The sequence below is a fragment of the Garra rufa genome, chromosome 12 (genome assembly GCF_049309525.1).
Source record: "Garra rufa chromosome 12, GarRuf1.0, whole genome shotgun sequence".
Lineage (NCBI taxonomy): Eukaryota > Metazoa > Chordata > Actinopteri > Cypriniformes > Cyprinidae > Garra > Garra rufa.
This window is the reverse complement of record NC_133372.1, coordinates 44960111-45013521: the sequence shown is the minus strand read 5'-3', so window position 1 is coordinate 45013521 and position 53411 is coordinate 44960111. Positions and strand designations below refer to the sequence as shown.

The 53411-nt window shown below is 38.6% G+C and overlaps 1 protein-coding gene across 1 annotated transcript; it reads right to left on the bottom strand.

Moving 5' to 3' along the window:
• Nucleotides 1–24463: 24463 nt before the first annotated feature.
• On the bottom strand, nt 24464–52290 carry cntnap5b (contactin associated protein family member 5b). The gene is made up of 13 exons (XM_073852618.1): nt 52176–52290; nt 49297–49497; nt 42580–42736; nt 42281–42408; nt 40701–40871; nt 39854–40072; nt 37738–37977; nt 34181–34405; nt 30907–31040; nt 28586–28673; nt 28177–28380; nt 27687–27758; nt 24464–25765 (listed from the first exon to the last, which is right to left on the bottom strand). The coding sequence occupies exons 1-13, from the start codon at nt 52288–52290 to the stop codon at nt 25563–25565; spliced, it is 2157 nt and encodes a 718-aa protein (XP_073708719.1). The 3' UTR covers nt 24464–25562.
• Between the last annotated feature and the right edge of the window lie 1121 nt (nt 52291–53411).

Below are 53411 nucleotides of genomic sequence, written 5' to 3'. Positions count from 1 at the left end.
CTTCTAAAACCAGCCTGCTATGACCTGCTAAAACTAGCCAACCAGTTTAGGCTGGTTTTTAGCTGTTTTTGTTTTGAACATCCTAGCAGCTACACAGAGCTAAAAACACTTAGGTAACTACATATAACACACCAGCATTATTTTGCTAGCTCATAGAATTCAAGGAGAATATAGCTAAAATGGCTAAACTTAGCACTACTTGTAAATACAGTATTTGCTCACAATTTAAAAGGGACTTGAATGAACCACTGTAAGTAGAACTTACAGCAGCATGTGGACTCTTTAATTTATTTAGTGCAGAGAGCTTTTTCAAAACAAAATAAGCTGTTTTCTGTGAATGAAATAACGAGAATAATAACAAGTCCAGTAAACAGTAAAACTGTATGCATACCCTGCTGAAAAAAACAGCTAAAACCAACCTAGGCTGGTTGGCTGGTCTTAGCTGGTTTAAGCTGGAAGTAGCTGGTTTTAGCTGGTGGTTTCCCAGCCTGGCCAAGCTGGTCAAAATACTGTGATGTTTACCTGCCTACTTTAACTTCATAAACTGGATCACTTTATAAGCAGAGCCCAAACAACCAGTCTACCCTGTTGAAAAAAAAAAAAAAAAAAAAAAAACAGCTAAAACCAGCCTAGGCTGGTTGGCTGGTCTTAGCTGGATTGAGCTGGAAGTAGCTGGTCTCCCAGCCTGGTCAGGCTGGTTTTAGCTGGTGGTTTCCCAGCCTGACCAGCTAACCAGCCTAGGCTGGTTTTAGCTGGGGTTTTTTTTTTCCAGCAGGGTAGACTGGTTGTTTGGGCTCTGCTTATAAAGTGATCCAGTTTATGAAGTTAAAGTAGGCAGGTAAACATCACAGTATTTTGATATGTTATATCCAAGATAATTAATGGTATTGTTATAGCAAGACCTGGCAACACAAATCGATTCTGACGTTTCAGTGCATTCACTTCAATGTCATTAGCAACTTGTTGAGTGCAAATGGGGTTGTTATTACCTGCATTTTTCGGGAGGGAATTTAGTTGTAGAATGCAATGAAGTTGGACTCAAAACAGGATTAAGCACTAACGACATTTGAATTTAGCTGTATGTGCCTAAACCATAGCATATATTATATCTAAATTAAAAACTTCTTAGCTAATTAAAAAGTGTTTTGTTACAAATACGCTATTAGGCGTCTAGACTAGTCACAGTGTTAGAAAACAATATCAGATCCCTAGTTATATTTGCCCGAACACGTCCTCAGGGACACAAACAATATTTCACATGGAAATAAGTGCGAATAGTAGGTTAGAGAGAGAGAGAGAGCGCGCGAGCGAGCGATAGAGAAAGGGAGAGAGAGAGAGAGAGAGAGAGAGAGAGAGAGAGAGAGAGAGAGATAATGAGACGGCGCGTGGCTGGCGGCTAGCAGACCAGCCCTGAAGGCTGTTGATTTCTCTCAGGTGCTTCACCGCAGCGTTTTTAAGGAGCCAAATGCAGAAATCTCACGGGGTTGCCGGGCAACCAACAGGGCGAGGTTGGGAAGACTTCGAAAACACTTTCAGTCACATATCTACAAGAAACACTGAGAGGTCTGTCCTCATATTCTTTACTATAAATGTCACGTTGACTTTAAAACCGCGCATGATCAACATTGTCTTCAGGTTATAAAGGGTTCCTCTTAAGGTCTCGAACAAAAAAAGCCAGAAGCCCATCTTTTACCAAACAAACTTGCGTGTTTTGGACCCGTAGATTTAAGTTTCCTGAAGTGATGAGGGGAAACGGAACGGAAGAGATCAGAGGAATGAGCAGCTGGTCTTTTCCACACGTCTGTTTAAACGTGTTAATTTATTCGTGTTGAGCTCAGGGAATACTACAATAATTTCTACACAGAGGCTGTGCGCCGTGAATGAGCTATTTTCACGTCTTTATTTTGCGACTCGTTGACACCTTCATGTTAGGGCGGTTGTGATTTGATAACAAGCCCTGACTTGAAGTGTTTCAGTCTACTGCAGAGGTTCTCAACTCTGGTCCTCGAGGTCCACTTTCCTGCAGAGTTTACCTCCAACCTTGATCAAACTCACCTGCCTGTAACTTTCTTGTAATGATGAAGAGCTTGATTAGCTTATTCAGGTGTGTTTGATTAGGGTTGGAGCTAAACTCAGCAGGAAAATGGACCTCGAGGGCCAGAGATGAGAACTCCTGGTCTACTGTGATTTACTGAAGTTTCCCTGTGAGAAATTACATCATTTGCATGTCTATTTTATTAGCTTTTAAATGGAAGTCCCATAATTATGTGATTCCCAAAGAGATAGTGTCTTAAATATTGTAAAATTGTTTCTCAAAAATAATAACAAACGTTACAATTGTTCCAAACCTGTATTAGTGAACTTCAGGGGCTGAGTGGCAATCGGGACGACCGGGACTTTTCCCGGTTGGCCGGCCGAAGGATTTACACAGCTGATCACAAATTGAGCGGACGCGAGGCGAACGCAACCGGCCTGAGCTTATTAGAATCATTGACGTTACTAAATTCTCCGCGAATAGCGGCCAAATACTCCCACATACTCCCCCCTAAAAGTCCAACCAATATTTATATCAGTTGCATGTCCTTGCATGATGCTTGAAATTTCCATCCAATCAGAAAGCTCTTTCTAGAATGCTCTTAGTTCTATAGTTCCTTACAGGCCTGGCTCCATGGCCACCCAATCAGAAGCTTGGCCCACCCGAGCCCCACACTACATAGCCAATCACAAAATTGGCACGATATTTAGTTGAGCTCCATATTTTTTTCTTATCGGCGCACCCACAAATATTCTAATGGTGCGTTCACACCGGACGCGACTTGCGCGGAAAAAACGCGCTATTCGCGCGTAGTTGAACGCTTGAACATTTGAGTTTACTCGCGCCATTCGCGCGGTAAAATTCGCGTCATTCGCGCGTGACATTTTCTTTACAACAGACGCGAATTCGCGTCATGGGAGGGGCTTCTGCCACTCGTCAGCGGGAAAGTAGTTGTAAAATAGGTGAATGAGCTCAATTTGCCAGCTTTAGCTTGCTTGTAGTCTCAATATGTATGTATATGTAGGTCAAATTGAGTAAAGAGCGTTTTTTAAAACTAACCAGATTGTCCGACCTCTTCACTCACTTTCTTCCTAGCAAGATCCTTTTTATTCCTGTTTCTACAAAAGTCCAAAGATGTATCGTACAGCTCCGAGTAACCACAGACAGCAACGGTGATTTTGTCCGCCATTGTTGTCTCGGATTTCTGCCTCCGTCACTACTAGAGCAAGCTCCTGATTGGTTAACGCGGCGCGGATTTTCGCCAAAGTTCGCTTGAAACGCTCAATGCGCACCGCTTCATTCGCGCTATTCGCGCGTTTCACGCCGCCTCATTCGCGTATTTCGCGCCGCAGGATGGCTATTCGCGTCTTTGCATTGACTTAACATGTAAATCACTCGCGCTTGCCGCTTCATTCGCGTCCGGTGTGAACGCACCTTAATATTGTATATAATTTTCGCACTTTCAATACGCAGGGTATAGAAATCGCTTTTAATTTAGTACTCGCGCTGTTTACTTTTACTTTCGATTTTCGCACATCTTATAACAGATATTTGTCAGTGAGTACAAGATTGCAGCAAATCCTCCAGTCTATTTTTTGTCATCTCTCTTTACTTTCGACCCGTGATCATTCAAATCTAAAGGTCATTGTACACGGAGTCCGATTTTCGTATGCGTTTTGTTTTCTCATATTCGCCATCCTTATCAAAATGCTTATTATGGATGCAAAAATGCAGAAAATCAAACACGATCCGATTTTTTTATGACGGACAAAAGTGTGTAAACTCTATTAACATAACCAGTTATTTTTAACGTGCAAAAATCTCGGACGAAAATGTCGTACTCGTGTGCAATGACATTAACTCCAGCAGCTCGTGTTGGAGGCAGAGTTGCCAAGTCCGCGTTTTTTAAACTGTTGCCATGGGTTGATTTCTCCCAGTTATTTAAAGGTTTTAAATATTGCAGAAATTAAATTTCAATAAAATGCCTGTATTTAAATATTTTGCGTTCTACCTATGATAAAACAGTGCTGGATATTAGGTTTTGTGAAGGCTACTGGTAGGAAGCCTTTGATCTGTGCTTATGATCAATGTGCACAACTGTAAAATGTGTATTTTAGATATGAAAATGAAGTATATAAGTTTTGATATTTGGGATATGGTCAGTGCGCTATGTTAGGTTGTTCTTGACTGGCAATTGGGCTAGTTATGTCAAATAGAGCTGGTAACCCTGTTGTCAGATTCTTTCAGTTTAGAATTGTAGCTTACATTTTCCAACTGCAGTAAATTATTTTTATTTCTATAAAAATGCAAAATGACAGTGAAGGTGCTGCAGCGGTGGTCGAGTAATGTAATCAGCAATCAGCATAGAACTAAAGACAGTGTAACACCAACTACCCCAAATGGAAAAAATGCACTTAAATAATACTTACTCTGTTTTCACACAATAATTTTATATACTAAAAATTATTTAGTACTTCTTAAGATAATAGTGTACTAATCTATAGTGTACTAAATTTTGAGACAATAATTTTTTGAACTAAAATATGCTTTTACCTCTCTTTAAAATTTGGCAATATTTTATAAATGTTGATTAAAAAGTATTGCGAAATGACAGAGTTTCTATTAACCAATGTTATGCGACTAATACATACTTTACGTATTAAGGAGACTAATACGTCTCCTCTCGCGATAAGTCATGTTAAAGGATTTTGTGGGATTTTGGCTATATTTAATCAAATGTGACTTGTAGCGAAAACAAAAAGTGTGACTTGTAGGCGAAAACAAAAAGTTTCCATTGCTGTTTTGCGAAATATTCCTTTTTAGGAATGCCTGAAAAACCACATCATGCAACTGTAAATACTTTTTTGCGATATATGGAAGTTTTTGCTTAATTAACGCGTTTCCATTAGGCATATTGTCAATCCGCAATTTCTAATGTGTAGTTGCCTTGACTTCCATAGTATTTGGAAGTCAACAGCAACTGCAAACTGTTTAGCTTTTTTGTGTTTACATAAAGAAACTCATAAAGGTTTGGTCATCAAAGTAATATTTCAATTTCATTTTATCTTTTCATACAGTTCTGGCATTCAGACAACATTCAGGCGTTCATACAATCAAGATGATTATTTCTCATTTCAATACGCAGAAAGGTCATTACCTACTCCCATGTACTGTAATCACGCTTTGTACTGTTTTAGATGGTTGACCAAGGGCAAGTTACTGAGATATATCCAAATGTAGAGAGTGATCATTAGTGGTGCTAATTGCAATTATTCATCCTGAGGTTTCAAAGTTTAATGAGTAATTCATCCCACATTGTTTGTGCTACAGGCATGAATGACACCTCAAATTGTGTGTTATGTCAAGGAGAAGAGTGCTATTACTTTTTTTAAGTGATCAAACTTTGATGTTTGCCTGGGAGATGATAAAATAGGTGAAAAATACTATAGACTTGCACCGAAAGCCGCTTTCTGATATAAAGTTAAACTGTGAGATAAAGTCATATGGAAAGATCCCCCCCAATATCTCAATATTTTTTTTTTATGTATTGTCATATAAGATGAATTAATATTAAGAGATATAGCCATAATTGAGAGAAATGTTATATAATGTTGTTTATAAAATCAGAGTATGAGATGTAATGACATTACAGATCTCAATATTTATTATGAAATATACAACCATAATTGTGAGATGAAGTAATTTTATGACATATAAACTCATAATGTCAGATTATGAGATATAAAGTCATACTGGGAGAAATATCACACTAGTGAGACATAAAATCATATTGTGATAGCCAACATTGAGATATATAAAGTCCAAACTGTGAGATATGAAGTCATATCAAGAGATATAAAGTCAATACTGCGATATAAAGTCATATTAGGAGAAATAAAGTCTCAACTGAGAGATATAAAGACATTTTAGAAGACATAAAATCAGATTATGAGATATAAAGCTCCAGTTGTGAGATATAAATTCATATTGTGATCTATAAAACCCAATTATGAGGTATTAAGTCATAATTGTGAGATATAAAGTCACAAGTGTCTAGTAGTTTTTTAGTCTGAGTTAGAAACAGCTGCCACGTGGATCTGAATCATATTTAGAGACTAGAATATCGTAGATACTTTGTGGTGAGATATTTAGACTTGGACCATTAAGTGGCTACTCAGAACATCCAAGCAGGCACCTAGCATTCATCTAAAACCATTAGCAACCATATAGTACCACAGTTGTTTTCAGAAAGTGTAAAAACCTAGTTTATAATTCAGTACATTTTCACCCTCAGTTGAAATCATTTTCTCATAAACGACAGAATGAATTGCTTTCTGAAGGAAGTGACACACTGCATCACCACCACATTGTTTAGTTTCTCAAAGATGTTGCCTTTTGTCCCTCTCCTCTTTCGTACTTGTCTCTTTTTTAAATGTATATCGTTCCGGGAAGAACCTGACAGGTTTGTTTTCGGGTGTGTTTTTAAAGTAGTTTAGTGCACCCTATCGCTGCTCTGTATTATGTGTGTGTGTGAGGCGAAGACGGAGAGGCGTTTAGAGCTGAGATAGCACTGTGACAGATGTTTGTCTCTTTTTTCAATGACACATTGGGTTATGTTCTACCTCTCTTCCACCTGCTCGGCTGAAACGTCTCTAGGTTTGAACGAGTCAGCAAATGTCGGGGCACGGAACCTACAGAATGTATTTTAAAGGGTAAAAGACCATCAAAGCAACTTTCTGATAAACTGCATTTTTGTATTCTGTAATAAATGTCTGGCCCTTTTTCGGGCATGAAAATTAACTACGAAATAACTTCTCAGCCGAGAAAACCTGTAGAAGAGGATTGTCGTTATTATCATCTCAAGTTGGTCTCAGATGATGCTCCTAAAACTCTTCATGAGAAAGTAATGAGACAACAGTGGAAATACAGTAAGTGAGATAAATGTGAGATTATTGGGGCCATTTTGATTTTGGTCTCTTCTTAAATCTGAGCACAATTTGAGACACTGTAGAGATTTCGTCTAAAGCTCTGGAGACAATTGAGATTACTGGGACTTCTTTGATTTCTTTGCAAATCTGAGAACATTTTGAGACACTATTGAGATTTCATCTGAAGCTCTAGAAGAGACAAATGTGAGATTATTGTGACCATTTAGATTTTGGTCTCTTCGTAAATCTGAGCACAATTTGAGACACTGTAGAGATTTCATCTAAAGCTCCGGAGACAATTGAGATTATTGGCACATCTTTGGTTTCTTTGCAAATCTGAGCACATTTTGAGACACTATTGAGATTTCATCTGAAGCTCTAGAGACAACTGAGATTATTGGGATATCTTTGGATTCTTTGCAAATCTAAGCACATTTTGAGACAATGTTGAGATTTCTTCAGAAGCGTTAGAAACAATTTAGATTATAGAGACATCTTTGGTTTTTTCGCAAATCACACTTGTCTCTTGGCAAATCAGAGCACATTTTGAGACACTGTTGAGATTTGTTCTGGAGCTCTAAAGGAGACCAGTTTGAAATGGTTGAGGCCTTTTTATTTGGTCTTTTGGCAAATCTAAATGAATTTTGAGACAATGGTGAGATTTCTTCTGATGCTCTAGAGGATCCAAAGGTCCTATTGGGACCTTTCTTGTATAAAAATGCATTTTGAGACATTTTTGAGCGCATTTTGAGACACTGTTGAGACATCTTCTGTAGACAAAATCCTGAGAAGCTGAAAAAAAACTTTTTTTTCTTTTTTTCTCTTTGCTGGCTATGATAAAGCATTATATATATATATATATATATATATATATATAAATTTTTTCTTGCAGATTAATTATAATATAACACATTTTTGACATGTTTATTAATATAAATCAATAAACATGCAAACAAACAAAACATAGTTGTATATTCAAAATAAGTACTATAAAATAGTAAATCCAAATAATAAAAAAATTAATATGCAACTATTTTTGTGATGCAATTCCAACACCTAACTGGATTATGCTTACAAACCAAACCTTGGCTTCCCCTGGAGCATGGATGACAACTTTCATTTTGGTTGAACTATTCCTTTAAAAAATGCATTTTGATACGGACGTCATACATTTACCCATAATCCTCCACGTCCATCACATCTTTTGGCGTCATATGATTCAGTCTTGTCAACATTTACTCACCTAATCCTGAACACTTGTGCAATTTAGCACTAAATCAAGCCTTCCTGATCCACGTCTGTCACCGACGGGTGACACTGTGATTCATGAATGATATGCCCTTCACCTTAAGAGGAGGAAGGGAGCACAGAAAGAAAAAAGAAGTGAGAAAGAATGCCAGAGGTGTGCATTTATAAATGATGGCGGTGTGAAGCCATTAGTTGGATTTGATCTGAGCTGAGAAGCAGAGGTTTTAGGCAGGAGACAGAAAACCAGAGAGATCGATTTGACGAGAGGGGTCGTACATCAAGGAGGAGAGAGTGTTTCTGCAGGTTTGAGTGATGACGCCAGATAGTTACGGCTGAGTTTAACTCTGCTCTTGGACTCATTTTAATGAAATTACTGGTTGAAGGCCCAGCTTTAAATTAAAAGCTGATATGTGGCCACAACGGCTGCCATCACTTCTGCTCCGGTTAAATCCCATCTATATGCGGCGAGTGGGAGTTTGATGCTTCGTAACACTTCACCTCCGCCCTCTCAGATGGCTATTTTTTATCCCCATCCATTTTTCAAACTCTATTACACAGCCGGAGTCACTACTTTTTAATTTTAGCCAGCATTCGACGCAATTTGTAAGGCGAATTCAATTCTTCACCTGACAAATAAATGGATTATCATGGGTTTTTGTGATTGGAATGGCGGCTTGTTGCACATGGTTTATTGCTACGTGACCCTGCTAGCAGTGACTCTAGCATATTCAAATACGTTTAAGCTGTTTCTAAGCAGACTGACTTTTTACACCAGATTTGCTTTAAAAAAGTAGGATTCATAAGTTTTATGCTGCTAGCCTCACGCTAACAGCCATTTTTCAAACCTTATTATGCAGCAGGAGTTGCTAGTTTTTAATTTTAGCAAGTGTTCAATTCACTTCGTAAGGCATATTAAATCTTTATTTGACAAATAAACGGATTATTATAATTGGAACTGCAGCTAGTTGGACATGGTTTATTGCTATGTGACCCTGCTAGCACTCTACAGTAGTTATGCTAGCATATGTTTACACTGTTTCCTGCGGAGACTCAGGATTTGCTTTAAAAACAAAGATACATACATTTTACATTGCTAGCATCATGCTAACATCATGGTATGATGCTGGCTGTGTATGAAGTAGAAAAGATTAAAATACAGCTATTTGAAGTGATTTTTAGACAAATATATTTCACTGTGGGCTAGCCAGTACGATGTGACAGAAAAACAAACTAGAAGCCTGTCTTGTTGCTTTAATGTGCTAGGACATTGAACACAACAAATAAAAATCATGCTTCGGAAGCAAGCTGAAATTACTGCTAGTTTTGCATATGAACACATTCCAAATAGTAAAACATTAGCCCAGCAGTCCCTTACTCAAAACAGTGCTATTTTTTTTTACCTATTTTAGTAACATTATGATAAGTAAGATGAGCCAATTTTTTTTATATAAACAGAAAACTCTAGCTTGTAGCGGGAACATATGTTATTAGCAGCAGCATGGCATTAGCGATAAAATGAACACCTTCTAGCAAATGTTTCGAGCTCTCATGTGGTTCTGCATAAACTACGTAATTAGAAGAAAAAATCATGTTTCAGAAGTGGAGAAGATTATAAACGGCTCATGTGTTTAGGTAAAATGCTCAATTGGAATAAAAATCCATTTTACATAAGGAGCTTAGCGCAATGTTTCCCACGTTGGATCTTAATATTAATAATTCATCTTATAGAGATCCATAAATCATAATGTTTAATCAATATTATTTGCCCCCGCCTAATAATCAATTTAATCACACTGAATGAAAATCCATAGCGGTCAGAAAAAGTGGTCAGTGTGCTCCCCTGACATTTTATCAATAGCATGCGGTTAAAAATCTTATAGTATCTAAAACAAAAACAGCAGAGAAATAAAGACAGACGTATAATTTAGTGTACGAGATCAAAATCAACACTTAATACATTCATAATTAATATTTCTGCTCATATCTTTGTAATCTTTCATCAAAATAGAATAACTTACTCCACTCTCAAACAACTTTTACTTCTGATGACATCATCAAGGCCTCCTATTTTTCAACCCCCCAATTCAGTCTGACTCTTATAGAGACACAGTGGGGAAAATAATTGTTTGATGCCCTGCTGATTTTGTAAGTTTGCCCACTGACAAAAAAATGATCAGTCTATAATTGTAATGGTAGGATTATTTTAACAGTGAGAGACAGAACAACAAGAAAAAAATCCAGAAAAACGCATTTCAAAAAAGTTATGAATTGATTTGCATTTTAATGAGTGAAATAAGTATTTGACCCCTTCGCAAAACATGACTTAATACTTGGTGGCAAAACCCCTGTTGGCAATCACAGAGGTCAGACATTTCTTGTAGTTGGCCACCAGGTTTGCACACATCTCAGGAGGGATTATGTCCCACTCCTCTTTGCAGATCCTCCCCAAGTCATTAAGGTTTCGAAGCTGACTTTAGGCAACTCGAACCTTCAGCTCCCTTCACAGATTTTCTATAGGATTAAGGTCTGGAGACTGGCTATGCCACTCCAGGACCTTAGTGTGCTTCTTCTTGAGCTACTCCTTTGTTGCCTTGACCGTATGTTTTGGGGCATTGTCATGCTGGAATACCTATCCACAACCTATTTTCAATGCCCTGGCTGAGGGAAGGATGTTCTCACCAAAGATTTGATGGTAGATGGCCCCGTCCATCATCCCTTTGATGCGGTACAGTTGTCCTGTCCCCTTAGCAGAAAAAACACCCCTAAAGCATAATGTTTCCAAGTCCATGTTTGACGGTGGGGATGGTGCTCTTGGGGTCATAAGCAGCGTTCCTCCTCCTCTAAACACGGCGAGTTGAGTTGATGCTAAAAAGCTTGATTTTGGTCACATCTGACCACAGCACTTTCACCCAGTTCTCCAGATGTTCATTGGCAAACTTCAGATGGGCCTGTACATGTGCTTTCTTGAGCAGGGGGACGTTGCGGGTGCTGCAGGATTACAGTCCTTCACGGCGTAGTGTGTTACCAATTGATTTCTTGGTGACTGTGGTCCCAGCTGCCTTGGGATCATTGACAAGATCCTCCGGTGTAGTTCTTGGCTGATTCCTCACCGTTCTCATGATCATCGAAACTCCATGAGGTAAGATCGTGCATGGAGCCCCAGACCAAGAAAGATTGACAGTTCTTTTGTGTTTCTTCCCTTTGCGAATAATTGCACCAACTGTTGTCACCATCTCACCAAGTTGCTTGGCGATGGTCTTGTAGCCCATTCCAGCCTTGTGTACAGTAGGTCTACAATCTTGTCCCTGGCATCCTTGGACAGCTCTTTGGTCTTGGCCATGTTGGAGAGTTTGGAGTCTGATTGATTAATTGCTTTTGTGGACAGGTGTCTTTTATACAAGTAACAAAATGAGATTAGGGGGACTCCCATTAAGAGAGTGCCCCTAATCTCAGTTTGTTACCTGTATAAAAGACACTTGGGAGCCTGAAATCTTGCTGACTGATAGAGGATCAAATACATATTTCACCCATTAAATGCAAATCAATTTATACCTTTTTTTGAAATGCGTTTTCTGGATTTTTCTGTTGTTATTCTGTATCTCACTGTTAAATAATAAACCTACTATTAAAATTGTAGACTGATCATTTCTTTGTCAGTGGGCAAAAATACAAAATCAGCAGGGGGGCAAATAATGTATTCCCCTCACTGTACCACAGTTAATATCCAAATACTAAAATGTAAACATAACCTCAGGGATTTGAAGATGAGGGGGTGGAATCGAAATTCTGGTTTTAACCGAACAATTTGAACCCTGGCACTGGAGACCACCTGCAAACAGCAAACTGTGGGAGTCTATATGTTCCCGTCTACTTGTCTACTCATTACAGACTTGAATTATCAAAGTACAGTTCCCACTTCAACAGCCGTACGCCCACCTAAAGAGCCATGCTGATGGATGAAAGAGAGAGAGGACGACGTGCGAGACAGAACGTATGAAAATATTAATTTGGGCTATTGGAAAGAGACGGGAAGTTGAATTGACTCGATAAAAATGGTGACATGAATCCCGCCTTATCTTCCTGCACAACAGGGTGAAAAGGGAAATAAAAAGAGGCCTCAATTTTTCTCCCCGTTAGTTGATACACTCAACCTTTTGTCCTACAACTTGTTAGATGGTTGCTGTTGACACAGTATCCCTTCCTGTCTGTCTTTCTGCATTAGGGACTCAGAATTACCTTGCTACATTCACCTGGACTTTATTTTCCCTGACACTCGGATACCTGATACAGTCCCTAAAGTGCTGCCTGCATCGGATGCTGAATTCTCCTTCCAAAAGCTTTTAACCGATCTCGATTTATTTATTTTTTCTTTCAACATCAGCGTCTGAAGCTTTGTTGCATCGGTATGAGGAAACTCGAATATGACTGTCGCACCAGGTTCAACTGCAAGAGATCATATTCAATGGAATAGTAGTATATTCTAGATCAGCACTTCCATCTTGGGAAAACTGATACATTAAGCTTTTTCATAAAAAAGACATCGACTTTAAAAGTGAAATTTATCACAGGACTACATTTTAGCTTCTTGAACCCCACTCTAACATGACTGAGTGCCAAATTTTTGTTTGAACTAGTTGCGCAAGTCAATATGTGCATTTCCATTAGAGATTTGCGCAACATTTTTTGCAATATTTTATAAATGTCGATAAAGAACTTTTGCGAAGTGATGTTGTTTCCATTAACCAATGTTATGTGACTACAACTCAATTTTTTCCTCTCGCGATAAGTCATGACGACCAATGTTGGTTTATGTAATGTATATAATTAAAGGACATGTAGACGTGTATGTTTAGCAAAGATACAGGAAAGATACACAAAAAGACACATGCAGTGTAAATAAGGGTGTTATTCAAGCATTATTGGCAAGGAAAGCCCCTTAAACTGGTGTGTGGCCACATATAAGGTGTTTCCACCTTTTTCTGAACGGTTGGTGTCACCCAACTAGAACGGTGCTTTACATTTCTGGTGTTTCTAGTCAAATTAACATATTTAATATAACAATTTGCTATTTCAGAATTAATGGAAACACGACTAATGGCGTCGCACATTAAGACATTTTGACAGTTTCTATTTTGGTTGTGCTAGGTAGCGCTGCACACAGTTACATCTCATTGGTCTAAAATCTTGATACATACAGCTTTAGGTTTCGTCTTGAGGTTTTTTCGAAATCACAATATTTTTGTTTCAATGACAACAACAAAAAATGAACAATTAAAATTTGTTGCATCGTGACTAGTTAGGACAACCTATATCTGTTTTTCTGCAGCTCGAAAATTTGTTTTATGAAATGTTTAGGAAGAAAAACAGTATCATTATCAGGTACAATGCAAAAAAGCGATGATCGCTATGTTCTGGTCGTTATTTTTGTCGTGTAATGCAAGAAGCACTGCGTGTTTTTTGTTCTGACTAGCTGCAGTTTTTTCGCATTGTGCAATATTTTAATCTTTTAATTGACAACGAAAAACTTGACTAACTTGACATTAAAAATTTAAATGTTTTATAAAATGTTGAGCTAGAAAAACAATCGAACATAACCAGGTATGATGCGATATTGTAAATTGCTTACTTCTAGTCTCTCTTTGTTTTTGCATTGTGCAATATTTCACTTTCAGTGACAAAAACAATTTTTTTTTTTTTTTGAAACTTGATACGATTAGGACAAGGTGTATCTCTCTTTACCAATAATCTTTGTTTTACAACTAGGGCTGCTCCCTAATGGTTGACTAACTATTAGTCGTCGAGGAGAGGCTTGGTTGACCAAAATTATATTAGTCGCTTAGTCGCAAAAAAAAAAGAAAAAAGAAAAAAAAAAAAAAACACAAAAAGTGATGAACAGGTCATTAACGGCTGGCAGTGGCGATTCTAGACTTTTTTAACAGGGGTGGCCTTAGTGGAGCACTGATTAATTCAAGGGTGGCATCATAAAATCATGCATCAAACACCATATTCATAAATTGAAGGACAAAGACCGTACTCTTACATCAAATTTCTTTTTATTTGAATAAAATCAAATTAAATAATTAAATAATTAAATAAAACATTAAATAAAACAAACATCTCAAACATAAAAATACACCTTCAAGACTTTTTGTTTTTCACAATAACAACTCAAACGTAATATCTTTGGCCATCTATTTCTATAGCCGTTAACATCCAAAATCCAAGTTCTCAGCTGAAGACTACTTATTCATGGAACAATGAATAACAATTGGTTTGCCCATCTATATATTGGTTTTAAAACAACTGAATGCGCCGATTTTTGTGTGAGCTGGCGAAAACCTTGATAAAGTCATCCATATTTAAAGCTTTTGCTCTCCTGGATTCAATACTTAACACACCTAAGTGGCTAAGCCTACCATCGACCATGGTGGTCCGCAAGTGTGTCTTTATTAGCTTCAGGGCTGAGAAGCTCCGTTCACAGCCTGCAGTACTCACTGGAATAGCTGTGGCAACCTTGCAAAGCCTAAAGAGATCAGGAAACACCTCTTTATAGGGTTCCAAAAATACAGTGAAGTCTGTAACACTTCCCAATTGTACTGCCCCACTGTCCATCTTTCTCTTTACAACCCTTCTGGCCTGATGCAGCTCATGGGTCAAGTCCTCTTGATCACTGCCATACAAATCACCTAATTCTAAGACTTTACCATTGTCTAGGAATGTACAGCTTTGAGGGTTCAGTGCCTGTATCCCATTCATGAGTACACAGTTTGACTTTGAAAACCTTCTGTCCATCTCACTCATGATGGAATCTAGGATTGGGTACAGTAACCTTTGCCTGAATGAGTTTTTGTCACTGATCTATATAATGACTGGATTGCTCATTGCGTTCTAAACTGCCGTTAGGCAGTGAAGCCACCGGAAGTGTTCGATCCGCCATCTTACTATTCCCTACCTGCAGAGAGCGCCATTGAGTCACATGTAAATTGCCGACCTAAAATCACCCGATTTGAAGCGTATCTTTCACACAGGATTAGTTTTTAGGATATGTGTATGTAAATTAATTTTTACTTAAGATGTTTTCTGGAATGTTTATGGTCTTTTCGGGCTGGATAAGCGATATATTGAAATCGTTTTGGTGGGCGTGTCAGCTGCGCACTTGCAGAAACAGGTAACTGATCCAACACTAAATATATTTCTTTATGTACCTAATTATACAGGAAATAATACACAGTACCTTATATCTGGTATTAGTATCTGAAATTGATTCGATTACACAGTAAATAATACAATACAAGTCTCTGTTACTACATTGCTTGTTATATTGAAATTCAAATCTTTGAAATGTCTTTAAGTCCGTACCATTTGTAGTCAGCGGTATATTCTCCGAGTCATGGTGTGTATTTTTAATGTGCCTGATTGAGCAACATCTATTTCAGACTCTTCAGATCAGCAAATTCTGTAATGATTTACTAACATTACCGTTTCCATCTGAGTAAAATGCTGTGTATGTTGAATTAATTATTAATTTAACGAACAAATCATTACCTGCTTCAAAATGAATAACGTTACTGTTAAATATTGTTGAAACATGCAGTTAGTCTACTGTACGAATATAAACAACAAAATGACATAAACCGTGAATAACTGTACTGAGATCGTATGATGTTTGTTTATCTGGTGTACGCGACTGTGGCTATGAACGTACATTTTTAATAAGCAGAGGGAATTCCCAACATTAACCGTTTACATGCTTAGGACGTTTGCATTGTGAAAATGTACAGTGAGACTTCAGGTATAAAAACGCTGACTTGTTATGTGATGTTTTCTCGATAAAATCGTATAGTTTCCTATTCATTCAATGGAATGTATGCAAATACTAGGGAATACTAATATGGCGGCGCGGTGGCTTCACTTTTATGACGTCATGAGCAATCCAGTTCTCTATTATAGATCAGTGGTTTTTGTCCTCATCACCCCTGCGTAGGCCTATAGTACAAGTTATATGAGACCCACCCAGTTTTGAGCTCACTCTCTGTTCTCTCTTTTTTGTGACATTTTCAACTGCTACGTTACACAGCTTGGCTGTATCAGATATTTCTTGCCACAAATCATCTGCAAATGTCTCGTTCCTGTACTCCTGAAATGTAGCATGAAGTGATTCAATCAAATCAACTGCTATGGCTAAGTCAAGTGAGGGGGCCTGTAGCAGGTCAGAGAGCCGCTTTGTGGTTCCAAGGAGTTTTTGGAAAGTTGTCAGTAAGGCTATGAATGTAAGGTCAATCTGTGCTAATAAACCTCGAGCATCAACAGATCTGTCCCCATTGACCTCTGAACTGATCTCCTCAAGAACATGCAGGACGGCTGGTAATCTATCCAATAAGTTCCTGCAAGCCACCGCTCTACATGCCCATCGTGTATCACTCAGTTTTTGCAACTCTCTGCATTGGCCACCATACATATCTTTTTGAACCTCCAGCCATTTTTGATGTACATAGGACCCGGTCATAAACACATAGAGTCTTTGGAGGAGGGTGAAGAAACAATCTACCTCTGCCACTGACTTCACTGTGTCCACTAAGACTAGATTCAGGCAGTGGGCATTACAGTGGACATAAAATGCCTGTTTAGCCTCTGCCTGAATTCTGGCTGCCACACCAGAGTGTTTCCCACTCATCACAGCTGCTCCATCATAGCCTTGCCCAATCAGGTTATCCTTGTAATTGAGCCCATATTTTTCAAGGCATTGTATGATTTTATCACTAAGTCCCTTAGCATCCAAATCCTGAGCATGCTGAAAGTCAAGGAAACTTTCATGTATAGCCCCACTGTAGTAATATCTCACTACCAACGACAGCTGCTCCTTTTTCTGGAGGTCTTTGCTTTCATCTGCAATTACTGAGAAAACCTCACTCTCCTTTACTTCCTTTACAATGGCATCCCTCACCATGTTTGCAAGACACTCCAGAATTTCATTCTGTATGGTTCCAGATGTGTACTTTGCATTCCCCTTTTCCCTCATTTTCTCACTTATAAGGGCATCATGATTAGCAATCACAGTTAGAGTTTCTATGAAATTCCCCCTATTGTCAGAGTCCTCTGACTCCCGATGGCCCCTCTGAGCCTGCTTCTGGGTTGCTGTTAACAACAAAACCTCTGCAATTGTTTTTATGTATCTCCTGTTCTCCTCAACTTTTCTTTTGTACTCTTGATCAATTAAATCCATTAACCCAGAATCAGACAGCATACGATTCTTATATTCTCGCCAAGCAAACATTGCATTAACGTGACTGTCAGACCGGTCATGCAATGTAAGGCCCCCATCTTTATACAGCGCTTTCTTCCAATGTGAAAAACCTGCCTGGGACGTAAATACTGATTCTGACGCTGAAGGGAGTGAGAAATGTCTACATGCATAACAGTAAGCTGAATCATTGCTAACAGAGTACTCTAACCAAGAATACTTGCTGTACCACTGCGGGTTGAATGCCCTTCTTCTCTGACCTTGTGTGGTCTTGGGAAACATCCTCAGCACAGGTCGAGTTGGATCTGCTGCCCTTGATTGGGAGATGTCTGGAAAGAACAAAAGTAATTCAGCAAATCATACAAACATGTGTTTTCTCTATATATATTTTAACCAGGATAAAACATACAGTACACACCATGAGGTCCAGGGGTTGGGTTTGTAGAAGCAAGTGGACAACCAGTGAGACAAGATGATGATGATGATGGACCTAAATTTAAATGTAAAATACATTTTGTTGTATTAACTAAAACAATTGCAATTCAGTCAGATATAGCTAAGATGACATACCCTTATAAGGATCTGAAGTGTCTCCAGCACCCTTGTCTGAATCTGAAATAGCATTTAGAATGATTTCACATGATTTCACTTAGTTGCCTAAACATTTTTATTTTGTGTAGGCTAAATAAAAATGCTGTTAATATATATATTTTTTTTCAAATACATAGCCTATTAAATCAATGATACCATACAATTTAATTCTAGATTTTACATACCCAAGTCATCAGGTGAAGCTGCTACCTCCGTCGCTTCCCCCTGCCTGTCATCATCCTGATCTGACTCGCTAACATTATCTGAACCACTGCTGGTACTACTGCTAGCGTGAGCTGCTCTGATCAGTTCACTGTCTTCATCAGGTTTGCTTTTCTTGCTAACGAAGAACTGTTGGATATTCTGGTTCCTTTTCATACTGCAGTGCAATGAAGTCAGATTTCCTTCCATTTACATTATTAGTAATTATTACTTACATTATTATTAGAAATTGAAATGAAACAAACAAGAAATGGCACAATGAACAACAAAGAACGTATTATTTACAATTAATTACACAAAATTAAAGCTTAATCAAAGGCCACATCTGTCCTGTGAGCTAAACTATTAGTATTTATAAAGTTTAAACTATATAGACTACTCTTTCATGTCATTACTGCATTGGTGATGTGCAAGTCGAATTCAGTGCCTGTCACTTTAAGGCCCTGACGGCCGTGAGGTTTGCTTGATTCTCACGGTTTAAGATAAACTGTTGTGCATTGTGCATAAGGATATGTGGATGAAATGAATTGTGTTTGTTTCCATGTCATTTGTTAAACTAAATACTCTAAAGCCTAACAACTCGAAGAAAATCTGTCTTGGATTACAGGAGCTACTGTAAGTGTCTTGTAATGATAATTTCTATGATTTTGACGAGCACAAAGAACTATCTCCAGATGTAAATTGGTTTCCTATTGCTCAAATTCAATTAAACCCACCAGTAGGCTAGACCTTAATTGCACAGCCTAGGTATGTTAGCAACACAGGGCTTGAAAACATTGACTGTATATATAACGTTAGAACAAACAAACAACGAAACCGTGCGTGGAATTTATCTGGGAATATAGCCTAAACCTAACTTACTGAAGGTAGGGGCCGGCGAGCTAACGTTACCTTGCTGGCGTGTTTTATTTGGTTCCTTGGTTAAAATATAATGTAGGCTACGTTTTTTTTTTGCATAAAATTGCGTCTGCTAATCTGTTAATGATAAATCGTTAAATCCTTTTTACAAAAGTAGCCTACAGTTAACAGTTAATTACCTAGCAAATGTCGACTGAGTAGGCAGAAAAGCAGAAAAAAGGCAGGTACAGTAGATAAATTAACCTAGCATACATGACGTGATTCAACAGACTTAATACTGGGCTGTGTGTGCGATTAGATATCAAGGCAGATGTGACAGGTAAATAGATATCTTTGCGTGCTAGCACAAGTAGTAGTGCTGTAAACTCACATGCTAAAAAACAATAAGCCATGTATTGTTGGTTAGCTTACATCAAACATTTGCTACTTACATTTCTGAGTTCTGGTGTCTGACTGTCCAAGCCCCCGCGCTGATTTAAAGGCAGCAAGTGCGTCAACAACGGTTCCGCCTTTGAGCACGTTAATGGCCAATCGTAGAGTAGGATTTTGGGGTGGCACCTGGGGTGGCCAATCAATTCTCAGGGGTGGCGTGGGCCACCCCAAGCCACCCCTCTGGCTCCGCCCCTGACGGCTGGTCTATGTGGTAATACAGTACAGGTACAGTATAGTACATATAGTAAATGTTAACCTAGAAAAATTTGCGCTATTGAAGTGTCTGCACAGAGTGTGGAAGCTGAACATTAGTGCGCTCACTGCAAAATATTCCATCATTTTTGGTTATACAGATAAAAGTAATACATCTTTTGAATCTGTAAAGACTACGTTTGTTTGTGTGCACTGACAATAATAATGAAACGTTGCACTTTTGTAAAATAATGAAAGCAAACAGGATTCGCTTTCTGCTGTCTCGGTCTCTGTGAACTTGAGCTCAAAACTCTAAAAACTTGTGTATACTTGCTTCACAGACATGACAAATATATGCCATCTATAGAGAGTGAAATGTATACTTTCAAATGAACCAATTCAAATGCAAAACAAATATTCTCAGATTATGTAATCTGTATGAAACATGCTTAAAATAAATGACTACTAGTCGACCAGAAAAATCTTCAGTCGAGGGTGACCCTAGTAGCAACCATTAAAAAAAAAAAAAAAAAAAAAAAAAACACAGGTTGTGTCAATCATGTTTACACACTGCATCCAAAACTTTAGTCTGGATCGGGTTAAAGATCCACTCGGACAGTAAAATTTCTGACAGTTGATTGGTCTCGATTTCTGCCATGTCGTGGATATCTTATCTATCCTTTGATAAAAGACTGCACAATATAGTTGTATGTTAAACATCAAATATGTTCTAATTAGCTTTTCAAGTTTACCGAGGACAGAAAAATGACTAGGAATAGTTCATCCAAAAATAAAAATTGCATGTACTCACCCACATATCATTCTAAACCTGCAAGACTTACTCTCATCCATGAAGCACAAAGGAAGACATTTTCAAGAATACTCACACTGCAAACAGTTGCCCAGCGGCTGTTGAGCTACAAAAAAAAAAAGCGGATAAAAGTTAGGACAAATAATAACTCACTCAATTCAAAAATAAACCCAGCGTTACCCATGTTTGTCTTTATACAGTTCCAAAGCAGCCATTTCTAACACTTGACACTTGCTTAATGAACGCAAACCCACGAGAACAAAACTCATTGTTTGCTCTTGACAGATTCCCAATGCATGTCAAGATCTTTTCTACTAATAAGTAGTTAGAATAAAAAGAAGACACAGAAATATAGCACATAAAGCTACCAAAATGTCTTTGTTTTTTATTATTAAATATACACTTATTTACAATACACCTTTATAATTCTACCCATATAAAACAAGCTCAAAATAAATCAGTCATTAGTGTATAATACTCCATAACATCGTCAGTGATTTGTCATGTTAATTAAAGATTTAAATGCACTTCAAAAATGTGTTTAGGCAACGACCACAAACATAAGAATCCAAGCAGACCTGTGGCATTCAGCCCAAAGCAATGCAAACAAGAATGTTCGGATAACAAGATTTAACTCTGTGAAAGGTGTGTTATTTGTTAGCGCTTTCAGGGGTGCCGGATGTTCTGGCTTGTTATGGAGGAAGCGAGATGCGTGCCTTACGTGACAGCAGCTTGGCGAATTCTGCGAATTTCAGCTAAAACCAAACATCTACAAAACGCATAACACAACTGCCACGGCTACAAACACGATACTCCAGTCCCTCAAAAACACCAGCTACTGCTTTATATTCCTGCTTTCGGAGAAAACTATACAAACAGCTTGCACCATTATTTTTTAGACTGGAAAAAATTGATAAAACTTATTAACCTCACTCATTAACGTTGATGTTCGAAAAATACTAAATGATTTTTAGTGAAAAGGCGGCAAATGGCCTAGCTAGACTGGAATTAGTGCTTGTGTGTAATGATTGATCGATTAATTGATTTATGCATAAATGTTCTTTTAATTTAGTCAATGTTTCGTAAAATCAGTGCCTACTTAGGTGACATTAATGTGGAGTCAGTATCTAAAATAGACTATTAAAAGTGTTCAATAACTGAATCAAAGGTCAAACAAAATATAAATATTAGATGTAAAACTGATTTGGAAAAAAAAAGCTAACTGAGAGTTTAAATCCAACTAATTTAAAGTTATAAAATGATAAAAAAACGTAACCAGCCATTTTTGTTTTTCTCGTGATGTGTAGCCCTAATTTAAAAAACCCACATCACATCTTAAACTTCCTGTGAGCTGCTAAAATTGCTCTGTAAGCCATCCTGCTTCATTTCAGTTTCGGTGGCATGAATATCTAAGATTGAGGATTCATTACCTCCGTGAGACGCAGCGAAATCTAATGAGAGGAATGAGCCAATCGTGGTACAACATTCCGGCTGGTGTTTATCCATGCTGAGATGGATTTAGCTGTAAATCGGACTCAGTTCTAAGCCCAGGGCTGTTTGAGAGAGGATCCATCATCTCTGTTCCATCGCGGGAGTGACATTTACATAGATCACAGCTAGATAAATATCTAGCATTACTGATTCTTTGTCCTGACGCCACTGAAAATGACAAATGAGGGGGTTGGGTGGGGCGATGATTAGATACCGCCTCGAAGCTTCACTCTGGTGCATTGTGGGTATTATCGGAAGGATCTGCACATCTTGACCCTTTCCTATGCTATTCTGTTCAGAGCATTTTTTTATCGTGTCGAGTCCGGGAACCAATTATATTTAGATTATATCTCATAGCGGTGAGGAAGAAATCATAATATGATCTAAGACATATCTGAGGCTTATACGGGAAAGACCTGGCAACCTTTAAAAGGCTGCGAATGATATTTTGACTCCATTACTCGGTTCCTCTGGAATATAATGCAATAGAATCAGGTCCCACCAGTACAGAATGAATTCTCATATTCCCAGTCTAAGAGTTTTTGTGGACTGGTTTGATGCACTCCAAACCTTCCCTTCATCGAAACCATGATTCACAGTGAACTTCGTGTTCCCGGAAAACACATCATGGCCACTTTTGATCAGCATATAAGACTTTACACCAGTAAACGTGAAAGAAAATGTTTGTTCTCAGTTGTTCGGGGAACATTGAGGCCTTATTTTAGGTTCTTTCGCATATCAGTATTTTCAATATTCAGCATTTTTCTTCTTTCGTCCAGTTAAAACAACGAAAATACTTATATGAAAATACATCAAAAATTGATTTATCATTAAATCAAGAAACATCAACAGCAAAACTGTCAATACAGTAATAAAACTAAACTTAATTTAAAATGTATTCTCTGTATTCTATGTTTTTTTTTAATGTTGTTTCAAAGGAGAAGTTCACTTCCAGAACAAAAATGTACAAAACTGACCCCTTGTCATCCAAGATGTTCATGTCTGCCTTTCTTTCGTCCTTCAAGTCTTCCTTTCTTCAAATTATGTTTCTTAATGAAAAACATTTCAGAAATATTCTCCATATAGAGGACTTCTATGGTGCCTGTGAGTTTGAATTTCCAAAATGCAGTTTAAATGCAGCTTAAAAATGGCTGAAAAATCATCTTACATCACTGTTTTACCTTTTGGGAGGGCGTTTGACCTTCTTTGCACGTTCACTTTGTGAATACTGGGTCGATACTTCTGCAGCATTGTAGGATTATTTAGAAGTTGGAGGAGAAAATGAGATGGGAGTTTTAGACAATATAAGCATTTAAGGTTAAAAAGTAAATAAATTGTAATTTGTTTTAGAAAATAACCAATTGTTTCACTAGAAAATGACCTTTTTCTTTGGCTGGGATTATTTAGATTCCTTTGAAGCTGCATTTAAACTGCATTTTGGAGGTTCAAACTCATGGGCACCATGGAAGTCCACTATATGGAGGACATTTCTGAAATGTTTTCCTCAAGAAACAATTTCGTTACGATTGAAGAAAGAAAGACATGAACATCTTGGATGACAAGGGGTGAGTTAATTATCTGTGCATTTTTTTTCTGGAAGTGAACAACTCCTTTAAGAACATTCTAAACTTTTCCCCTGGAAAACAAGAAAAAATACTATTTTTGTCAGCAGATAAGAACAACATGTGCTTTTGTTGTTGAGACTCAATTTGCGTCATTTGTGCAAGTAGAGTGTCCTTTCAACATCTTTTTTTTTTTTTTGCTTCGTGAACAACATTTCTTGGAACCAATCACTGAGCTCAAATATTAGGAGTACCATTACGGCCTAGAAAATCCTTATAGGGTCCATCAGATCCTATAAGGATTCCTTAGCAATAGGAAATCTGTAAGAGCATGTGGTAGAGTGATGGCACCAAAAACAGATGCACTGAACGAGTCTTTAAAGACAACATAAAATCAAAATTGACCATATAACTTAACTTAAAGACCCTATGAAATCAAAATTGGAGTTCCGTGGCTTGTAAAATCGCGTCTGTTAGCTTTGAGGCCATTTATATGGTAACACGCCTTTAAAAGTTGACTAAATAAATGTTAAGCACCTCTACGCAGTTCAAATTTACACTCTTGATCTTCTAGGAAAACAGATCAAGAAGGCTGAAGAGAAGACTCGTCTTGAGAACTACACAGATTAGTGTCCAGATCCACTAGAGTGAGAATTTCCCTTCAGATGCCAACTACAACTGATTAGCAACATCATTCAACCTGCAAAGTATGCTGTAAAGTAAAGGCTTTCGGCTATTTGAAATAAGCACCAAAAGGAAATAAGCCAAATTTCCAGTTTCAACAGCTGTGTCAAATCATTCTATGAGGTCTGCAGACAAATCAAAATGAAAATTGACACTGCGTAGGCCTAATTTCTTAATAAATGTTCCAGGTTTTATTGTGCACGAATCAGTGATTTCATAAAACGTATTCCACAACTTTTCTGCTGATGTAACCAAGGCCATGTTGGCAGGAAAAATAATATCGACCAATATATCACTCCTACTTTTAATGATCCAATCAAATCTCACTGAATAAAATCAATTAAAAATAATTAAATTGCTAGTGGTTTCGGAAACTTTTATCAAAATAAAATGACTTAGTCCACCTCCTTTTGAGATCACATCATCAAAGCCATCACATCCAACCACCCGCCTCCATTCTGAAACAAAATGCCTGCATTTCACGACCCAGTCATGGATACAATCAACCTGTTCTTTCACTCTGCAATTCGTCACGAATTCTAATCTAAATGCATTGTGAATACCGTTTCAAGTAGTCCTCAGGAAAGGAAACGGACTGAATGTATGAAGGAGAAACAGAGCAAAGGAAGGAGGAAGTGAAAGAGCCCCACTGGTAACATCACCCACTTTATTTGCATCACTACATCGTGCTCGCCTGTGGCTGAACAAGACCATTCGTGCTGGATTAGTACTGCACCAGAGCCGTTTGATTGGTCACAGTTCACAGACTGGAGACCGTCGAGTGTTTGTTTGTCTGCCAGAGTGATTCGGATGTGTGCGCACACAAACGATTCTGTAATCTCTTTGTTGTCTGGTTAAATAATTAGCCCTGAAAGCAAAAGAGTCGCTTCAAACGTTTGATTCTCTATCCTCTGCGAAGGGCTGAAGGCCATGTTTGGGTACGGCTTCTGAGCTTTGAAGCCACCTGATCTTCTAACTCTTGGGAACATTTTGTCTAAAACCGCAGCAAAGAACCACCGATATGAACCCGGTCTGTTAAAATCCGCCACGCTGCGTTGCGTCCCGCTATAATTCAACGTATCTGTGTTGTGTACTTTCCATTCCCTGAATCCTGGATGCTAAAGGACAGTGGTTGGGAGGGTGAAGGGCACTGGCTGTGTCCACAAGGCTCAGCTGACTTCCTGTCCCCAATCCCTGTCCACTGAGTTGGCGCCAAACGTAGGGTCGCAGCGACTCAGTGGGGGTCACGAGGTTCGTACGCATCAGGTCAGATGAAGTACTCTTTCCTGCTGTCTCTCATGGCACTGTGTAGGTCCAACTCGGCCCGGTATCTGAGTTCTGGCCTGGGTTGGTGATCTTTCTCCTTGACGGAGGCCATCTGCCGAGTACGCTCGTGTCGATGCCGGTACAGGAAACGGGTCATCACGGCCACGGCGCAGAGGGTAATGAGCACTACCGCTGCTACCAAACCTACAAGAGACAAAATTATGTAAGTGGCGCTTGTGCCGATGCAACAACAGACAATTAAGAGTTCAGTGTTCTGTGAATTTTCGCCAACAAAATGTAGTAATTTCAGTAGGAATAAGGGGTGTCCAAACTAGGTCCTGGAAGACCGGTGTCCTGCAGAGTTCAGCTCCAACTTGCCTGAAATTTTAGTCTAGTATTCCTGGCAAAACTTTGATTAGCTGGTTCAGGTGTGTTTAATTGGGGTTGGAGCTAAACTCTGCAGGACAGTGGCCCTCTAGGACCTGGAGAACCCTAATCTATGTGATTGGAAACTTCATGTAAAAGCTAAAAATGTTCCCAACGCAGATTTTGTGATGAGTTCAAATTGCTCGCAAGGATTTCTCACATTGGCCAACAGAAAGCTGATTGGTTTGAAAGTGATTAATGCACTATGCTTCATAAATCGGTACGTTATGGAACAATGGAACTTTTTTACCAGTGAAATTTTGCTAGAATCTAGAGCTCAACTCTGCAGGATAGTGGCCCTCCAGGACAGAATCTGGACACCTCAGATCTATATGGTTGGAAATTCCATGTAAAACCCCTAAATTCTCCCAACACAGATTTTACAACAGGTTCAAATTGGTCACAAGGATTTGTTCCATTGACCAAAAGAACACTGATTGGTTTAAAGGTGATTTATGAGCTATGCTGCATTTATCGGTACATTATAAAACGGTGGACACAGTGGACTTTTTTACCATTGAAATTTTGCTAGATTCTGGAGCTAAACTCTGCAGGACAGTGGCCCTCCTGATCTGTATGATTGGAAATTTGGCATAAAAGCCCAACATTTTCCCAACGCATATTTCGCAACAGGTTCAAATTGGTCACAATAATTTGTCGCATTGACCAAAAGAAAGCTGATTGGTTTGAAAATGATTCATGACTCTGGAGCTAAACTTTGCAGGATAGTGGCCCCCCAGGACTGAATCTGGACATCCCTGATCTATATGGTTGGAAATTGCACGTAAAACCCCCACATTTTCCCAACACAGATTTTACAACAGGTTCAAATAGGTCACAAGGATTTGTCGCATTGACCTAAAGAACGCTGATTGGTTTGAAAGTGATGTATGAGCTATGCTTCATAAATCGGTACATTTTAAAACGATGGACACAGTGGACCTTTGTTACCAGTGAAATTTTGCTGGATTCTGGAACAAAACTCTGCAGGACAGTGGCCCTCCAGGACTGAGTCTGGACACTCCTGATCTATAAGATTGGAAATTTGGCATAAAGGCCCAACATTTTTCCAATGCAGATTTCGCAACGGGTTCAAATTTGGTCACAAGAATTTATTGCATTGACCAACAAAAAGCTGATTTATTTCAAAGTGATTTATGAGCTATAAATCGTTACATTATGGAACAATGGACACAATGGGCTTTTTCTTACCAGTGAAATTTTGCTAGACTTAACTAAACTCTACAGGATAGTGGCCCTCCAGGAAATTTTGTGTAAATGCCAAAAAATTTTCCAATGCAACTTTTTTGCAACAGGGTAAAATTGGTCACAAGGACTTGTCACATTGACCAACAGAAAGCTGATGAGATTTTGATGAGCTATGTTTTATTCTGTACACTATGGAACAATGGACACAATCAACCTTTTTTTACCAGTGAAATTTTGCTAGACTCTGGAGCTAAACTCTGCAGGATAGTGGCACTACAGAACCTGGAAACACCTGATTTATATGATTGGAAACTGCATGTAAAAGCCAAAAATGTTCCCAATGCAGATTTCGCAACGGGATTAAATTAGACGCAAGGATTTGCCACACTGGCCAACAGAATGCAGATTGGTTTGAAAGTGATTTATGAGGGGAAAAAAAGTGTTTATAGCACGTTTGCATTATAAAATGTAGAAGGAAAGCGGAACCTACCTCCAATTACAGCGGAGTCACTTTGGCCACTGTTTGTAAGTTTCTTCCCTCTACTTCCTGTGTCTGCATGATCTGTAAATTAACCCGAATAAGAGATATGGAAAAACTATTAAAATGTACCTTCATATTTAATGTTGACCTTAAACCAACTTGACAGTGTTTAAACACGGCAAGCATGGCAAGCAACAAAAGTACTATAAAAGTGCTATTTAAAACCTTATATAAGTTTACTTTGGATAAAATGTAGGGTTTACTTTCTTCAAAAGTGTTTGCTGAGTAATATAACTTCCTAAGAGAGCTTAAACAGGCACAATTTAATAAGTTTAAGAGATACTGGACTCAGGAGGAGCATTGTCGTGGATCTTCATTTGATCCCTGTGATTATTACAAATAAAGATGCTTTTACCCACAGTAGGGTTCATTTTGTACAGTTTGTTGTTGGTAAACTGATCCCATTCATTTTGCCAGATACTATGTTACATTTACTAACCTGACAAAGATCTGGATGAAGACTTATCCGCCAACTCTCCACAATTTGATTCTACCAGGTTACCAAGAACGCTGACCAACGAGCTGCCTCGATTCAATATGGCCGCCTTGAGAGGAGCCAAATGGTTAAACTGAACCGAAGACAGACAACCAATAAAACCTCTGGATCCAGCTTGGAGAACCTCCTCATCTACACCAGCTCGACCTGAGAGAGGCAAGAAGACCATACCTCAGGAAGTTCTTATTTGTCCCAACAACTAGTGTTAGACCAGTCTAGTATAAAATAGTGCTAAACAGTGGTTTTTCGCTCATCAAACCATCTCAAGGTGGCTTGGTGTGGTGAATTAGTCAGTAAAGCACAACCTCGCACACCCACAGCTTTAATCTCAGAGTTTAATTAAACCGCCTACCTGTGACTTTCCCCAATGTCAAAGACCTTATCGTGATCAACTCTTTGTCCGTGGACAGGCTGTATTTCAGATTGGTATCTTTATCAATCTAAAAAGGAGAAGGATACAGAGAGAAAGAAAGAGAGATGTGGCGTGACATTCGCAAGATTCTACAAATATTTTATTGGTGTGAGACAAAAGCCGCCATGTGTTAATCTGAAACACTGTGTGAAGAATACTGATGACATCCTTGAGTTTAAGCACTGCTCATAAAGTCTGTGCTACTGGGGTACCAAACTTCAATGTATCATCAGCCATGCACATCAGGGTATTTTATTTAACTCAGACGGAAAACAAATCTGATCTAAATCAATTGGGAGGAATGCGATTAATGATGCTATAACTTTCCTCAGCAGCATTGAGACTAAATCAAGAAACATAAGTGGAATTCAACTTCTTTCTAAATTGTTTGTAACACTGTTCTTATGAAAATGAAAGCATACATTTGGTGTATTTAGTGTAATTCTTTCATAAAATCATGTGTATGTCAATTGTTTAAAGACTAAAAAATATTCTTATGTAAAGTGTGACATATTGCAGAGTGTGACAAATTGTTACATAAATGCAACCCACACCTTTAACTGAAATTCTGTGTAATGTGTTCACAAAACTATTCGTATGTAAATTGTTACATAAATCCAGCCCACACTTTTAACTGAAATTGTCATTTCTTCGTAAAATTGTTATACATACATTTTTCCTTGACTGTGATTCACATCTTTAATTGAATTTATATGTAAATTGTTCATAAAACTGTTAGTACGTAAATTGTTACATAAATGCGACAAAACCTTCAACAGAATTTCTGTGTAATTTGTTTGTAAAACTATTCGTGCATAAATTGTTGCTTGACTGTAATCCACATCTTTAACAAAATTTCTGCCCAACTTGTTCGTAAAACTATTCGTACGTAAACTGTTGCATGAATGCAACCCACATCTTCAACTGAATTTTAGTATAATTTGTTCATAATATTTGTATGTAAACTATTTCGTTAATGCGACTCAGTAATCAGTACGAAATCAGGACGAAAATTGTTGAGTAAATGCAACTCAAATTTTACATTTCTACTTTGTTCGCATAACAATTCCTACATACATTGTTGTGTGAATGCAACCCACATCTTCGATTGAATTTCAGTGTAATTTGTTCATAAAACTATTCGTACATAAATTGTTACATGAATGTGACTCACATCTTAAATTTCTTTCAAATTTGTTTGTAAAACAATTTGTAAATAAATTATTGCGGAAATGCGACCCACATCTTCAAACTATTTATACGTAAATTGTTGTGTGAATGTGACTCACATCTTAAATTTCTAATTTGTTTGTAAAACAATTCCTACATAAATTGTTGTGTGAATGCAACCCACATCTTCGATTGAATTTCAGTGTAATTTGTTCATAAAACTATTCGTACATAAATTGTAACATGAATGCGACTCATATCTTAAATTTCTTTCAAATTTGTTTGTAAAACAATTTGTACATAAATTATTGGGAAAATGCGGCCCACATCTTCAAACTATTTATACGTAAATTGTTGTGTGAATGTGACTCACATCTTAAATTTCGAATTTGTTTGTAAAACAATTCGTACATAAATTGTTGTGTGAACATGATCCACTTCTTCGACTGAATTTCAGTGTAATTTGTTTGTAATTTTTTTGCGTGCACGTGACTCAAATCTTACATTTCTACTTTGTTCGCAAAACAATAAATTGTTGCGTGAATATGAATTTCAGTGTAATTTGTTCATAAAACTATTTGTATATTAAATGTTGCTTTAATGAGACTCACATCCTAAATTTCTCAAATTTGTTCGTAAATTTGTACGAACAAATTCGTATAATTTAAACTTGAAAAATGCAATTTTAGTGTTAAATTAGCTAATAAAACTATTTGTACATAAATTGTTGCAAGAATGTGCCTCACATCTTATATTTCTAATTTGTTTGTAAAACAGTTCGTACATAAATTGTTGCATGAATGTGACACACATCTTTAATTGAATTTCAGTGTAATTTTTTCAACTATTTTTATGTAAATTGTTTCTTGACTGCAATATCCATCTTTCAAATTGTTCATAAAACCATTCTTAATGTACACTGTCTTGGTTCAATGTTCAATGAACAATTAAGAAAGAAATTTGTTCTGCTTATGTATCATCAATAAAAAACAAAACAAAATAATTTGTGTTAGTAGTTGCCACAGAACTTCTCAAAATCACATTCAAATCAAATGAAAATTTGTTCGCTTTGAAACATAAGTACAACTCACCTGGACGTACATGTCCCTGCCCTCTCTATGGATCTGGACTCTGTGGAGCTCTCCATTGGCCAAATTAAGAGACGTTGGCGTAAAGATGTCAGGCTCTCTCTCTCTGTTCAGCCGATACCAAATCTGCAAACTCCCTGCGGGACGCCAATGGGAGAGAAAGGCAGGCAATTTGAGACATAAGTGAGACAGAATCAAGTCAGCACAACACATTGGATGGCTCATTTCCTTCCCCACTGATGAGGGTAATTGCTAGCTTGACCGCTGTTTTCAAATATGAGAAACACAGCAAAGGATGCTCCTCCAATCATCACCATCACCATCATTGTAGTAATCATCTACTGACAGTTTGAAGGTAATCAAAAAACAGCTCTGATTGGCCAATACAACACTGTGATTTGGCACATGCTGTAGCAGGACAAAAGCGTCAAAGGACATAAAATATAACAATTTCCTGCTACATTTAGCATTGCTGTTGTTATAATTCTTCGATATTATATACTTCTAGACTTTGCTTAACTAAATTTGGCCAATACCTACAGTCAAGCCCGAAATTATTCATACCCCTGGCAAATTCTGACTTAAAGTTACTTTTATTCAACCAGCAAGTTTTTTTTTTTTTTGGACCAGAAATGGCACAGGCTTCTCCCAAAAGATAATAAGACGATGTACAAGAGACATCATTGTGCAAAAAAAATATTTGTCATCTTTTATTTACATTTGAACAAAAAGTGCCATGTCCAAAATTATTCATACCCTTCTCAATAAGGAATAGAAAAGCCATTTTTTGGCAATTAAAGCAATCAAACTCTTCCAATAATTGCTGACCAGCTTTTTGCATGTCTCCACTGCTATTTTTGCCCATTCATTTTTAGCTATGAGCTCCAACTCTTTCAGGTTGGAGAGTGTTACGTTCCACGTGTGTTTTGTGTATGTTTAGTTTCCTCATTTGTGTATATTTTGTTTTTCTCATTACTTCCCCATTTTTGTGTTATTTTCTTACTCATTTCCAGGTCTCTGTTTATTGGCTGACCGGACTGTCAGTCATCGTTATGACGTCATCACGTTCCGCCAACCCGCTGATTTGCCCGCTGCATTTGAGGCCTCGAGCTCAGTCTGTGTTGGTGCGCCTCGCCAGCGTACCTTGTGCTCCAACGCGGTCAGCTTTCAGTCTCGTGTGCTACACCAGTATCTTCAAATGCTTAAAGTATCCTGATTTTCGAAGTAATGCTTTGTGCAGTGTAATTTGATCTATTGATTAGATTTGTTTTGGCTATTGACTTGTATCGAATGTAGAGAGAGGTTGTTTTGCCCGTATGGAGTTTTAGTACCTCATGCTAAGTTTAAAGTTAAGAATGCACCTTCTTGAGATTTCTGAGCATTGAGTTTGTTAACCATAACTGCCTTTGTGACAATTAGAACAATTAGTCAACTGCCATAGTCCTGTTTGTTTTGTTCTTGTGAGTTTAGTTTGTACGTTGTTAGTTAGTTTTGTGTGTGTCATGCCACTTTTGTATTTCTGCTTTTTAGTTTAATTGAGTTTAGTTAGAGCGTCGCATACGCTGAAGATTTCCGTTTTCTTTTCTTATTTTCCTTTTAAGCAGTTTAGAGGTTAGACCTAAGGCTGTTTTGTTCTGTTTATTTCTTTGATTTGGGTGACACTCATCTTTTCTTTTGCTATTTATGTTAATGTTTTTCTGCTTGCACTTAAATTGTACAATTACAATACAACTTAATTAGTAAATACTTTAAACGTACTCTGTTTCTGTCATCTTTTGATCTGCCTCGCAACGCAACAACAACTGTCTCACTTAAATGTTACGCTATCATCCCTTTTAAACATCAAACACGTAACAAGAGTCTCCTTGCCATCATCCTGATCTTTAGCTCCCTCCACAGATTTTCAATTGGATTTAAGTCAGGACTCTGGTTGGGCCACTGAAAAACATTAATGTTTTTGACTGCTAACCCTTTCTTCACCACTTTTGCTGTGTGTTTTGGGTTGTTGTCATGCTGAAATGTCCACTGGTGCCCAAGGCCAAGTTTCTCTGCAGACTGCCTGATGTTGTTGTTGAGAATTTTGATGTATTGCTCCTTTTTCATGGTGCTGTTTATTGTAATTAGGTTCCCTGGTCCACCGGCTAAAAAAAACCCCTCAAAACACTAGGTTCCCACCACCATATTTGACAGTGGGGATGGTGTTCTTAGGATTGAAGGCTTCTCCTTTTTTACGCCAAATGAAGGCTACATCATTGTGGCCAAACAATTAAATTTTTGTTTCTTCTGATCATAAAACAGAAGACCAGAAGTCTCCTTCTTTGTCCAGATGAGCATTTGCAAAGGTCAAGCGGGCTTTTGTGTGCCTTATCTGGAGAAGTGGTGTCCTCCTTGGTCTGCGTCCATGGAACCCAGTAGTGTGCAGTGTACGTTGGACTGTCTGCCTTGAGATGTTGCCGCCAGCAGAGCCCAGATACATCAGGATGGCCTTAGTGGTGACCCTTGGATTCTTTTTTACCTCTCTCACATCCTCCTGGCTAGCACAGGTGTCACTTTTGGCTTCCGACCATGTCCTCTGAGATTTTTCACAGTGCAAAACGTATTGTATTTTTTAATAATACTTTGGACTGTAGCCGATGGAACTTCAAAACATTTAGATATGGTCTCATAGCCCTTTCCTGACTTGTGAGCAGCCACAATGTGCAGCCGCAGGTCCTCAGTTAGCTCCTTTGTCTTAGCCATGACTGTCCACAAACCAACAGCAGAGAGCTTCTGTTTTTCACCTGTTGAGTTGATTAACAACTGCTGCTTAAATAAAAGTAACTTTAAGTCAGAATTTGCCAGGGGTATGAATAATTTCGGGCTTGACTGTATTTAAAAAAAGCCTATTTTAGGACCTTTTCACATTTTTTTTTTTTTTTTTTGGATGATATACAGTACAATATGACTGAGACATGTTTTAAATATGTTTTGTGAGATCCTCCTACACTCATAAAAATTAAGGTGCCTTAAAAGGTTCTTCAAGTGATGCCATAGAGGAACCATTTTTGGTTCCACAAAGAAACATTCAGTCAGGTTCTCTAAAGAACCATCTTTTTCTTACCTTTTTAAATTTTGAAGAACCTTCTTTCGCCACTAAGAGCCTTTTGTGAAACAGAAAGGTTCTTCAGATGTTTAAGGTTCTTTATGGAACTATTTAGACAAAAATGGTTCTTCTATGGCATCATGAAGCACCTTTATTTTTCAAAGTGTATATAAAACAGTAATATTATGTTAGTACCGTTGTGAGTCAGAATAATGGCCATGTACTGTTGATGATAGGTGTTGACTGTCAGAAGCATGGCAGGCGTTTGAGTTGTGAGGAAACTGAAGGCAATGCTCTCTCGTGAATTGCTGCTTTGGGCGAAGATAGCTGAGGACTGACGACTGTGGTTGCGCATCACAGAAAACGGTTCCTGGAAGGTGTAGGTCACCGAGGATCCGCTTTCAAAGGACACGGAAACTTCTAGAAAGGAAGAAAACACAAAAGCGTAAAAATGTTGGTGCAAACGCTTGTGGGCAGATCATAGATGGCGATAGGCCGTGTTTTTGCTTCCCTATCAGCATATTAATGCACTGTCGAACACCAAGGACACGCCACAGAATGGACAGAGTGGAAATGCAGAGGAAATGAATCATTTAAAGTTTAAATAAATGCAAAATTATGCTTGGACTGAAAGCGACCCCTGGGCATCACATGGTGTTCATTTACTCATAATATTATCAGAATAGAAACACCATCCCTCTAGAGTCCAATAAAGAAAGCAAAGCCAAGAACGCAGTCTCATTCATAGAGTGTTGAATGGCTTGGCTGTCTGGCATATCAGAAGATCAAATGTGATAAAGGCTGTATTGACAGCAGAGAGGTTTAGCATTGAGCGTGATGGGCAGGGAGGGTCCGCTGGGATTGGTCAGGTTGCAACCCTTTGAGCAAAATTCATTCCAACAACTGCGGTTCATGGTCATGGACTCAAGCCATGCAGAGACAGCGAGACAGACAGAGAATAGCAGAACTGCACTGAATATCTCATGTTTTATCCCGCTCAGCTTTGATCAGGTGCAATCTGCGAGCACAATGCAGTCTTCAGAAATCAAGGTTAGAGAGCTCTTAAATGTCCCCCTTCTGGAACGCTCTTTGATATGCCATGGAGGAGTTAGGAGGATAACAAAGTTGAAACAAACTGTTTTTGATGAGGAATTGTTCCCTTGAACTGCGGGAAAATCTAAAACCTTCTGTCACGAATAGAAACAGACAGAAATGTTGGTCAACATTTGGCCATTTATCACCTTATTTTAGTTATGAATGTTTTGACTATTTAAGATCTAATTAGACAATTTATTGTCTATATTTTTAGTCTGACGTTAACCACTGAGCAACTTGCTTTTAAGATATTGCAACTGGCAGTTGAAAAACAAGCGTATAATGGACAGATAGATTTGTTAGCACTAATACAACAAAATTAATTTCAACAAGCACACGAAAAGACAAAGATTTGTTTGCGCTAATACAACCAAATTAAGAAAGGAGGCTTTGTGACTGTTAATACAACAAAATACGCATACGAGTTTGTTAGCTTTGTTAGCACTAGTACAAAAAAGAAATGAGAAAATTGTTAACGCAAGTTCAACAAGCAAAAAAAAACAAGGCCTTGTTTACACAACCAAATTAAACACAAAAATACAGGAAGCTTTGTTAGCATAAATATAACAATTAAGCGTCAAAAAAACAGAAAGCTTTGTTAGCACTTATACAACAAAATTAAGTATAAAAGAGTTAATTAGCTTCGTTAGCACTAGTACAAAAAAAAAATCAGAAAATAGTTAACACAAACAAACACACACACACACACAAAAAAAACATTGTTCACGCTAATACAACCAAATTAAGGGCAAAAATACAGGAAGCTTTGTTAGCACTAATACAACAAAATTAAGTATAAAAGATTTAGCTTTGTTAGCACTAGTACAAAAATAAAACAGAAAATAGTTAACGCAAGTTCAACAAGCACAAAAAAAACAAAAAAAAAAAACAAAGCTTTATTCATGCTCATACAACCAAATTAAGGGCAAAAATACAGGAAGCATTGTTAGCAAAATATAACAATTAAGCGCAAAAACCAAAGCTTTGTTAGCACTAATACAACAAAATTAAGTATGAAAGAGTTAGCATTGTTAGCACTAGTACAAAAAAAATAAATCAGAAAATTGTGTTAAAGCAACTTCAACTACAAAAAAGACAAAGCTTTGTTTGCGTTAATACAACCAAATTAAGCGCACAAAATACAGGAAGCTTTGTTAGCATAAATATAACAATTAGACGCAAAAAAAACAGAAAGCTTTGTTAGCACTTACACAACAAAACCAAGCGCAAAAAGAAAGGAGGCTTTGTTAGTGCATTTATAACAAAATTAAGCATAAGAGTGAGTTAACTTTGTTAGCACTGTGTTAGCATTAGTAAAAAAAAGAAATCAGGAAATTTTGTTGACCAAATTAAGCGCAAAAATACAGGAAGCTTTGTTACCATAAATATAACAATTAAGCTCAAATAACAGAAAGCTTTCTTAGCACTTATACAACAAAAGTATAAAATAGTTAGTTAGCTTTGTTAGCACTAGTACAAAAAAGAAATCAGAAAATAGTTAACAAGTTTAACAAGCAAAAAACAAAAAATACAATCAAATTAAGCACAAAAATATAAGAAGCTTTGTTAGCACTGATACAACAAAATTAAGTTTAAAAGAGTTAGCTTTGTTATCGCTAGTACAAAAAAATCAGAAAATAGTTAACGAAATCTCAACAAGCACAAAAACAAACAAACAAAAAAAGCTTTGTTGACGCTAATACAACCAAATTAAGTATTGTTAGCAAAAACATAATTAAATGCAAAAACCAAAGCTTTGTTAGCACTAATACAACACAATTAAGTATAAAATAGTTTGGTAGCTTTGTTAGCACTAGTACAAAAAATTTAATCAGAAAAATGTTAATGAAAAAATACAGGAAGCTTTGTTAGCGTAAATTAAACTATGGAGTGCAAAAAAACCTGAAAGCTTTGTTAGCACTTATACAACAAAACTAAGCGCAAAAAAGAAAGGAGGCTTTGTTAGTGCATTTATAACAAAATTTAGCATAAGTTAGCTTTGTTAGCACTAGCACAAAAAAGAAATCAGAAAATAGTTAACGCAAGTTCAACAAGCACAAAAACAAAGCTTTGTTGACGCTAATACAACCAAATCAAGCGCAAAAATACAGAAAGCTTTGTTAGCGTAAAAATAACAATTAAACGCAAAAAACTGAAAGCTTTGTTAGCACTTATACAACAAAACTAAGCCCAAAAAAGAAAGGAGGCTTTGTTAACACATTTATAACAAAATTAAGCATAAGTTAACTTCTCTTTAGCACTGTGTTAGCATTAGTACAAAAAATAAATCAGATAATAGTTAACATAAGTTCAACAAGCACAAAAACAAAGCTTTGTTCACACTAATACAACCAAATTAAGCACAAAAATACAGAAAGCTTTGTTAGCATAGCATAATTTTTTTGCATTATATTAGAGGCAAAAAAAAAAGAAGTCTTTCTTAGTGCATTTAGTTAGTGCAACAAAATTAAGCATAAGTTAGCTTTGTTAACACTGTATTAGCATAAATATAACAATTAAGTGCAAAAACAGAAAGCTTTGTTAGCACTTACACAACAAAACTAACCGCAAAACAATCCTTCCCACTGGTATTTTATGACATTGCGGTGGTGATCATCAAATTTAGCACTAAATATTTATCGCCAATAATAACATACCTTTTTTGCAGTTGGGTCCTCCATAGGCCGAGTGTGTGCAGTCACAAACATAGCCACTGCTCTTCTCGATACATTTCCCCCTGTTGTGACACAAGCTGTTTTGGCTGCTGCAGTGACCCGGGCACCCCGAACTGACCCCAGGGGTCATTTTAGCCCGCTCCTCAAGGTCAAGCGTCATGCCATTGATATTTAATGACCTGATGCACCCTAGAAATCCTCTCTGCCTTGATGCTGTGCCTCCTGCAAAGACAAAAATGCAGTCATTTGCAGCAAACATTGTTAGCATTAGTACAACAAAATTAGGTGCAAAATCGAGTGTCATAAATATACATTTTCCAAAGTAACTCAAGAAGTATTAAAGATATTGCAATATGATTTTAGATTCTAGTTTTTAGTAAACGTTTCTTTTGGAATCTTAATTTTCAAGGCCCTACATCATTCAGTCCCAAAGATATGGGGATCTCAGTGAGGCTCCATATCCAGATTGTTTAATGTTGGTCATTTTTATTGGTCGAAAACCAAATGCTGGTCACTTTGTATACAGCGGATGGATACTTTATTTAAAGAACAATGTCTGAAGAAGAAATAATGTTGAAATCAGAATTGTATCTTGTTTCCCTCTATCAAAACATTGAAAAGGGCATTAAGATCTCTTTAATACTTCTTGAGTTACAGGAATGCAAACTTTGGGGAAAAACTTGAAAAGTGCTGTTTCCCCATTTTTGAATGTCACCATTTGCTCATAATACAACGCAGATTGATAACATAACTATGGTATAAATGCTTGGAAATAATTTTTAATATTTTCAAGTCCATCCATTATTTGTAGCACGCAAGTCTCAGCCTATAAACTGTCAATTTTATGATAAAATACAAACAATAAATGTGATTTGAAGCTCTTTAATTTGTAGTGAGATAACTATATTCGCCTCAGATTAAGCGTCATCTGAATCAATGATCTTTTCCACTTTAATATTTGCAGCACTAATTAAACATGAAAAAATATTTAAATGCATGTTAATTTTTTTTATATAAAAATGAAATCGATCAATTAGAGTTTTAAAAAAATCTCGTGAATTAGTCATAATAGTAGTAACATAACATTTAGCCTACCTCAGAAAAGCCAACAAGCATAACTTTGCCAACATTGTTTTAATATTCTCATAAATCAGCCAGTTTTACAGTAATGAATCAAAGCATTCTATAGATATATTTATCATGTCTGTGAGGCAAATTCGCCCGAGTTTCGGATCATTTTTGTGAAGCGCAAACACGGAGACGGCAGAAAGCGCATGTTGGTTTTCTTTATTTTACAAAAGCTCAGTGTTGTTGAAATTGTGAGTGCAAATAAAAGTAGACATTTTGCAGTTCCGAATGATGTTTTACTCTTACCTTTATGAGAAAAAATGATGGTGTATTTTAGGTTTCCACTGTTATTAAGATTAAAAAATGTAAGTGATGGCGCTGGCATTTCCATGTCCTGCAAAGCGTGCTTTAGCTTTCACTCTCCGCACAAACAATTGGACTTGCATCTAGCAGCGCACATTTATCTAGGTTAAATGTTTAAATTAAGTGTGCAATGCATCAAGTGTTTTATGTCTATAGATTTTAAGCAAGTCTTGTTGATTTGAGAAGGCTAAATTGATCAAACATGCTCAACTCATTGCCGCTGGCCGCTTGGTCATTACTTAAAAAAAAAAAAAAAAAAAAAGCTTGAATTTAACAAACATAAAATGTTCCAAATAAATTTCTAAATTAACTTCTAGCAAAAACAAAATCTAGCAACTTTGCCATTAAAAACCAAAACTGAACCATTTTAATGGCTGCAACACTGGCTCTGTTCCGGCCCTGAGTGCAATTACAACAAAAGCTTTGTTTGCGCTAGTACAATTTAGTTAAAAACAAATCAGAAAGCGTTGCTAGTGGTAGTATGCCGAAATTAAACACAAACAAGACTGTTAGCACTAGTCGAAAACCTAAAATTAATCATGAAAGTGAATTTAATATTGAAGTAATCAGCATGTAAACACTATTAGCAACATCTGTGTGGAGGTACAGGGATATTATTCTCTTACGCCCCCGCTGGCACAGAGCTGTCACTCAAGGCGGTGCCTACCAATGAACAGCTGGCTGTTGAGCTGAAGGTGGGTGTGGCCTTCAGACGGGGCCTCTAGGAAACGTAAGGGCAGCTGGTCCACCTGCAGCGACGCCTCCTTAACATTTCTCTCCGCTCTGACATAATGCCACTGCTTGTCATTTAGCGGCATGTGAGACTTTACTGTCAGAACCACCGGGCCGTTACCCACATCAAACGTGAAGGTCACGACAGAGGGTGCTGCGGGAATCAGAAGAAAAGACACAAATCATTTGTGTATATCGTTTATTAGATACTAAATTTAAGGCTAATTGTATTTAATATAATATATACATTTTTTTAAGTTTTATAAGGAATAAAAGAAGGCAAGGTCTATTGTGACTTGGAACATCACTCTGGAAAATGAAACCAACCTCTTAATTTTCGCATTTACATTAATGCAACTACCTCGTTTACATGGAGGCAATGTATTCTGGCACTCTTGGTTGCCAGGAAAAAAACTAGTCCTTATACTTGGGGGGAAATATACAAAAGAGATGAAGGCAGGCAGTATGATGAAGATGAACAGCCTCAGTGAACTGTGTACAGTAATTACACAGCTGATGGTTTCAGCGGCACAGTTCACTAAAACTGCTCTTTCCACTCAGACTGGCTGTGTCCTCTCCTCTTTGCTGCAAATACTAATGACATGGGATGAATATGAGTGGCTTTTATCATTTTATTTCCACATTTGGGTTGATAAACCATTAGACAGATTGGTTGAAGCTTACAAAACCTGAAACAAATAAAACATAATAAAATAAAAATAATACAATTCTTAACCCATCTGCATTTGAAAAGTTTTTCACTCTCAATTTAAGACACTCACCGCTGAGCTCCACTCTAATGAAGTCTTTTGCGCCAAGATTTTCCAGGAAGACCCCGGAGGGAGCCGTGGTTTTGAAATACAGCGAGATGTCGACGCTGAGCTCGGCTTGAAGCGTTGGGAAGTGCAGGTAGGACGACTCCTGGTAGAAGGAAGCGGCGTTCCACAGGAACCCTGAGGTTAGAGGAGAACGATTGTAGTTTTTATTCAAATATTCTTATTTTAATGTTAACTTAATTATGACCTGGAATTGAAGGCGTTTTGTCAGAAATGTTACTAAACCGTATCACTCTTTTATAGCTAAGGTGTGATAGACTTAAGTGTAAGTGAAGACAAGATCTGACTGCAAGTTCTAGATGTACCTAATTAACACATTAACACATGGGATTAATTTGTTAATGCACTAACTACAAAAATGCACAGTTAAAAAGAATATTAAGTGTGATTGATTAATTTATTAAAAGGACAGCAACGACAGCAGAGTAAAGCGCTAAGGACTAGAATATCATGATTTTGATTCCCAGGATAAGTGTGAAATAAATTATAGCTTGCAATGCAAGTCATTTTTTGGATAAAAGCATCTGTCAGATGATGATAAATGTAAATGTAACAAATTCACTTAAAGAACTGAATGTGTTAGACGTTAAACGCTAAAAGTCACAAAATATTAAACATGATAATTGTAATAAACTGATTTACTCACTTTTTATCAAGTGAGTAGGAGTCAGTTATGAAAATGTTACCTTTTTTTGTAGAAAAAAAGATGGCTACAGGTTTAGACGTTTTTAAAACAATGCTGAGAAAAATATTTCAATAAAAACTAAATGTATATATACTGTCTTATGGATTTACTGACTGACCACTTCTTTCCTTCTGCTTAGATGAGAAAAAGTAACGCATTACTTTCCATAAATAGTAACTAAGTAACGCAATTAGTTACCTTGGAGTAACTCGATATTGTAATCCATTACTTTTAAAAGTAACTTTACTGTGCATTCTAATAAAACAGCAGATACTTCAGCAAATAAACCAAGATACTACTTGGATTACTTTCTTAAAATGTGACTAAAAAGCATTAGATAGATAGATAGATAGATAGATAGATAGATAGATAGATAGATAGATAGATAGATAGATAGATAGATAGATAGATGACAGACAGACAGACAGACAGACAGACAGATAGATAGATGACAGACAGATAGATGACAGACAGACAGACAAATAGATAGATAGATAGATAGATAGATAGATAGACAGACAGACAGATAGATGACAGACAGACAGATAGATAGATAGATAGATAGATAGATAGATAGATAGATAGATAGAAGTAACGCAAAAGTAATGTAATGCAATACTTTTTATAAAAAGTAACTAAGTAACGTAATTAGTTACTTTTTTAGGGAGTAACACAATATTGTAATCCATTACTTTTAAAAGTAACTTTCCTCAATACTGTGCTTTCTAATAATACAGCAGATACTTCATTGGTTTATTTTCTCTAAATGTGATTAAAAAGTAAAAGATAGATGTTCTGTTCATTTCTAAAGCATGGTAAAAAGAGATGTATGCTTACGTACTGTCCCCATAGCAGTGCAGAGATCCCACTCTGTAAATGGCTTCTGACCCGCTTCGGTTTGTGTCTCCTACCAAGATCTCGGTCACTGGTAAGTGCTCTTTGTAGGACAGCACTCCTGTGTCATTCTCCCTGTTCGCAAGCAAACAATAGCCGTGTTTACACGGCCTCTCTCACTATCTACAGCTATTGATACTGTAAACATGGGCTGAGACGATATTCAACAGATTACAAACAAAACAGCACAGAATCTAATATGAAAGCGCACTAGTGTAGAAACAGGCAAACAGTGAATGCTCGTACCATGAGCTGCGGTCAGCATCACAGTTGCAGAAGTGGTTCATATCGATGCAGTTCTCATCCAGACTGCAGGCGCACTGCTGCACCCCGGGGAGAAATCCACCCCAGTACGTCCTTCTCTCTCCTGCCCGGTCCAGCCACCAGGACAAGGGCGTTCCATCTGGAGCAAACACATTTCAGATAACACGTTTCTTTATTTCACCAGTGACTGTGACATGTAAGACAAAAACGCCTTAGGGATGTGACAATATAGAAGGTTAATATTATTAATAGTCAATGACTATTTTTGTGTTATGGCTGGTAAACATAGTTTGCCCGAAAACATTTGATTAATTACTCGCACTTACACGTTTCACGTTATATAAGGTTAAACACTCAATAAATAAACAAATAAGTAATTTCTTTATTTGACAGATACAACTGTATTACTTGGTTTTGACTTTCTAAACACTAACTGATAATTAATAAATAACATAATAAATAATATATTTTATATCAATTTAATACCAACAATTTAAAAATAATCTTTTCATTTTATTTATTATTAGAAAAGGTTATACACTAATTTCACAAATGCCAATAATAATAGAAATAATGATTTCAAATCAATTCAATTTAAAATTATTAATAATTAAATTTCTCTTTACATTAATTTGATATTTATTAAAGATTTAATTTAAGATTAATTAATAATAAAATACTGATACAATTACTAATAATAATAATTATTACCATTTTAAATTATATAAAATGCAAAAAATAATATTAAATAAATAATATACTAATTTAAAAAATGCCAATAATAATTTGTAGATTAAGTTAATACTGTTACAGAGGAGGCGGTGAGAGGTGGATCCAAATGCAAAGCTTTATTAGACGAGGTCGATACAGACAGGGTCAATCACCAGCGAACAACAATAGTAGAGACAATCCAGAGAGTAATCCAATAGAACACAGGCAGAGGGTCAAAATCCAAAGAGCAGTCCAAACGTGAGAAAAGCAAAAGATGAAACCAGGAAAACTATGACTAAGACTAAGATGAAAACTGACTATGACTAAATCTAGAAAACATGGAAATGAAACAGGGAAAACGCTCAGTAAAGTCCACAATAGCAAATCAATACTTCGCAGTGTGTAAGTGTGTTGAGCTGGCTTTTATGGCTGACAAACAGGAAGCTACCATAGAGGCAGCAGAGGGAGCAGCAACAGTCAGTGTGGGTAAGAGCTCCCTCTGCTGTCCTGGTGTAACACAGCCCCCCCCCCCAAGAAAAACAACAACAGGAAGAAACAGTCCAGGGGAGCGGTGGGGGGGCCAGGAGACTGAGGCAGAACAGGTTGGGCAAAGGCCCTCCAGAGCAGAGCTGGAGGCAGAGCAGTCCTCCGAGGTGGAGCAAGAGGCTTAGGAGCCCTCCAGGGCGGAGCAGCCCTCCGGGGCGGAGCAGGAGGCTTAGCGACCCTCCGGGGCAGAGCAGGAGGCGTAGAAGCCCTCCAGGGTGGAGCTGGAGGCGGAGCAAGAGGCTTAGAAGCCCTCCAGGGCGGAGCAGGAGGCGGAGCAGCCCTCCGGGGTGGAGCAGGAGGCGCAGAAGCCCTCCAGGGTGGAGCAGGAGGTGCAGGAACCCACCAGGGTGGAGCAGGAGGCGGAGTGGCCCTCCGGAGCCCTCCAGGGCGGAACAGGAGGCGCAGAGGCCCTCCGGAGCCCTCCAGGGCGGAACAGGAGGCGCAGAAGCCCTCCAGGGCGGAACAGGAGGCGCAGAAGCCCTCCAGGGCGGAACAGGAGGCCGTATCATGGACTGGGACCTGGGGAGAGTAGGGACAGAGGCGGCAGACAGAACAAGGAGAGAAGTAGAGAGTTCATGGGAGAACGTGGCCTCCATAGCCGTGACTAGGCAGACAAGAACTTCAGGAACGGCTTTCGTGGCTGTTACTGGGCAGACAGAGACTTCTGGAACGGCCCCAAAAGCCGAGACAGAGATGACAGGGAGCCTAGGCGGTACAGGCAGAGCAGGGAATCCTGGCGGAGCAGACAGAGCAGGGAATCTTGGCGGAGCAGGCAGAGCAAGGAGTCTTGGCGGAACAGGCAGAGCAAGGAACCTTGGCGGAGCAGGCAGAGCAGGGAACCCTGGTGGTGCTGGCAGAGCAGGGAGCATAGGCGGTGCGGGCAGAGCGTGATGCCTTGGCGGAGCGGGCAGAGCGTGAGGTTCCGCTATGCACGCCACCTCCGAAAGAGGTATAGGCGCAGCGGACATGCGTGCAGATGAGGCCTCCAGAGCAAACTTGTGGACAGACTCAAGGGCAGAAGAGGCCACTGGGGTGCAGTGTGCAGCCCACACACTCAAAATGGCGATTGCCATAACAGGTAACACAGTTGGCAGAGGAATGCCCACCGGGTCAGTGGGCGTGAGGCTTGGGAGCGTTGGCTCTGAACTCTCGGGGGAGACGTGACTTGGCCTTGGAGGATCAGCTGTGACTTGACCTGACTCAAGAAGAGCTGCTTGGTTTGACTCAGCAGGAACAGCAGCTGTGACGTGGCTTGACTTGGCAGAAACAACAGCTGGGGTGGATTCAAGAGAAGCAGACATGACGCTAGCTGGCTGTGGTCTTATTGACATGACATGAGCGGCCTCTGGCTTGGCAGACGTGACATTGGCAGTAGCTGGCTTGGCTGTCGTAGCATTAGCAATCACTGGTTTGGCTGGTGTGGTGTTAGCAAATGCTGGCTTGATTGACGTGGCTTTAGCGGATACTGGCCTGGCTGACGTGGCTTTGAAGGAAGCTGGCTTGGCTGACGTGGAGTTAGCAGGCGCTGGCTGTAAGAGACCGACTGTTTGTACTGAAAGCAGTGGTGGGTCCTCCAAACTGGATATTAGTCTCTGATAGGCCATGGAAGGGTGAGAGTCTGATGCTGTAGCCACCATGTTGACGACAGACTCAGGTATGGTGGCCATCTTGCGTGCAGGTTCAGGCGTGGCGGCCATTTTGTGTGCAAGCTTGGTCGTGGCGGACATCTTGGGTGCAGGCTTGGACGTGGCGACCATCTTTGCAGCAGGCTCTGGCGTGGCGGCCATCTTGGGCAGTGGTTCTGGAGAGACAGCCATCTTGTGAGAAGACTTGGGCGTGGCGGTAGCCATCTTGTGAGCAGGCTCAGGAAAGGCGGCCATCTTGCGAGCAGGGTCTGGAAGAGCGGCCATCTTGTGAACAGGATCTGGAAGGGCGGCCATTTTGGGTGCAGACTCAGGAAAGGCGGCCATCTTATGAACTGGCTCAGAAAGGGCAGCCATCTTGCGAACAGGCTCAGGAAGGGCAGCCATCTTGTGAACTGACTCAGGAATGGCGGCCATCTTGTGAACTGACTCAGGAAGGGTGGCCATCTTGTGAACAGGTTCTGGGATAACAGCCATCTTGTGAAGAGGCTCAGGAAGGGTGGCCATCTTGTGAACGGGCTCTGGGATGGCGGCCATGTTGTGAACGGGTCTTGGGATGGCAGCCATCTTGTGAAGGGGCTCTGGGCTGGCAGACATCTGGTGCTGTGGCTCTGGGCTAGCAGACATCTTGTGCTGTTGTTCTGGGCTAGCAGACATCTTGTGCTGAGGCTCGGGGCTAGCAGACATCTTGTGCTGAGGCTCGGGGCTAGCAGACATCTTGTGCTGAGGCTCGGGGCTAGCAGACATCTTGTGCTGTGGCTCAGGACTAGCAGACATCTTGTGCTGTGGTTCTGGGCTAGCAGACATCTTGTGCTGTGGTTCTGGGCTAGCAGACATCTTGTGCTGAGGCTCGGGGCTAGCAGACATCTTGTGCTGTGGCTCAGGACTAGCAGACATCTTGTGCTGTGGTTCTGGGCTAGCAGACATCTTGTGCTGTGGTTCTGGGCTAGCAGACATCTTGTGCTGAGGCTCGGGGCTAGCAGACATCTTGTGCTGAGGCTCGGGGCTAGCAGACATCTTGTGCTGAGGCTCAGGGTTAGCAGACATCTTGTGCTGAGGCTCAGGGTTAGCAGACATCTTGTGCTGTGGCTCAGGGTTAGCAGACATCTTGTGCTGTGGCTCAGGGTTAGCAGACATCTTGTGCTGTGGCTCAGGGTTAGCAGACATCTTGTGCTGTGGCTCAGGGCTAGCAGACATCTTGTGCTGTGGCTCAGGGCTAGCAGACATCTTGTGCTGTGGCTCAGGGCTAGCAGACATCTTGTGCTGTGGCTCAGGGCTAGCAGACATCTTGTGCTGTGGCTCAGGGCTAGCAGACATCTTGTGCTGTGGCTCAGGGTTAACAGACATCTTGTGCTGTGGCTCAGGGTTAGCAGACATCTTGTGCTGTGGCTCAGGGTTAGCAGACATCTTGTGCTGTGGCTCAGGGTTAACAGACATCTTGTACTGTGGCTCAGGGTTAACAGACATCTTGTGCTGTGGCTCAGGGTTAGCAGACATCTTGTGCTGTGGCTCAGGGTTAGCAGACCTCTTGTGCTGTGGCTCAGGGCTAGCAGACCTCTTGTGCTGTGGCTCCTCAACAACACCCACAGTAAAGGGAGAGCCACTCAATTGCAGTGCAATGTCTATATAATGTCCTAAAGTCCAATGAGGTTTGTAAAGTGGCATTGAGGAGCTGAATGGTTCAGAAAGTCCTCCATGGAAAAATATCATCAGGCATAGGTCATCCATGGAAGTCTGGTTAGCTAATTTGACAAAGTCTATGACATACTCCTCAAGAGACCGCTCACCTTGTTTAAAACGCATAATCTGAGTGGCTGGGTTCATGGTGAACTGCTGGTGTAGAAAGCTGCTGGATCCGGGTAGGCGAAGTATTCTGTTACAGAGGAGGCGGTGAGAGGTGGATCCAAATGCAAAGCTTTATTAGACGAGGTCGATACAGACAGGGTCAATCACCAGCGAACAACAATAGTAGAGACAATCCAGAGAGTAATCCAATAGAACACAGGCAGAGGGTCAAAATCCAAAGAGCAGTCCAAACGTGAGAAAAGCAAAAGATGAAACCAGGAAAACTATGACTAAGACTAAGATGAAAACTGACTATGACTAAATCTAGAAAACAGGGAAAACGCTCAGTAAAGTCCACAATAGCAAATCAATACTTCGCAGTGTGTAAGTGTGTTGAGCTGGCTTTTATGGCTGACAAACAGGAAGCTACCATAGAGGCAGCAGAGGGAGCAGCAACAGTCAGTGTGGGTAAGAGCTCCCTCTGCTGGCCTGGTGTAACAAATACATTACAATTAATTAATATTAATAATTATTAAAATAATACTGATACTACTACTTTTTTTAAATTATTATTATTATTATTATTATTATTATTATTATTATACAACTTAAAATAGTATTAAATATATAATAAATAAACCATTTTTTATTAAAAAAGGATATTTACTAATTTGACAAATGCCAAAAATAATAAGAATAACTTGTATATCAATTTAATACTGTAATTGAAAAAAGAAAATGTTAATTTATTTATTTTTACATTAATTTAATAATTAAAAAATAAATAACAAAAAATAATATAAATTTAATACTGTCAATTTAAAAAATAATTTAACAATAATTAAAATTATTACATTTAATACATTAAAATAATTAATAAAAATTATTATTAAATAATACTGATACTACTACTACTAAATAGTATTATTATTATTATATAATAAAAATAATATTAAACAAATAATAAATAAATACTTAGTTTTATTTAAAAAAGGATATCAACTAATTTGACAAAGGCCAACAAGAATAGTATTTAATATCAATTTAATACTGTCAATTTAAAAAATAAAATTTAAATAAAATAAAAATGTATTTATTTTTACATTGTTTTTTATTTAATTATTAATTAATAAATAATACTGATAACTACTACTTTTAAATTTAAATTATATAGCATTTAAAATTATATTAAATAAATAATAAATACAGTTTTTATTTGTATATAAAAATATACAATAAGTGCTTACTTAACTTACTTAATTTAATAAGTGTTGTTATTATTATTATTAGTAGTAGTAGTAGTATTTTAAATATCAAATGTAAAAATAAAATAAACTTAAATTATTAAATGTATTAAATAAATGTTTACATACTAATTTAAAATGGCAATTTTACTATTATTATCATTATTATATCAAATTTTAAAATAATATTTAATAAATAATAAATACATTTTTAAAAAAGGGTTAAACACTATTTTGACAAATGCCAATACTATTTATACTAGCTAATTTAATTTAATTTAATTTATTATTTATTAATTCATTTTAAAATACAGTTGACAATACGTAGGAGTTGGAGTTCTTTTTTTTTTTTTTACCATAAAACTTAAGGAAACTCTAGAATCGACATTGTATTCCTCTGAGGTTAACAGAGGTTAACAGTCAATTGAGATATTCCCATCAGATCCAGCCACCATTATTCCACACGTTTAGCCTTTCTACTCAATATCCCCCCAGGAAAAATTAGGCCAATCGTTGTTTCTTTACTCTACTGCCACCAGAGCGCAAGAACGAGACCCAACTTCAGAAGTCATTATGCAAATATCTCTGTGCCCGCCACAAACTGATGAACAATTTCAAGGACTGGTTAATTTATAAATGTCGCCATTTCCCATCAATTAATATTGTAATTAAACTGGGGTCAAGTCAGATTATAGATCTGAACAAATTCCACTTTGGGTAAATTATAGAACTCAGAGGAACTGTTCGGATATATGTTGTTCAATACCCACCCCATGTGTTAAAGAGGCGGGACTTCCTGCAGAGATAAACAACTTCCTGCTGGCACTGTTCAGACCTGCCCACAAGCGTCCGCAGCTGTTCCAGAGACGCGCTGTAGTTGAACTTCATCACGTGAGGCTTCTGAAGCGACGTCCCTTGAACCCTTACAGTCTCCGTACTGTTGTGATTCACTACGGTCCAAACCTTATCATCTGGAAAACACAGAAAAAAATTGTTTTACAAATCTGAAATATCCATATTTCTTTCATCACTATCTGAAAATACCATTTTTAGTCAGCAAACTCTAGTAAACACTACACAGCATGTAGTAAGCAGCAGCGCATCACCCATCTTTTCTGCACTGTCAAAATCAATCCCTTACTAAACTGAATCCGTAGCACTTCATACCTCCTCGGTTCATTCAATCTCAAAAGCGAGCTGTAATCCAGATAATAACGTACACAAATCTTAACAAGAAAAGAGCGCGACTTCAATTAGCTTCAAAAATAAAGCCGCACAGCAAGTCTTCTCCAACCCAGACTTAAGGCTACACCTCTGACGTCAGCTTTCATTTATCCAGCAAACACCTCAGCGGGGGGGTGGGGGGGGGTGTATGGTATTTACTCAGCCAGCAGGCACTTAAGTCCGCGTGTGCCAAGCGTACAGTAATTTACATTTCATGCGGCATTTCTAATTGAGGTTGGCCAAAGTCAATGGCACTTTATTCTAGTGGATCCCGAGCCAGCGGATATGTGTGTGAGAGAGCGACGCTTTATCACAATTCTGCAGGAGATGAGTAATATTTCACAGAATGAGCAGCATGTATAACAGTCCAGCAAAACGGGCCCAGGCGTAGCTTCCCCCGGACAGACCCGTCGCTCTGCACCCTGGGACCCAGACAGCCCTGGCAGACAGTGCAACATCCATCAGCAATTGGACAAGTTCAAGCTCTGATTAATGACTTTGCATTGGTGTGGATTCAAACAGATTTCCCCTGGCCGAAAACTACCTTCAACAACTCACAGATCTGTATCTTCTGAAAAAAGTGAATGATCTAAAAAAATAATCTCCGACTTTCCGAGCTTTTTGACCAGGACCTTGAGACTGTAGGTCGATTCACCCTTGAGAGTTATTTTCTATTATTTACGTAGCCTACATTCATGCTACCTTGGTTCTATATTGGTTAGCTGTAGTTTCCTTTTGAGCAAACTCGAACTATGTCCTATAGCGTTTGCTCTAGTGTAGGGCTGCACGATTAATCGCACAATGTTGTGAGCCGCGTTTAGTCAATGAAGCCGGTACTTTGATTAGTAGTAAATCTCCATCACGTGCATTCAGCTGGAGCGGCAATTAATACACAGAGACGTAAATCACCGACAAGCTTGCGCCTCTGTGTATTAATTGCCAAACGCTGAACGCACGTGCTGAACGCACGTGATGGAGATTTACTACTAATCAAAGTACCAGCTTCATTGACTAAACGCGCCTCACAACATCGTGCGATTAATCGTGCAGCCCTACTCTAGTGTTCCCCATAGTGACGGCTAGAGGATGCAGTTCGAGTTCCCTCCAAAAAGAACGTCTAAGGTTATGCATGTTTCCTTCTCAGGGAACCATGGTTACAAGCATAACCTGAGACAGTCCATTCTGAGTGAACTTCAACTGTGTCACTTAGCGGCTGCTATGGGGAATGATAGAGGACGCAGTGTCTCGTTCCCTTCTCATGGAACCATGGTTATATGCTTAACCTGAGATGTTCTCTTTCGATGGAACTCAAACTGCATCCTCTAGTGGTCATTTCAGTGTTCCTGATAGCTACAGATAGAGGATGCAGTTCGAGTTCCTTCGAAAGGGAACATCAACATTCATGAGCGACTGGACAAGTTGAAGCTCTGATTAATGACTTTGCATTGGTGTGGATTCAAACAGATTTCCCCTGGCCGAAAACTACCTTTAACAACTCGACAGCTCTGTATCTTAAAAATAAAAACTTCAGAAAAATGTTAATAATCTAAAAAAAAACTTTTGAGGAAGTTTTTGAGCAGGACCCTGAGACTCACCCTTAAGTTAAGTTAATTTATTGTTTATGTAGCCTAAATTCATGTTATCTTTGTTCTCTATTGGTCACCTGTAGTTCTCTTTCGGGGAAACTTGAACTGTGTGCTCTAGTGACCATTATGGGGAATGCTAGAGCAACCACTAGAGGATGCATTTCAAGTTTCCTTCTCAGGGAACCATGGTTGCATGCATAACCTGAAACATTCCCTTTCTAGTGAACTCAAACTGCATCCTCTAGCAGTTGCTATTAGGTCTTTTCCACCAGTATGAACGAACCGGGTGCTAGTTCAAAACCAGTGCTATTGCCGGTTTGGAGTGGTTCAGCTGGTGAGCCTTCTAAGAACCGGTTTGCCTTTCCACAGGCTAAAGAGCCACCACAGAGCCAGGTCTTATGTCACAGAATACATTTCAACTTTATTAGCAACGCCCAGTACTATTGCCAGTTCGAAGTTGGTTCAACTGGTGAGCCTTCTAAGAACCGATTTGCCTTTACACAGGCTAGAGAGCCACGTCTTATGTCACAGAATATGTCTCATCTTTACTATCTACGCTAGTGCAGCAGCACCAAACACAAACACATTAGGCTTGCTCAAGATGCATTGGCACTGCACAGACTAACAAAGCACTGTGAGAGCGTTCGAAGCACAGAGGACTCTTTAAGCTTTTGAATTCCTCTCACGGTACTTTGACGCCACATGGTCGAACTGCGTCCTGTAGCAGCTTATATGGGGAGCGCTAGAGCAACCGCTAGAGGACGCATTTTGATTTCGCTTCACAGGGAACCATGGTTATATGTGTAACCTGAGATGTTCCCCTTCGAGGGAACTCAAACTGTGTCCTTTAGCAGCTTCTATGAGGAATGCTATCGCGACCACCAGAAGGCGCAGTTCAAGTTCGCTTCTCAGGAAACCATGATTACATGCGTAACCTAAGACATTTCCTTTCATGGGAACTTGAACAATAGCATATTTGTAAATTAACATTTATGTACTGTATATTAATAGATGCTGTATAGTTAATGTTCATTGTTTATAATATAGATAGTTTTCCCCAAAAATAAAAATAATGTGATCATCAACTCTCCTGTAAGAGTTTCTTTCTTCAGTTGAACACAAAATAAGACATTTTGAAGAATGGTGGTAACCAAACAGTTGATGGTAGCCAAGAAATTAATAAATATAAATATATATATATATACACATACATGGGCGACATTTGACTCTTGAGTCAGGGGGGCAAGAAAAAAAATCTGATGTAAGCATTAAAACAGTGCCCTACGGTATTGCAGCACATCAAAGCAGTCAATTAAAGCGCTGCACTTCAGCCCGGGCCGATGGGCCCTGACTTTTTTTTACACCCCAGGGCTACGGCTTCGGGCCAATTTTCACGTCATAGTTCAGACCCGGGCCGGCATCGGGCCTGTTTTAGGCTTCTCCTTATTTTCATAATTTAGACAACCATCAATTATGGTGAAGAAAAAAAAAATGCCGCGCTGGTGGAAACAACACGAAACTTCACTTTCGCTTTCACTTTTGAGACCGACTCAGACACCGTTTAGTGTGCTTTAGCGCAGCTGAATCCGCGTTCAAGCGCACACAATAGGCTAAAACTCACCCCAAGCACCGGCAAAAATAAATAACAATGAATGTGTCGAGGAAAGAGTAAGGACATAAATGAATTATTTATTAATTAATTTGTGTATTCTGAGTCAGTGTCGCAATCTCCTTTTTGGACGCGCCTTCAGAGAGAAATTCATCTTTACGGATTACATGAAAGAGTTTGTGCTTTTGATTTGTTTTATTTCGTTAAGTAATAATTTAAAGCTTTCTATAAATTATGTCTGTGAGGCATGCATTTCGCTTCATTTTGTTAAGCACTCCTGTTCAAGAACCAGATGGCAGAAAGCACATAATTTTTCTTTTCCTTATTTTATAAAAATGCTGTAACGTTTTTTTCGATGTATTACTCGTACTTTGTGAGCAAAAATGACGGATAATTTTAAATTGCTTCCAATGAAAAAAATGCAAGTGATTGCGCTGGTGCCTCGATGTCCTGCAAGTTTTAGCTT

Excerpts from the sequence above, each read along its gene's own strand:
- cntnap5b (XM_073852618.1), bottom strand. The coding sequence starts at position 52,290 with ATGAAAGGAAATGTCTTAGGTTACGCATGTAATCATGGTTTCCTGAGA. Across the intron at positions 40,872-42,280 it reads TCTGCACTGCTATGGGGACA|GGTTCCTGTGGAACGCCGCT; the intron begins GTACGTAAGCAT and ends CTCTAACCTCAG. Across the intron at positions 37,978-39,853 it reads CAACAGCCAGCTGTTCATTG|GAGGCACAGCATCAAGGCAG; the intron begins GTAGGCACCGCC and ends TTGTCTTTGCAG.